Source organism: Anomaloglossus baeobatrachus, chromosome 4 (genome assembly GCF_048569485.1).
Source record: "Anomaloglossus baeobatrachus isolate aAnoBae1 chromosome 4, aAnoBae1.hap1, whole genome shotgun sequence".
Taxonomy (NCBI): domain Eukaryota; kingdom Metazoa; phylum Chordata; class Amphibia; order Anura; family Aromobatidae; genus Anomaloglossus; species Anomaloglossus baeobatrachus.
Window position 1 is genome coordinate 8,036,540 of NC_134356.1, and position 72,089 is coordinate 8,108,628.

General features: G+C 46.9%; 1 pseudogene; it reads left to right on the forward strand.

Annotated features, from left to right (window-relative positions):
- Nucleotides 1–21,547: 21,547 nt before the first annotated feature.
- LOC142302475 (zinc finger CCCH-type antiviral protein 1-like) lies at nucleotides 21,548–33,057 on the forward strand (annotated as a pseudogene).
- Nucleotides 33,058–72,089: the final 39,032 nt, after the last annotated feature.

Genomic DNA, 72,089 nt, shown 5'->3' on the forward strand with positions numbered 1-72,089 from the left:
GATTTAGCAATAAGAACATCAAGACATTTAGTTAGGAACATAAAGCTTGATATGTTGAATTTATGGAGGTCTTACCCAGAAACAGTGGTGGTCTGGTCGGATATAGTAGCTAGACAAATGTGGAGAACAGCGCGATCAGTGGCTCGCATCAATAATACAAGGATAAAGGTTAATAAAAAAATAACAAAATTTGTGTTGGAAAACGGAGGGGTGGCCATACGTCACCAGATGCTGGAAAATACAAAGGAACATTTTTGGAGAGATGATAAGGTCCATCTTAATGACATTGGCATTGATATATGGATGTTGGGAATACAAGAAGGAGTAGAACGAGCCATTAAGTTGTGGAGGAACTCACTCTTGTAAGGTGTCACAAGAGCGAGTCTTGGCGGGATGTGGTTGTTTAAACCCCCTCTTTGTTGGTTGGAGAATTATGTTTTTAATGGGGTCCCTGGGCCAGAGCTCAGCGGACAGTGGAATATGGGTCCCTGGGGAGGAGCTCAGCGGACAGTGGAATAGATGGGTCCCTGGGGAGGAGCTCAGCGGACACAAGGAAAATGATCAAGGGGTATACCCAGATTCCCCCTTGAGCTAGGTGTACACGGCGGAGGGGGATATGGGGCTGGGATTTATAACAACCACATCTCTGGGCCGATAATCTTGTTTTTTCTTGTTGATGTTTTTTCTTATAAAAATAAAGGGCTGCTGTGGCCAAAATTTTAATCCATGTCACGCAGTGTGTGGTGTCTTATTTATTAGGTTACCAGGAGCGCAATTCACTAGTCCATCAGTCATGTATACTGGGTGTAATCCTCAGTATCTGTATTATTCTGTATATATACACTGCACAGTACCACTTCTCCTGTCCTGTATACTGGGTGTAATCCTCAGTACCTGTATTATTCTGTATATATACACTACACAGTACCACTTCTCCTGTCCTGTATACTGGGTGTAATCCTCAGTATCTGTATTATTCTGTATATATACACTGCACAGTACCACTTCTCCTGTCCTGTATACTGGGTGTAATCCTCAGTACCTGTATTATTCTGTATATATACACTGCACAGTACCACTTCTCCTGTCCTGTATACTGGGTGTAATCCTCAGTACCTGTATTATTCTGTATATATACACTGCACAGTACCACTTCTCCTGTCCTGTATACTGGGTGTAATCCTCAGTGTCTGTATTATTCTGTATATATACACTGCACAGTACCGCTTCTCCTGTCCTGTATACTGGGTGTAATCCTCAGTATCTGTATTATTCTGTATATATACACTGCACAGTACCACTTCTCCTGTCCTGTATACTAGGTGTAATCCTCAGTGTCTCTATTATTCTGTATATATACACTGCACAGTACCACTTCTCCTGTCCTGTATACTGGGTGTAATCCTCAGTATCTGTATTATTCTGTATATATACACTGCACAGTACCACTTCTCCTGTCCTGTATACTGGGTGTAATCCTCAATATCTGTATTATTCTCTATATATACACTGCACAGTACCACTTCCCCTGTCCTGTATACTGGGTGTAATACTCAGTATCTGTATTATTCTGTATATATATACTGCACAGTACCACTTCTCCTGTCCTGTATACTGGGTGTAATCCTCAGTATCTGTATTATTCTGTATATATACACTGCACAGTACCACTTCTCCTGTCCTGTATACTGGGTGTAATCCTCAGTATCTGTATTATTCTGTATATATACACTGCACAGTACCACTTCTCCTGTCCTGTATACTGGGTGTAATCCTCAGTACCTGTATTATTCTGTATATATACACTACACAGTACCACTTCTCCTGTCCTGTATACTGGGTGTAATCCTCAGTATCTGTATTATTCTGTATATATACACTGCACAGTACCACTTCTCCTGTCCTGTATACTGGGTGTAATCCTCAGTACCTGTATTATTCTGTATATATACACTGCACAGTACCACTTCTCCTGTCCTGTATACTGGGTGTAATCCTCAGTACCTGTATTATTCTGTATATATACACTGCACAGTACCACTTCTCCTGTCCTGTATACTGGGTGTAATCCTCAGTGTCTGTATTATTCTGTATATATACACTGCACAGTACCGCTTCTCCTGTCCTGTATACTGGGTGTAATCCTCAGTATCTGTATTATTCTGTATATATACACTGCACAGTACCACTTCTCCTGTCCTGTATACTAGGTGTAATCCTCAGTGTCTCTATTATTCTGTATATATACACTGCACAGTACCACTTCTCCTGTCCTGTATACTGGGTGTAATCCTCAGTATCTGTATTATTCTGTATATATACACTGCACAGTACCACTTCTCCTGTCCTGTATACTGGGTGTAATCCTCAATATCTGTATTATTCTCTATATATACACTGCACAGTACCACTTCCCCTGTCCTGTATACTGGGTGTAATACTCAGTATCTGTATTATTCTGTATATATATACTGCACAGTACCACTTCTCCTGTCCTGTATACTGGGTGTAATCCTCAGTATCTGTATTATTCTGTATATATACACTGCACAGTACCACTTCTCCTGTCCTGTATACTGGGTGTAATCCTCAGTATCTGTATTATTCTGTATATATACACTGCACAGTACCACTTCTCCTGTCCTGTATACTGGGTGTAATCCTCAGTACCTGTATTATTCTGTATATATACACTACACAGTACCACTTCTCCTGTCCTGTATACTGGGTGTAATCCTCAGTATCTGTATTATTCTGTATATATACACTGCACAGTACCACTTCTCCTGTATACTGGGTGTAATCCTCAGTATCTGTATTATTCTGTATATATATACTGCACAGTACCACTTCTCCTGTCCTGTATACTGGGTGTATTCCTCAGTATCTGTATTATTCTGTATATATATACTGCACAGTACCACTTCTCCTGTCCTGTATACTGGGTATAATCCTCAGTATCTGTATTATTCTGTATATATACACTGCACAGTACCACTTCTCCTGTATACTGGGTGTAATCCTCAGTATCTGTATTATTCTGTATATATACACTGCACAGTACCACTTCTCCTGTCCTGTATACTGGGTGTAATCCTCAGTATCTGTATTATTCTGTATATATACACTGCACAGTACCACTTCTCCTGTCCTGTATACTGGGTGTAATCCTCAGTATCTGTATTATTCTGTATATATACACTGCACAGTACCACTTCTCCTGTCCAGCAGAGTGAAGGCAGATAGCCATAACGTACATGACTGAGGCAGTGATAGATCCAGGAAAGGGTTAAGGAGTAAGGGATGGGGGTTTTTACCTAAGGAATGTGGTGGTGGGGGTGAGCGAGCAGGAGGAGAGACGGGGGGGGGGGGGGGGGGGGGGGGGGGGCAGGGGCCATATAAGAAATAGGTCCCATGTTAAGGTGTCATTCCTTTGTCCTGGACTCAAAGACTGAACAAGCAGTTGTGAATGCCTTGCTGAAGAGCGTTCAGGCCGCGGCTTTGACATGTAGGCCCGAATGGATTCAGGCCCAGCTAGACGAATTGCTAAAGAGTGCCCGGGATACAGCATCTGTCCCTTCTGAACTTTCTGAACATCAAACTCTAAGAAGATCAAGACCTCCTGAGAGACTAACTTCTGAAATGGCCAATAGGACTCACAATAGGATCATAAGTCCTTCCGTTACTTCTAGGAAAAGAGCAAAGCGCAGCACGGCCTCTGATCCTTCTTACAAACCAGGAAGGAAACTACAGTACAAGAATAACAAGGGACAGAGAAAAGAGCCCAACCACCTAACCAGAGAGACACCAAGAAGTGCAAGGAGAAAGTCCAGCTCTACTGAGGTGCCAGCCAGAGAAGCAGCCACACAAGCTACAACTGACGTGACCACAGCCCACCATGAATCCTTAGAACTTCCTCAACAAACTTTGCATCATTCTAGAGGACATCATACGGCCTCACCCCAGGAAATAAACCAACACGGGGGGATTGGCTTAGGACACACAACATTTCCGGATCCGGGTTCTCATTACACGAGGAGTGGCAGGAATCCAAAAAGACAACTACGCAAAAGTACTTTAACCAGACAAAGACTTCTTCGGCCGGCTCAGGATATGAGTCCGGCAAAAAATCTACAGCTACAAGACTCAGAAGAGATTCCAGACAATGACTATGACACAGATAACGACTCCCCACTAGAGGGCAGCAGCACGCAGCACTTCAATAATGGAGGGGCTGTAGAGACTATAACTAATACGTCACGGACGGCTGGTCAACCTAGGACGCAGCCAGGTATTGGTGAGAACACTTTTTCTTGTCCTATATCTAGTGTAACAACACCTGTAATGAGTCCAGTGGGCTCAGTTGGGGGTACAGTTCCCGGCAATGTAGGATGGGATCTTAATTCAGTAGTACAGCAATTAGTGTCCGGGGTTAAGGAGGCTTTGAGTCAGTCTAGCTTACCCATAACTTCTTCTCCTATTGCTGCATGGTGTGGAAATGGTCCCCGGACACCGGAGGTGGTAAGTCAGTCGTGTGCTGATCCAGAGACACAGGAGGACGCAGTAATTTCACAAGGGGTTACATTATCTGATGCAGCAAAAGGAGAATTATATGTATGTTTGGAGGGTCCTCTAGGAATTCATTTGAAACAGGAGGTTAGGGAGAAGATTTGGGCCGACGAATATGTGGAAATATTTTCATTATTGCCCCTTAGGGCTATGTCGGCAGATCATCAGCAAGCGGATTGTCGGCAGCAAACAGAAAAGGTTGCTGCTGGCAGTTCAATGATAGCCAGTGCAGATTCGGAAACACATGCAGGTACAAACATGAATGCAGCTTCTGTAGTGGAAACCATAGCCTATCAAAATGCTTTAAACGAAATAAAACCCCAACAGCAGAGATTAACCAAAAAAGGGGAAACCCCAATTAGACTCGGGGAGATGGCGGGCTATCTAAGCAGGTACCCTGATAGAAAAGCAGCACAATTGCTGGGGGAGGGTTTCTCAGAAGGTTTTAAGATCCCATCTACTTCAGGCCCATTAACCTGTTCTCGTAACCTTGCTTCAGCTTATACATATTCTCACATTGTCTCCACAAAACTAAACAAAGAAATTGACCTGGGCCGCATGGCAGGCCCATTCCCCAAAATGCCAATAGAAAACTTAAGGGTCTCTCCATTGGGGGTGGTCCCAAAGAAGGAACCCAATAAGTTTAGGCTGATCCATCATCTGTCCTTCCCTCATGGAAGCTCAGTTAATGATGGAATCGATCAGGAACTTTGCACAGTCTCGTATACTTCATTTGATACAGCGATTGCATGGGTACAGAAGTACGGCAGAGGAGCTTTAATGGCAAAAACAGACATTGAAGCTGCCTTTAGACTCTTACCAGTCCATCCAGAAAGCTTCCATCTCTTGGGTTGTCAGTGGCAGGTTTTATGTAGACTTGTGTTTACCCATGGGCTGCTCCATCTCATGCTCCTTGTTTGAATCATTTAGCACATTTTTGCAGTGGGTAGTAAAGAAGGAAGCCGGCGTGCGTTCTGTCCTGCATTATCTAGATGATTTCCTATGTATAGGTCCACCAAAGTCATTTGTTTGTGCTTCATTATTGGCAGCGATTCAGTCGGTTTTTAAGTGTTTTGGAGTACCGTTAGCATCAGATAAAACAGAAGGCCCGTCTACACTTATCAAGTTTTTAGGAATTTTGATTGACAGTGAAGCAATGGAGTGCAGATTACCGGATGACAAGGTCAGTGATCTGCTGGAGGCAGTCAGAGAAGTTAGATCCCACCGTAAGATCAGATTAAAGGATCTAAAATCGCTGTTAGGAAAAATGAACTTTGCGTGTCGCATTATTCCAATGGGTAGAGTTTTTTGTAGGCGCCTAGCTGCAGCTACCTCAGGCATAACCTTTCCACATCACTTTGTGCGGCTGGCTAGAACATTAAAGGACGATCTGGCGGTATGGGAACAGTTCTTAATAGAGTTTAATGGGAGGTCATTGTGGATCAGACCACCGGTTTCAAATTTTGATCTAGACATCCACACTGATGCAGCGGGGTCAACTGGTTTTGGTGCATATTGTTCTGGACAGTGGTGTGCAGATAGGTGGCCAGAGAGTTGGAGAAACAATGGGTTAACACGAAACTTAGTACTCCTTGAATTGTTCCCCATAGTGGTTGCTTGTGAAATTTGGTGCAATATTTTCCAAAACCGAAAAGTGAGATTTCATTGTGATAACTTGGGAGTTGTAGAAGTCATCAACAAACAATCAGCGTCTTCCCTGCCTGTTGTTACGTTGCTGCGTCATCTAGTGCTGCGCTGTTTAAAGTCAAATTGTCAGATTACAGCTGTGCATGTCCCCGGTGTTTGCAATTCTGTGGCTGATGCTCTGTCTCGTTTTCAGTGGGACAGATTCCGTTCGTTAGCCCCGATGGCAGAGGTACAAGGCAAGAAGTGTCCGGATTTTCTGTGGTCACTGCCAGTGACACTGCATACGCTCTGATAGAACGGTCTGTGGGTGTAAGCACATGGCAGAGGTACCAGTCAGCATGGAGGGAATGGGAAGACTTGTGTGCTCTAGTGGCACATGATGCCAGGTTACATGACAATGTTTCCTTGTTGTTATTTTACATTAGCAGGGCCTTTGTGGACGGTACTTCATTGTCCACTATTGATAGTAAAATGTCTGGATTAGCTTTTTGGTTTAAGTTGCACGACTTCACTGATTACACAAAGCATTTTTTAGTTAAGCAGGCTCTAAAGGGTTACAGAAAAAGTTGTAAGAAGACCAGAGATAAACGGCGTCCGATTTCTTTCCAGTTATTGCAGCAGATACTGAGTGTACTAGGCTGAGTCTGGAGCAGTCCGTTTGAAGTGTTACTCTTTAGTTGTGCATTCACACTGGCCTTTTTTTGGCGCTTTTGAGAATCAGCGAGTTGGTGTCGAGTAGCTCCACCAGAAGTGGGGGTCTACAAGACGAGGACGTGCATCAGTACACAGACAGATTAGAATGTTTTCTGGCAAAGTCAAAAACTGATCAACAGGGTAGAGGAAAATGGATCACATTGTTTCCTTTAAGCGGTTCCAGGGCCTGCCCGGTCATCTGTTTTAGAAACTATGTCTTAAGAAGGCCAAATATCCAAGGTTCATTACTAATTCATGAGGATTGTAAGTCATTGTCACAATTTCAATTCACAGCAGTTCTTAAAAAATGCCTGACAATATTGGGAGAGTCTCCAAATGCATTCACGTCACACTCATTTAGGATAGGAGCAGCCACAGAAGCTGCTAGATGGGGCTTAGAGCCTGACATAGTTAAAAAAATCGGGAGATGGGAATCGAGCAGATTTAAGAGTTACATTCGATTACATTTATTATAAATGGCGTACATGTATATATATGTGTACATTTTGGTAATCTTATAGTAGTTGTGTCTTCATTTAGACAATTGTGTGATAATTGTGTTTTTGTCTTTTGTTTTAGCTGAACAGCAATGCCTGGTTTGGATCATGGGACATTCATTTGTTTTTTGGGGGGCCTTACGTGCAGCAGTCAGGCCTAATGGTAAACAGTTGGGGTTGCCCAGTTCCTTGGCACGGGTGACATGGATAGGAAAGAGGGGAATGCAGTGGCATCAGCTGTTAAAAGAAATCCAGTATCATGTGGAGTTCTACCGCCCCCCGGACGTCTTACTTATCCATTTAGGTGGTAATGATTTAGCAATAAGAACATCAAGACATTTAGTTAGGAACATAAAGCTTGATATGTTGAATTTATGGAGGTCTTACCCAGAAACAGTGGTGGTCTGGTCGGATATAGTAGCTAGACAAATGTGGAGAACAGCGCGATCAGTGGCTCGCATCAATAATACAAGGATAAAAGTTAATAAAAAAAAAAAAAAAAAAATAACAAAATTTGTGTTGGAAAACGGAGGGGTGGCCATACGTCACCAGATGCTGGAAAATACAAAGGAACATTTTTGGAGAGATGATAAGGTACATCTTAATGACATTGGCATTGATATATGGATGTTGGGAATACAAGAAGGAGTAGAACGAGCCATTAAGTTGTGGAGGAACTCACTCTTGTAAGGTGTCACAAGAGCGAGTCTTGGCGGGATGTGGTTGTTTAAACCCCCTCTTTGTTGGTTGGAGAATTATGTTTTTAATGGGGTCCCTGGGCCAGAGCTCAGCGGACAGTGGAATATGGGTCCCTGGGGAGGAGCTCAGTGGACAGTGGAATAGATGGGTCCCTGGGGAGGAGCTCAGCGGACACAAGGAAAATGATCAAGGGGTATACCCAGAATCCCCCTTGAGCTAGGTGTACACGGCGGAGGGGGATATGGGGCTGGGATTTATAACAACCACATCTCTGGGCCGATAATCTTGTTTTTTCTTGTTGATGTTTTTTCTTATTAAAAATAAAGGGCTGCTGTGGCCAAAATTTTAATCCATGTCACGCAGTGTGTGGTGTCTTATTTATTAGGTTTCCAGGAGCGCAATTCACTAGTCCATCAGTCAAGCAGAGTGAAGGCAGATAGCCATAACGTACATGACTGAGGCAGTGATAGATCCAGGAAAGGGTTAAGGAGTAAGGGATGGGGGTTTTTACCTAAGGAATGTGGTGGTGGGGGTGAGCGAGCAGGAGGAGAGACGGGGGGCAGGGGCCATATAAGAAATAGGTCCCATGTTAAGGTGTCATTCCTTTGTCCTGGACTCAAAGACTGAACAAGCAGTTGTCCCACCCACCCTCCCTATAATAAAGGGAAATGTATCAATATCAGGACTTTGCAACACTGTCAATATTCTAACAATGTTATTGGTATTCAACATCATCGGTATTTTATCAACATTATTAGTATTGTATCGTATTGTATCAATTGTTATCAGTAATGTATCCAAATTGACAATGTCATATCAACATATTAATATTGTATTAACATTTTAATATTGTATGTTACAGCAGCATTTGGCGGCGGCGGGATGTGGTTGTTTAAACCCCCTCTTTGTTGGTTGGAGAATTATGTTTTTAATGGGGTCCCTGGGCCAGAGCTCAGCGGACAGTGGAATATGGGTCCCTGGGGAGGAGCTCAGTGGACAGTGGAATAGATGGGTCCCTGGGGAGGAGCTCAGCGGACACAAGGAAAATGATCAAGGGGTATACCCAGAATCCCCCTTGAGCTAGGTGTACACGGCGGAGGGGGATATGGGGCTGGGATTTATAACAACCACATCTCTGGGCCGATAATCTTGTTTTTTCTTGTTGATGTTTTTTCTTATTAAAAATAAAGGGCTGCTGTGGCCAAAATTTTAATCCATGTCACGCAGTGTGTGGTGTCTTATTTATTAGGTTTCCAGGAGCGCAATTCACTAGTCCATCAGTCATGTATACTGGGTGTAATCCTCAGTATCTGTATTATTCTGTATATATACACTGCACAGTACCACTTCTCCTGTCCTGTATACTGGGTGTAATCCTCAATATCTGTATTATTATGTATATATACACTGCACAGTACCACTTCTCCTGTCCTGTATACTGGGTGTAATCCTCAATATCTGTATTATTCTGTATATATACACTGCACAGTACCACTTCCCCTGTCCTGTATACTGGGTGTAATCCTCAGTATCTGTATTATTCTGTATATATATACTGCACAGTACCACTTCTCCTGTCCTGTATACTGGGTGTAATCCTCAGTATCTGTATTATTCTGTATATATACACTGCACAGTACCACTTCTCCTGTCCTGTATACTGGGTGTAATCCTCAGTATCTGTATTATTCTGTATATATATACTGCACAGTACCACTTCTCCTGTCCTGTATACTGGGTGTAATCCTCAGTATCTGTATTATTCTGTATATATACACTGCACAGTACCACTTCTCCTGTCCTGTATACTGGGTGTAATCCTCAGTATCTGTATTATTCTGTATATATACACTGCACAGTACCACTTCTCCTGTCCTGTATACTGGGTGTAATCCTCAGTATCTGTATTATTCTGTATATATACACTGCACAGTACCACTCCTCCTGTCCTGTATACTGGGTGTAATCCTCAGTATCTGTATTATTCTGTATATATACACTGCACAGTACCACTTCTCCTGTCCTGTATACTGGGTGTAATCCTCAGTATCTGTATTATTATGTATATATACACTGCACAGTACCACTTCTCCTGTCCTGTATACTGGGTATAATCCTCAGTATCTGTATTATTCTGTATATATACACTGCACAGTACCACTTCTCCTGTCCTGTATACTGGGTGTAATCCTCAGTATCTGTATTATTCTGTATATATACACTGCACAGTACCACTTCTCCTGTCCTGTATACTGGGTATAATCCTCAGTATCTGTATTATTCTGTATATATACACTGCACAGTACCACTCCTCCTGTCCTGTATACTGGGTGTAATCCTCAGTATCTGTATTATTCTGTATATACACTGCACAGTACCACTTCTCCTGTCCTGTATACTGGGTGTAATCCTCAGTATCTGTATTATTCTGTATATATACACTGCACAGTACCACTTCTCCTGTCCTGTATACTGGGTGTAATCCTCAGTATCTGTATTATTCTGTATATATACACTGCACAGTACCACTCCTCCTGTCCTGTATACTGGGTGCAATCCTCAGTATCTGTATTATTCTGTATATATACACTGCACAGTACCTCTTCTCCTGTCCTGTATACTGGATGTAATCCTCAGTATCTGTATTATTCTGTATATATACACTGCACAGTACCACTTCTCCTGTCCTGTATACTGGGTGTAATCCTCAGTATCTGTATTATTCTGTATATACACTGCACAGTACCACTTCTCCTGTCCTGTATACTGGGTGTAATCCTCAGTATCTGTATTATTCTGTATATACACTGCACAGTACCACTTATCCTGTCCTGTATACTGGGTGTAATCCTCAGTACCTGTATTATTCTGTATATATACACTGCACAGTACCACTTCTCCTGTCCTGTATACTGGGTGCAATCCTCAGTGTCTGTATTATTCTGTATATATACACTGCACAGTACCACTTCTCCTGTCCTATATACTGGGTGCAATCCTCAGTGTCTGTATTATTCTGTATATATACACTGCACAGTACCACTTCTCCTGTCCTGTATACTGGGTGCAATCCTCAGTGTCTGTATTATTCTGTATATATACACTGCACAGTACCACTTCTCCTGTCCTATATACTGGGTGCAATCCTCAGTGTCTGTATTATTCTGTATATATACACTGCACAGTACCACTCCTCCTGTCCTGTATACTGGGTGTAATCCTCAGTATCTGTATTATCCTGTATATATACACTGCACAGTACCACTTCTCCTGTCCTGTATACTGGGTGCAATCCTCAGTGTCTGTATTATTCTGTATATATACACTGCACAGTACCACTTCTCCTGTCCTGTATACTGGGTGTAATCCTCAGTATCTGTATTATTCTGTATATATACACTGCACAGTACCACTTCTCCTGTCCTGTATACTGGGTGTAATCCTCAGTATCTGTATTATTCTGTATATATACACTGCACAGTACCACTTCTCCTGTCCTGTATACTGGGTGCAATCCTCAGTGTCTGTATTATTCTGTATATATACACACTGCACAGTACCACTTCTCCTGTCCTGTATACTGGGTGCAATCCTCAGTGTCTGTATTATTCTGTATATATACACTGCACAGTACCACTTCTCCTGTCCTGTATACTGGGTGTAATCCTCAGTATCTGTATTATTCTGTATATATACACTGCACAGTACCACTTCTCCTGTCCTGTATACTGGGTGTAATCCTCAGTATCTGTATTATTCTGTATATATACACTGCACAGTACCACTTCTCCTGTCCTGTATACTGGGTGTAATCCTCAGTGTCTGTATTATTCTGTATATATACACTGCACAGTACCACTTCTCCTGTCCTGTATACTGGGTGTAATCCTCAGTATCTGTATTATTCTGTATATATACACTGCACAGTACCACTTCTCCTGTCCTGTATACTGGGTGTAATCCTCAGTGTCTGTATTATTCTGTATATATACACTGCACAGTACCACTTCTCCTGTCCTGTATACTGGGTGTAATCCTCAGTATCTGTATTATTCTGTATATATACACTGCACAGTACCACTTCTCCTGTCCTGTATACTGGGTGTAATCCTCAATATCTGTATTATTCTCTATATATACACTGCACAGTACCACTTCCCCTGTCCTGTATACTGGGTGTAATCCTCAGTATCTGTATTATTCTGTATATATATACTGCACAGTACCACTTCTCCTGTCCTGTATACTGGGTGTAATCCTCAGTATCTGTATTATTCTGTATATATACACTGCACAGTACCACTTCTCCTGTCCAGCAGAGTGAAGGCAGATAGCCGTAACGTACATGACTGAGGCAGTGATAGATCCAGGAAAGGGTTAAGGAGTAAGGGATGGGTTTTTACCTAAGGAATGTGGTGGTGGGTGAGCGAGCAGGAGGAGAGATGGGGGCAGGGGCCATATAAGAAATAGGTCCCATGTTAAGGTGTCATTCCTTTGTCCTGGACTCAAAGACTGAACCAGCAGTATGGATGCCTTGCTGAAGAGCGTTCAGGCCGCGGCTTTGACATGTAGGCCCGAATGGATTCAGGCCCAGCTAGACGAATTGCTGAAGAATGCCCGGGATACAGCATCTGTCCCTTCTGAACTTTCTGAACATCAAACTCTAAGAAGATCAAGACCTCCTGAGAGACTAACTTCTGAAATGGCCAATAGGACTCACAATAGGATCATAAGTCCTTCCGTTACTTCTAGGAAAAGAGCAAAGCGAAGCACGGCCTCTGATCCTGCTTACAAACCAGGAAGGAAACTACAGTACAAGAATAACAAGGGACAGAGAAAAGAGCCCGACCATCTAACCAGAGAGACACCAAGAAGTGCAAGGAGAAAGTCCGGCTCTACTGATGTGCCAGCCAGAGAAGCAGCCACACAAGCTACAACTGACGTGACCACAGCCCACGATGGATCCTTAGAACTTCCTCAACAAACTTTGCATCATTCTAGAGGACATCATACGGCCTCACCCCAGGAAATAAACCAACACGGGGGGATGGGCTTAGGACACACAACATTTCCGGATCCGGGTTCTCATTACACGAGGAGTGGTAGGAATCCAAAAAGACAACTGCGCAAAAGTACTTTAACCAGACAAAGACTTCTTCGGCCGGCTCAGGATGTGAGTCAGGCAATAAATCTACAGCTACAAGACTCAGAAGAGATTCCAGACAATGACTATGACACAGATAACGACTCCCCACTAGAGGGCAGCAGCACGCAGCACTTCAATAATGAAGGGGCTGTAGAGACTATAACTAATACGTCACGGACGGCTGGTCAACCTAGGACGCAGCCAGGTATTGGTGAGGGACGGCTGGTCAACCTAGGACGCAGCCAGGTATTGGTGAGAACACTTTTTCTTGTCCTATATCTAGTGTAACAACACCTGTAATAAGTCCAGTGGGCGCAGTTGGGGGTACAGTTCCCGGCAATGTAGGATAGGATCTTAATTCAGTAGTACAGCAATTAGTGTCAGGGGTTAAGGAGACTTTGAGTCAGTCTAGCTTACCCATAACTTCTTCTCCTATTGCTGCATGGTGCGGGAATGGTCGCCGGACATCGGAGGTGGTAAGTCAGTCGTGTGCTGATCCAGAGACACAGGAGGACGCAGTCATTTCACAAGGGGTTACATTATCTGATGCAGCAAAAGGAGAATTATATGTATGTTTTGAGGGTCCTCTAGGAATTCATTTGAAACAGGAGGTTAGGGAGAAGATTTGGGCCGACGAATATGTGGAAATATTTTCATTATTGCCCTTAGAAAAATATAACTTGGATAGAGTAAGGTTTGATGAGAGGAAAAGAGAGGAACAAGAAGGACGGTATTGTCTCATCCCCCAAACATTTGCCAATTGGTTCCAGGCTTTTGCCATATTAGCAAGTGTAATAGGCCAAAAAACTCCTGAACATTGCTCTGCCTTATTTTGTTACATGAATTCTATCTGGGAGGCGCACCGTGTGTATGGAGGTTTAGCATGGCTGCGCTATGATGAGCAGTTTCGCCAACGAAAGGCTGGTCGCCAAGGGATTCGTTGGGATCACAAAGATATTAGTTTATGGATGCGTCTCATGACAGCGCCACGTGGGGTTAATCAGCCCTTTCAGGGCTATGTCGGCAGATCATCAGCAATCGGATTGTCAGCAGCAAACAGAAAAGGTTGCTGCTGGCAGTTCAATGATAGCCAGTGCAGATTCGGAAACACATGCAGGTACAAACATGAATGCAGCTTCTGTAGTGGAAACCATAGCCTATCCAAATGCTTTAAACGAAATAAAACCCCAACAGCAGAGATTAACCAAAAAGGGGGAAACCCCAATTAGACTCGGGGAGATGGTTGGCTATCTAAGCAGGTACCCAGATAGAAAAGCAGCACAATTGCTGGGGGAGGGTTTCTCAGAAGGTTTTAAGATCCCATCTACTTCAGGCCCATTAACCTGTTCTCGTAACCTTGCTTCAGCTTATACATATTCTCACATTGTCTCCACAAAACTAAACAAAGAAATTGACCTGGGCCGCATGGCAGGTCCATTCCCCAAAATGCCAATAGAAAACTTAAGGGTCTCTCCATTGGGGGTGGTCCCAAAGAAGGAACCCAATAAGTTTAGGCTGATCCATCATCTGTCCTTCCCTCATGGAAGCTCAGTTAATGATGGAATCGATCAGGAACTTTGCACAGTCTCGTATACTTCATTTGATACAGCGATTGCATGGGTACAGAAGTACGGCAGAGGAGCTTTAATGGCAAAAACAGACATTGAAGCTGCCTTTAGACTCTTACCAGTCCATCCAGAAAGCTTCCATCTCTTGGGTTGTCAGTGGCAGGGAAGGTTTTATGTAGACTTGTGATTACCGATGGGCTGCTCCATCTCATGCTCCTTGTTTGAATCATTTAGCACATTTTTGGAGTGGGTAGTAAAGAAGGAAGCCGGCGTGCGTTCTGTCCTGCATTATCTAGATGATTTCCTATGTATAGGTCCACCAAAGTCATTTGTTTGTGCTTCATTATTGGCAGCGATTCAGTCGGTTTTTAAGCGTTTCGGAGTACCGTTAGCATCAGATAAAACAGAAGGCCCGTCTACACTTATCAAGTTTTTAGGAATTTTGATTGACAGTGAAGCAATGGAGTGCAGATTACCGGATGACAAGGTCAGTGATCTGCTGGAGGCAGTCAGAGAAGCTAGATCTCACCGTAAGATCAGATTAAAGGATCTACAATCGCTGTTAGGAAAAATGAACTTTGCGTGTCGCATTATTCCAATGGGTAGAGTTTTTTGTAGGCGCCTAGCTGCAGCTACCTCAGGCATAACCTTTCCACATCACTTTGTGCGGCTGGCTAGAACATTAAAGGACGATCTGGCGGTATGGGAACAGTTCTTAATAGAGTTTAATGGGAGGTCATTGTGGATCAGACCACCGGTTTCAAATTTTGATCTAGACATCCACACTGATGCAGCGGGGTCAACTGGTTTTGGTGCATATTGTTCTGGACAGTGGTGTGCAGATAGGTGGCCAGAGAGTTGGAGAAACAATGGGTTAACACGAAACTTAGTACTCCTTGAATTGTTCCCCATAGTGGTTGCTTGTGAAATTTGGTACAATATTTTCCAAAACCGAAAAGTGAGATTTCATTGTGATAACTTGGGAGTTGTAGAAGTCATCAACAAACAATCAGCGTCTTCCCTGCCTGTTGTTACGTTGCTCCGTCATCTAGTGCTGCGCTGTTTAAAGTCACATTGTCAGATTACAGCTGTGCATGTCCCCGGTGTTTGCAATTCTGTGGCTGATGCTCTGTCTCGTTTTCAGTGGGACAGATTCCGTTCGTTAGCCCCGATGGCAGAGGTACAAGGCAAGAAGTGTCCGGATTTTCTGTGGTCACTGCCAGTGACACCGCATACGCTCTGATAGAACGGTCTGTGGGTGTAAGCACATGGCAGAGGTACCAGTCAGCATGGAGGGAATGGGAAGACTTGTGTGCTCTAGTGGCACATGATGCTAGGTTACATGACAATGTTTCCTTGTTGTTATTTTACATTAGCAGGGCCTTTGTGGATGGTACTTCATTGTCCAGTATTGATAGTAAAATGTCTGGATTAGCTTTTTGGTTTAAGTTGCACGACTTCACTGATTACACAAAGCATTTTTTAGTTAAGCAGGCCCTAAAGGGTTACAGAAAAAGTTGTAAGAAGACCAGAGATAAACGGCGTCCGATTTCTTTCCAGTTATTGCAGCAGATACTGAGTGTACTAGGCCGAGTCTGTAGCAGTCCCTTTGAAGTGTTTCTCTTTAGTTGTGCATTCACACTGGCCTTTTTTGGAGCTTTTAGAGTCAGTGAGTTAGTGTCGAGTAGCTCCACCAGAAGTGGGGGTCTACAAGACGAGGACGTGCATCAGTACACAGACAGATTGGAATGTTTTCTAGCAAAGTCAAAAACTGATCAACAGGGTAGAGGAAAATGGATCACATTGTTTCCTTTAAGCGGTTCCAGGGCCTGCCCGGTCATCTGTTTTAGAAACTATGTCTCAAGAAGGCCAAATATCCAAGGTTCATTACTAATTCATGAGGATTGTAAGTCATTGTCACAATTTCAATTCACAGCAGTTCTTAAAAAATGCCTGACAATATTGGGAGAGTCTCCAAATGCATTCACTTCACACTCGTTTAGGATAGGAGCAGCCACAGAAGCTGCTAGATGGGGCTTAGAGCCTGACATAGTTAAAAAAAAAAAAAAAAAAAAAAAAAATCGGGAGATGGGAATCGAGCAGATTTAAGAGCTACATTAGATTACATTTATTATAAATGGCGTACATGTATATATATGCGTACATTTTGGTAATCTTATAGTAGTTGTGTCTTCATTTAGACAATTGTGTGATAATTGTGTTTTTGTTTTAGCTGAACAGCAATGCCTGGTTTGGATCATGGGACATTCATTTGTTTTTGGGGGACCTTGGGATTGCCCAGTTCCTTGGCACGGGTGACATGGATAGGAAAGAGGGGAATGCAGTGGCATCAGCTGTTAAAAGAAATCCAGTATCATGTGGAGTTCTACCGCCCCCGGGCGTCTTACTTATCCATTTAGGTGGTAATGATTTAGCAATAAGAACATCAAGACATTTAGTTAGGAACATAAAGCTTGATATGTTGAATTTATGGAGGTCTTACCCAGAAACAGTGGTGGTCTGGTCGGATATAGTAGCTAGACAAATGTGGAGAACAGCGCGATCAGTGGCTCGCATCAATAATACAAGGATAAAGGTTAATAAAAAAATAACAAAATTTGTGTTGGAAAACGGAGGGGTGGCCATACGTCACCAGATGCTGGAAAATACAAAGGAACATTTTTGGAGAGATGATAAGGTACATCTTAATGACATTGGCATTGATATATGGATGTTGGGAATACAAGAAGGAGTAGAACGAGCCATTAAGTTGTGGAGGAACTCACTCTTGTAAGGTGTCACAAGAGCGAGTCTTGGCGGGATGTGGTTGTTTAAACCCCCTCTTTGTTGGTTGGAGAATTATGTTTTTAATGGGGTCCCTGGGCCAGAGCTCAGCGGACAGTGGAATATGGGTCCCTGGGGAGGAGCTCAGCGGACAGTGGAATAGATGGGTCCCTGGGGAGGAGCTCAGCGGACACAAGGAAAATGATCAAGGGGTATACCCAGATTCCCCCTTGAGCTAGGTGTACACGGCGGAGGGGGATATGGGGCTGGGATTTATAACAACCACATCTCTGGGCCGATAATCTTGTTTTTTCTTGTTGATGTTTTTTCTTATAAAAATAAAGGGCTGCTGTGGCCAAAATTTTAATCCATGTCACGCAGTGTGTGGTGTCTTATTTATTAGGTTACCAGGAGCGCAATTCACTAGTCCATCAGTCAAGCAGAGTGAAGGCAGATAGCCGTAACGTACATGACTGAGGCAGTGATAGATCCAGGAAAGGGTTAAGGAGTAAGGGATGGGTTTTTACCTAAGGAATGTGGTGGTGGGTGAGCGAGCAGGAGGAGAGATGGGGGCAGGGGCCATATAAGAAATAGGTCCCATGTTAAGGTGTCATTCCTTTGTCCTGGACTCAAAGACTGAACCAGCAGTTGTCCCACCCACCCTCCCTATAATGAAGGGAAATGTATCAATATCAGGACTTTGCAACACTGTCAATATTCTAACAATGTTTTGGTATTCAACATCATCGGTATTTTATCAACATTATTAGTATTGTATCGTATTGTATCAATTGTTATCAGTAATGTATCCAAATTGTCAATGTCATATCAACATATTAATATTGTATTAACATTTTAATATTGTATGTTACAGCAGCATTTGGCGGCGGGATGTGGTTGTTTAAACCCCCTCTTTGTTGGTTGGAGAATTATGTTTTTAATGGGGTCCCTGGGCCAGAGCTCAGCGGACAGTGGAATATGGGTCCCTGGGGAGGAGCTCAGTGGACAGTGGAATAGATGGGTCCCTGGGGAGGAGCTCAGCGGACACAAGGAAAATGATCAAGGGGTATACCCAGATTCCCCCTTGAGCTAGGTGTACACGGCGGAGGGGGATATGGGGCTGGGATTTATAACAACCACATCTCTGGGCCGATAATCTTGTTTTTTCTTGTTGATGTTTTTTCTTATAAAAAATAAAGGGCTGCTGTGGCCAAAATTTTAATCCATGTCACGCAGTGTGTGGTGTCTTATTTATTAGGTTACCAGGAGCGCAATTCACTAGTCCATCAGTCAAGCAGAGTGAAGGCAGATAGCCGTAACGTACATGACTGAGGCAGTGATAGATCCAGGAAAGGGTTAAGGAGTAAGGGATGGGGGTTTTACCTAAGGAATGCGGTGGGGGGGGGGGGGGTGAGTGAGCAGGAGGAGAGACGGGGGCAGGGGCCATATAAGAGATAGGTCCCATGTTAAGGTGTCATTCCTTTGTCCTGGACTCAAAGACTGAACCAGCAGTTGTCCCACCCACCCTCCCTACAATAAAGGAAAATGTATCAATATCAGGACTTTGCAACACTGTCAATATCTAACAATGTTTTGGTATTCGTACCGTTAATGATTGTTGTACGTATACCCTCTTTCACTTGTAAAGCGCCATGGAATAAATGGCGCTATAATAATAAATAATAATAATAATAATAATAAAGTATTCAACATCATCGGTATTTTATCAACATTATTAGTATTGTATCAATTGTTATCAGTAATGTATCCAAATTGACAATGTCATATCAACATATTAATATTGTATTAACTTTTTAATATTGTATGTTACAGCAGCATTTGGCGGCGGGATGTGGTTGTTTAAACCCCCTCTTTGTTGGTTGGAGAATTATGTTTTTAATGGGGTCCCTGGGCCAGAGCTCAGCGGACAGTGGAATATGGGTCCCTGGGGAGGAGCTCAGTGGACAGTGGAATAGATGGGTCCCTGGGGAGGAGCTCAGCGGACACAAGGAAAATGATCAAGGGGTATACCCAGATTCCCCCTTGAGCTAGGTGTACACGGCGGAGGGGGATATGGGGCTGGGATTTATAACAACCACATCTCTGGGCCGATAATCTTGTTTTTTCTTGTTGATGTTTTTTCTTATAAAAAATAAAGGGCTGCTGTGGCCAAAATTTTAATCCATGTCACGCAGTGTGTGGTGTCTTATTTATTAGGTTACCAGGAGCGCAATTCACTAGTCCATCAGTCATGTATACTGGGTGTAATCCTCAGTATCTGTATTATTCTGTATATATACACTGCACAGTACCACTTCTCCTGTCCTGTATACTGGGTGTAATCCTCAGTATCTGTATTATTCTGTATATATACACTGCACAGTACCACTCCTCCTGTCCTGTATACTGGGTGTAATCCTCAGTATCTGTATTATTCTGTATATATACACTGCACAGTACCACTCCTCCTGTCCTGTATACTGGGTGTAATCCTCAGTATCTGTATTATTCTGTATATATACACTGCACAGTACCACTCCTCCTGTCCTGTATACTGGGTGTAATCCTCAGTATCTGTATTATTCTGTATATATACACTGCATAGTACCACTCCTCCTGTCCTGTATACTGGGTGTAATCCTCAGTATCTGTATTATTCTGTGTATATACACTGCACAGTACCACTTCTCCTGTCCTGTATACTGGGTATAATCCTCAGTATCTGTATTATTCTGTATATATACACTGCGCAGTACCACTCCTCCTGTCCTGTATACTGGGTGTAATCCTCAGTGTCTGTATTATTCTGTATATATACACTGCACAGTACCACTTCTCCTGTCCTGTATACTGGGTGTAATCCTCAGTATCTGTATTATTCTGTATATATACACTGCACAGTACCACTTCTCCTGTCCTGTATACTGGGTGTAATCCTCAGTATGTGTATTATTCTGTATATATACACTGCACAGTACCACTTCTCCTGTCCTGTATACTGGGTGTAATCCTCAGTATCTGTATTATTCTGTATATATACACTGCACAGTACCACTTCTCCTGTCCTGTATACTTGGTGTAATCCTCAGTATCTGTATTATTCTGTATATATACACTGCATAGTACCACTTCTCCTGTCCTGTATACTGGGTGTAATCCTCAGTATGTGTATTATTCTGTATATATACACTGCACAGTACCACTCCTCCTGTCCTGTATACTGGGTGTAATCCTCAGTATCTGTATTATTCTGTATATATACACTGCACAGTACCACTTCTCCTGTCCTGTATACTTGGTGTAATCCTCAGTATCTGTATTATTCTGTATATATACACTTATTCTGTATATATACACTGCACAGTACCACTTCTCCTGTCCTGTATACTTGGTGTAATCCTCAGTATCTGTATTATTCTGTATATATACACTGCACAGTACCACTTCTCCTGTCCTGTATACTGGGTGTAATCCTCAGTATCTGTATTATTCTGTATATATACACTGCACAGTACCACTTCTCCTGTCCTGTATACTGGGTGTAATCCTCAGTATCTGTATTATTCTGTATATATACACTGCACAGTACCACTTCTCCTGTCCTGTATACTTGGTGTAATCCTCAGTATCTGTATTATTCTGTATATATACACTGCACAGTACCACTTCTCCTGTCCTGTATACTGGGTGTAATCCTCAGTATCTGTATTATTCTGTATATATACACTGCACGGTGCCGCTCCTCCTGTCCCGCTTGCTCCTATGGAGACCGTTGTCCTCTGCAGCTGGTGCCTTGTGTTCCAGTTTCGTTTCTTCCTTGCTGTGGAGGACCCTCCCTCTTGAGGATCTATCCTCTCCGGAGTTTTCGGCAGCGCAGTGTTTCCAGGTACGGAGGCTGCAGCAGTCGACTCTCTATTGGGATCAGACATAAGGGTGCATTTGTGATGTCGGACCCCACGGTCACCGCCTTCCTCACCAAGCTGCTTTGCTCACACGGGGGTCGCATTCCCAGGGATTCATTGTCGGGATTATTGCAACTTTCCTCTGAGCAGATTTCGCAAATATTGAAGGATGAACCCCAGAACTTCTCGGTGGTTGGGGATCTTGTTCTGGCCCGGAGCCTCGTAAGAATCTGCCCCAAATATCTGAAGGATGAAACAGAGGAGGATTGCGACAGGCTGCACCTGTGCCGATACTACCTGCAGGACAAATGCAGGAGGTGAGTGACCGGGGTGTAATGTACAGGAGGGGAGGTGGGTGACCGGGGAGTAATGTACAGGGGGGGAGGTGGGTGACCGGGGAGTAATGTACAGGGGGGGAGGTGGGTGACCGGGGAGTAATGTACAGGGGGAGAGGTGGGTGACCGGGGAGTAATGTACAGGAGGGGAGGTGGGTGACCGGGGAGTAATGTACAGGAGGGGAGGTGGGTGACCGGGGAGTAATGTACAGGAGGGGAGGTGGGTGACCGGGGAGTAATGTACAGGGGGGGAGGTGGGTGACCGGGGAGTAATGTACAGGAGGGGAGGTGGGTGACCGGGGAGTAATGTACAGGGGGGGAGGTGGGTGACCGGGGAGTAATGTACAGGGGGGGAGGTGGGTGACCGGGGAGTAATGTACAGGGGGGGAGGTGGGTGACCGGGGAGTAATGTACAGGGGGGAGGTGGGTGACCGGGGAGTAATGTACAGGGGGGACGTGGGTGACCGGGGAGTAATGTACAGGGGGAGGTGGTGACCGGGGAGTAATGTACAGGAGGGGAGGTGGGTGACCGGGGAGTAATGTACAGGAGGGGAGGTGGGTGACCGGGGAGTAATGTACAGGAGGGGAGGTGGGTGACCGGGGAGTAATGTACAGGGGGAGGTGGGTGACCGGGGAGTAATGTACAGGAGGGGAGGTGGTGACCGGGGAGTAATGTACAGGAGGGGAGGTGGGTGACCGGGGAGTAATGTACAGGAGGGGAGGTGGGTGACCGGGGAGTAATGTACAGGGGGGGAGGTGGGTGACCGGGGAGTAATGTACAGGGGGAGGTGGGTGACCGGGAAGTAATGTACAGGGGGAGGTGGGTGACCGTGGAGTAATGTACAGGGGGAGGTGGGTGACCGGGGAGTAATGTACAGGGGGGTGGGTGACCGGGGAGTAATGTACAGGGGGAGGTGGGTGACCGGGGAGTAATGTACAGGGGGGAGGTGGGTGACCGGGGAGTAATGTACAGGGGGAGGTGGGTGACCAGGGAGTAATGTACAGGGGGAGGTGGGTGACCGGGGAGTAATGTACAGGGGGGTGGGTGACCGGGGAGTAATGTACAGGGGGAGGTGGGTGACCGGGGAGTAATGTACAGGCGGAGGTGGGTGAACGGGGAGTAATGTACAGGGGGGAGGTGGGTGACCGGGGAGTAATGTACAGGGGGAGGTGGGTGACCGGGGAGTAATGTACAGGGGGAGGTGGGTGACCGGGGAGTAATGTACAGGGGGGGTGGGTGACCGGGGAGTAATGTACAGGGGGAGGTGGGTGACCGGGGAGTAATGTACAGGCGGAGGTGGGTGAACGGGGAGTAATGTACAGGGGGGAGGTGGGTGACCGGGGAGTAATGTACAGGGGGAGGTGGGTGACCGGGGAGTAATGTACAGGGGGAGGTGGGTGACCGGGGAGTAATGTACAGGAGAGTAGGTGGGTGACCGGGGAGTAATGTACAGGGGGAGGTGGGTGACCGGGGAGTAATGTACAGGGGGGTGGGTGACCGGGGAGTAATGTACAGGGGGGTGGGTGACCGGGGAGTAATGTACAGGGGGGTGGGTATAGAGCATTTATTTTATTTCACTAAGCAAATTACTATTTTTTTGTCTTAAATACATTGTTAATTCGGGAACATTTTTAAAAATGAGTGTCTCACGATCTCATGTATGACAGAGTCTGATACAACCTCTCATTATGGTTCATATTTTTGTTCTGTTCCAGTCGACAGTGTAAATTCTCACATGATATTTTATCAAGTCACAACCAGTCCATCCTAAAGGCCCAAGAGGTCAGCGGACTGAACGAAGACGAGCTAAAGGTCCTCCTGTTCCAAAACGACAATCAGATGCTGCCGGAGGTGAGTGCCACACAGCAGAGAACACACAACTCTGCAAAATATGCTGCAGAATCGCTGCACATCTGCCCCGGACAATGTGTCACCTCAAAGAACAACGCACACTGCTCAGATTCTACTGCCCCTATGTACAAGATTATAACTACTATAATACTGCCCCCTATGTACAGGAATATAACTACTATAATACTGCCCCTATATACAAGAATATAACTACTATAATACTGCCCCTATGTACAAGAATATAACTACTATAATACTGCCCCCTATGTACAGGAATATAACTACTATAATACTGCCCCCTATGTACAAGAATATAACTCCTATAATACTACCCCATATGTACAGGAATATAACTACTATAATACTGCCCCCTATGTACAAGAATATAACTACTATAATACTGCCCCCTATGTACAAGAATATAACTACTATAATACTGCCCCCTATGTACAGGAATATAACTACTATAATACTGCCCCTATATACAGGAATATAACTACTATAATACTGCCCCTATGTACAAGAATATAACTACTATAATACTGCCCCTATGTACAAGAATATAACTACTATAATACTGCCCCTATGTACAAGAATATAACTACTATAATACTGCCCCCTATGTACAAGAATATAACTACTATAATACTGCCCCTATGTACAAGAATATAACTACTATAATACTGCTCCTATATACAAGAATATGACTACTATAATACTGCCCCTTATGTACAAGAATATAACTACTATAATACTGCTCCTATATACAAGAATATGACTACTATAATACTGCCCCTTATGTACAAGAATATAACTACTATAATACTGCCCCTATATACAAGAATACAACTATAATACTGCCCCTATATACAAGAATATGACTACTATAATACTGCCCCTATGTACAAGAATATAACTACTATAATACTGCCCCTATGTACAAGAATTTAACTACTATAATACTGCCCCTATGTACAAGAATATAACTACTATAATACTGCCCCTATATACAAGAGTATGAGTACTATAATACTGCCCCTATGTACAAGAATATAACTACTATAATACTGCCCCCTATATACAAGAATATAACTGCTATAATACTGCTCCCTATGTACAAGAATATAACTACTATAATACTGCCCCTATGTACAAGAATATAACTACTATAATACTGTCCCTATGTACAAGAATATAACTACTATAATACTGCCCCCTATGTACAAGAATTTATCTACTATAATACTGCCCCCTATATACAAAAATATAACTACTATAATACTGCCCTCTATGTACAAGAATATAACTACTATAATACTGCCCCTATATACAAGAATATAACTACTATAATACTGCTCCTATATACAAGAATATAACTACTATAATACTGCCCCTATATACAAGAATATAACTACTATAATACTGCTCCTATATACAAGAATATAACTACTATAATACTGCCCCCTATGTACAAGAATATAACTACTATAATACTGCCCCCATGTACAAGAATATAACTACTATAATACTGCCCCCTATGTACAAGAATATAACTGCTATAATACTGCCCCTATGTACAAGAATATAACTGCGATAATACCGCACCCTATATACAAGAATATAACTGCTATAATGCTGCCTTCTACATATAGCAATGTAAGTTGTCGTCCTCTCTCGGCAGATTTGTGTGAAGTATCTCCATGACTCTTGTGATCTCGGTACGGATTGCTCACGACTTCACGTCTGCGGTTTCTTCACACGTGGAGAGTGTAATCGGCGGCAGTGTAAACGCTCCCACCACCTCCTGGAGTCCGGTTCCGCTCTGCTCCTCAGCCGCTGTCAGATTTCTGAGGCTTTGGTACAGAACTTTCAGATGCTTTGCGTGGTGAAGTACAATGAACGTCTCCAGTCACTGAGTGAAGCGGGAAAAGCGAGTGAGGAGAAGGGAAACGCGGCAGCACGGAGGGGCAGAGGAAGAGGAAGACAGGGGAATAAAAACAAAGGCGACTCTCAGAACGAAACACGGAGCAAGAGCCGGGGACGACAAGGCGGGAGAGGACGAGGTGCAGGAGGTGCCGTCTTCTTATTTTGTGTAGACGCGTTGTTTATATTGGTGTTATAATTGGCGGTATGTTATATATATCTGATCCCTTTGGATCCCCGTCATTAATGTGGCTCCTGAATCCTCGCTCCTCCAGGTTGGAACACATTTGGTTTTGTTAGGGATCAATCATGAGTTTATAACGTTGCAATTCACTTTAGGTTCCAATTTTGGGGGAAGATCGAGGAGTCGGGCGATGTCGGAGCATGGAGAGCGGCATCATAGCTGCTCTGGAGATGATGATGATGAGGATGAACCCCACAAAACTGATCAGATATTGAAAGATTGGTTTAGTTCTCCACCTGCCCGGTCAAATGAAAGTGGGGCTTCATTACTGCCCCCACCGGCTAGAACCTCCACCATTGTGCAGCCATTGATGTCATTAAACCTACACCACCCACCACCAACTGGACCCACTATACCACCTCCTTCACCTTACGTGTCGTCTTCTCAGCCAGGTACGTCCCCTGTGGGTTTCCCACAAGTGTTTACTGCTGAGAGAAATCTGTAGAACTTCATAATGTCTTCATATGTCATCCACAGGATTCCCAGCCGGTCTCTTGGCTCCAACTTTTGTCTCAATTGTTCCTCAGCTAAAGCCGCTTATGTTACCAGTCACCATCACACATCAAGTTAATACTCCACCAAAACCGGTTAATCTTCCTACAAAAGGTCCATTAGTTGTGGAGTTCAATAAGCCAGTGTCCCCCTCAGTGGTGAAACCACCATTGCCACCAAAGCCAAGCAGAAGTTTTGATTCTCCTATGAAAGGTCCATCTGTTCCTCTGGAGAAACCAGTGAGCACTCCGATTACAAATCCGTATATCTCTCAACCAGATGATACCAAAAAACCATACCCTTACGTTGCTCCATCACCATATTATGGTGGCTCAGTTACTTCTGCAAAAGGTCATTTAGTTTTTTCCACCAATTCAGAAAGTCCTTCTACTGTTCCGACACCATCTAATGAAAGATTGGCTAATACTCCTATGATACGTCCTTCTGTTCCTCTGGAGAAACCAGTGACCAATTCCATTACAACTCCATCCATCCCTCAACCAGAATCTACCATGAAACCAGTGACTACCCTAGTAGTAAGTCATTCGACTGCCTCATCTCCTTCTTACCCCAGACTGGTAAACTCTCCAACAGAAGGTCCTCCTGTTCTTCATGTAAAACCGATCCAGGCCAGTGTCTGGTACAAGCCTGAGGAAGATCACAAGCCGATATCGAAGGCAGGTGTTCAAGAAGATTTAGCGATGTCTAAACCTACATATTCTGCTCCTCAGACGTCACCAAAGAGTGGTAAGTACATGGAGTGGGCAGGGTGGCGTCTCGGGAGCATAACTCGACCCATAAGGGTTTTCATTGAACCATCTTGAAATATTGTTTCTTTGGTTATGACATCAGTGGCATGAGTCATGAAATACTGATGACATTGTCACGTGCATCAGTTTATGATGTTTTTTCGTCTTGTTCAGTGGAGCCCGACAAAGTCCCGGAGATCTGTCTCTCTCATCTTTGGAAATTCTGCAACTTAGGAGGTAAATGATCCCCAGGGAAGGGATAAGATTTATATCTAGATATTTTGGTGTGCAGGTAACGCGGGGTTCTCCTTTATTCCTAGGTCGTTGTCCAGACATGCATTACTATCTGCCGTACCGCTGGCAGATTTACAAAGGAATCGATTGGGAAGATGTTCCCAAAATGGAGGACATTGAGAAATCGTACTGCGACCCAAAGGTTGACAGGTACGAGTCCTCAAGAACCGGCCATGAAGGCCACTGAGGTCAGACTCCCTCTCGTTGTGGCTCCCTTTCTTGATGCACAATCACCAGGGAACTTCTTCCCACTTTTCATCCTAAGGGTTCTTCTGATTGACTTTCTGACCATGAGATCTGGGGGAACCGTGTTCGTCGTCTCTCCACCGTATCATCAGTCGTGAAGCCGTCTGAATATGTTCTGACCACTGAGTGGCTGTGGTACTGGAGGGATGAATATGGCACCTGGACAAAATATGGACAATCTGTAAGTGGGTACATAATAAGAGACGCTCCTCAGGGGTGGGGCTGAGCTTGAGCAGGCCCAAGAAGTCTCCTGATCCACAATAGAAGACTTAAATACAAATAACATGTGATCGATGGGGGCAGGGTCAGTGGTAGAGAGAAGAACTTCATGGAATTATATTTTTCACATTTTTTTTCATCTTCTTAGAATGTGAAACAAGTGAGCTCCAACCTATTGTCATCAGACCTGGAGAACGTGTATCTCCCCGATCCTGTCGCTGTTGTTCCTTTCACCGCCGGCAATCAGATCTATGAGATCAACTTCCGAGGTACGGGCGCGACAAATGGCAGCGGTACGGATGTGTGGCTTGGGATGGGTTTCTTGGGTTTACGGTCACTTACTGTGGGTCCAGCCGTATCTGCTGGAGGTTTGCTCCAAGCATCAACTACCCCTATACTGATACGTGAGGATGACAGAGAGACCGTGGGAAGAAATCCCACTTTAAGATGTCTGGTTCCCTTTTAACAAATTTCTATTTTTTTCAGAAATGAAGCAGAAGAACATTAGATACAAGACGGAGAAAGACGTGCGAAGGAGACCGAAATTTCTGAGCTTTGACGATGTGAAAGTATTGAGAGGAAGGTAAAGTCATCCCAGGTGGACATCCTATACAATGCTATCCTCGGGTCTTAAAGGCTTTTTTTAATTATTTCAGCACAAGATCGGCAGGTGCAAAATCCCCCCTAAAATTAGGAACGTCCACCCTGAATACAGACCTGTACCCCAAGACCTGGGACCCTGAGTCCATGCCGGATATTGGCTGTAAGGTAATGAGCGGAGCCCCTGTTAGGTGTGACTGGAGGACGTGGGACAGGAGGGGTCACTGCTCTTCTTCTATCCTCTGTAGAGAGTTCCTGTCTTGGAAACATCCAGCGAGTTCTCGGAAATTGTCAGCAGCTTCTCCAAGACAGTCACCGGGCACGAGGTAAAGAGGATGTGGCGTCTCCAGAACCCATCTCTGTGGCAGGTGTTCCAGTGGTACGTCCTCTCTCCACCCTCACATCTGGAGGGGGTTAATATGTACCTCAAGAAGAAACATGTAGATCATAAGAGGTGGTGCTGAACCACCTTACAGACAGAGGATGTCCCTGGAGGCAGGACCTTACAGACAGAGTATGTCCCAGGAGGCAGGACCTTACAGACAGAGGATGTCTCTGGGGGCAGGACATTACAGATAGAGGATTTTCCTGGAGGAGGAAGGACCTTACAGATAAAGGATGCCCCTGGAAGCAGGACTTAACATATAGAGAATGTCCATAGAGGCAGCACCTTACAGACAGTGGATGTCCCTGGGGGTAGAACCGTACAGATAGAGGATGTCACTGGAGGCAGGACATTACAAAGAGAGGATGTCCCTGGAGGAGGCAGGACCTTACAGATAGAGGATGCCTCTGGAGGCAGGACCTTACAGATAGAGGATGCCTCTGGAGGCAGGACCTTACAGATAGAGGATGGTCCTTGAGGCAGAACAGACAGAAGATGCCCCTAGAGACAAGACCTAAAGCGGGCTTTACATGCTACGATATCGTTAATGAATTATCGTCGGGGTCACGGTGTTTGTGACGCACATCCGGTGTCATTAACAATATCGCAGTGTGTGACACTTACCGGCGACCTTAAACGATCGCAAAAGCGGTCAAAATCATTTGCCGCGGAGAGGTTGTCCTGAAACCAAAAATCGTTTTCTGCTTATTAGCGATGTTGTTCGTCGTTCCTGCGGCAGCACATAACTCTATGTGTGACACCGCAGGAGCGAGGAACATCTCCTTACCTGCGGAAGGAAGGAGGTGGGCGGGATGTTACGTCTTGTTCATTCCGCCCCTCCGCTTCTATTGGACGACTGCCGTGTGACGTCGCTGTGACGCCGCACGAACCACCCCCTTAGAAAGGAGGCAGTTTGCCGGCCAGAGCGACGTCGCAGGGCAGATAAGTGCATGTGACGGGGTTAAGCAAGGTTGTGCGGCACGGGCAGCGATTTGCCCGTGTCACACAGCCGACGGGGGCGGGTACGATCGCTTACGATCTCGCTAGCGATATCGCAGCGTGTAAAGCCCACTTTAGAGATAGAGGATGCCCCTGAATGAGGCAGGACCTTACAGATAGGGGATGGAGGAGGCAGGACCTTAAAGAAAGAGGATGTCCCCGGAGGCAGGACCTTACAGAGAGAGGATGCTCCTGTAGAAGGCAGGACTTACAGATAGGGGATGAAGGAGGCAGGACCTTACAGACAGAGGATGTCCCTGGAGGCAGGATCTTACAGACAGAGGATGTCCCTGGAGGCAGGATCTTACAGACAGAGGATGTCCCTGGAGGCAGGATCTTACAGACAGAGGATGTCCCTGGAGGCAGGATCTTACAGACAGAGGATGTCCCTGGAGGCAGGATCTTACAGACAGAGGATGTCCCTGGAGGCAGGATCTTACAGACAGAGGATGTCCCTGGAGGCAGGACCTTACAGAGGATGTCCCAGGAGGCAGGACCTTACAGACAGAGGATGTCCCAGGAGGCAGGACCTTACAGAGAGAGGATGTCCCAGGAGGCAGGATCTTACAGACAAAGGATGTCCCTGGAGGCAGGATCTTACAGACAGAGGATGTCCCTGGAGGCAGGATCTTACAGACAGAGGATGTCCCTGGAGGCAGGACCTTACAGAGGATGTCCCAGGAGGCAGGACCTTACAGACAGAGGATGTCCCAGGAGGCAGGACCTTACAGAGAGAGGATGTCCCAGGAGGCAGGATCTTACAGACAGAGGATGTCCCTGGAGGCAGGATCTTACAGACAGAGGATGTCCCAGGAGGCAGGACCTTACAGAGAGAGGATACTCCTGTAGAAGGCAGGACTTAAGGGGGCTTTACACGCTACGATATCGTTAATGTTTTATTGTCGGGGTCACGTTGTTAGTGACGCACATCCGGCGTCATTAACAATATCGCAGCGTGTGACACTGACCAGCGACCTTAAGCGACCTCAAAAATGGTGAAAATCGTTCACCATGGAGAGGTCGTCCCAAAACCAAAAATCGGTAATAGTTGTTTATCGATGTTGTTCGTCGTTCCTGCGGCAGCATACATCGCTATGTGTGACACCACAGGAGCGAGGAACGTCTCCTTACCTGCCGCCGCCGGCAATGCGGAAGGAAGGAGGTGGGCGGGATGTTACGACCCGCTCATCTCCGCTCCTCCGCTTTGATTGGCCGGCCGCTTAGTGACGTCGCGGTGACGTTGCTGTGATGCCGAACGTCCCTCCCCCTTGAGGGAGGGATTGTTCGCCACTCACAGCGACGCTGCCGACCATGTAAGCTCGTGTGACGCTGCCGTAGCGATAATGTTCGCTGCGGCAGTGATCACACGAAATTGCATGCACGACGGGGGCGGGGGCTTTTGCGTACGATATCGCTAGCAATTGCTAGCAATATCGTAGCGTGTAAAGCCCGCTTTACAGATAGGGGATGAAGGAGGCAGGATCTTACAGACAGAGGATGTCCCAGGAGGCAGGATCTTACAGACAGAGGATGTCCCAGGAGGCAGGATCTTACAGACAGAGGATGTCCCTGGAGGCAGGATCTTACAGACAGAGGATGTCCCTGGAGGCAGGATCTTACATACAGAGGATGTCCCTGGAGGCAGGACCTTACAGAGGATGTCCCAGGAGGCAGGACCTTACAGAGGATGTCCCAGGAGGCAGGACCTTACAGACAGAGGATGCCCCTGGAGGCAGGACCTTACATATAGAGCTCTTGCCAATGCTCTTGGCCTCATTTCTTCACTGGGTTGGGGTCCCAATTTTCTAGTGTTAGTTTTTGCTTTGAAGGCAAAAGGAACAGATGAAAAAAGTCAATCTGGGACGAGATGTGAAGGAAATCCGGTTGTTCCATGGCACGGACCACATGCACATCGATACCATCTGCAATCAGAATTTTGACTGGCGCATCTGTGGCACCCATGGCACCGTGTATGGACAAGGTAGGCCACAGATCCTAGGAGGGATGTTTGTTTTCTCCTGGGGAGTACGGATGACCTGGAGCGGCTTTGTAGCCAGTCACATGCCTCCTGAATGTATATATACTGTATATATATAGATCCCTTCTGTGGATTCATAGTATCGTAATGTCTCAGTACTCGGGAAGCTTTTCAGTTTAGTTTCTTTGTGCCGTGGTCTTACCTGGTGAGGTGGACTATCTAAGCTCCAGATAAGTGTCAGCAGCACGGACCGGAGGTGATGATACAGCAGAGCTGGAACTGCCGGACATCGCATGGATCAGTGAGGACCAGGACGGCGGGGTGTGACTGGTTAGCAAAGCTGGAAGCAATAGATGCAGCGGGAGCGCAGTCACATACAGGCAGAGACGTATATGTAGGATGGTATCAAGCAGTAGGACATAGTTTGTTGTGGGAAGACAGAAGAGACAGGGAGGATACAATGTATCTACATGCTGTACTATCCTGAATACTCAGGCAACACATGGCTGCCTGCACCGGCCTTAAAAGGTCTTGGATGATGACATCATACATAGTTTCCAAGGTAGAAGAATAACCCAGCATGGACAGAAGGAGCCATAGGGAAAGGGAGCAAGGCCTGGTGCTGGAGCCGGGACCGGCGAGTAACGCTATGTTTTCAGTTGTGATATGAATCAGTAATGTAGAAGCTGTGGTTATCGACTTATACGAGTACTACTACAACTACTACTCCCAGCATGCCCTGACAGCCTCTGCTTTCCGTCATGTGTGATATTTTACTGACGTCATTGCTCAGGAGTTTCTTATAACCTGTCGTCGTTCTCTCCATAGGAAGCTACTTTGCCCAAGACGCCTCGTACTCCCATGACTACTCCCCACCGACGTCTGGTGGGACACGGGCCATGTTCATAGCTCGCGTACTGGTGGGAGACTACGTAACGGGAGACCCCCAAATGAAGCGCCCGCCGCTGAGACCCGGCAGCAGCACGCGGTACTATGACTCCTGTGTGGACAACGCCTTCAGCCCCTCCATCTTTGTGGTGTTTGAGAAGCATCAGATCTACCCGGAATATCTGCTGGAGTACGAAGAGCAGAAAAAAAAGTCTTGTGTCATCTGCTGAGGACCTAACGGAGAGCGAACCCCAATACAAGGAGGGGTGACCGCAATATGAAGAGCTGTGACCCCTAATACAAGGAGGGGTGACCCCAATATAAAGAGCTGTGACCCCAATACAAGGAGGAGTGACCGCAATATAAAGATCTGAGACTAGAGGACAAGTCATAAAGCAATTTCTGATCATGCAACCTTTAAAATAAAGGTTTACTGAACTGGTTCCTGGTGAGGAGATGATTCCTACCAATGCTCTAACCCCGGGGCACAGCGGAGGGCGACCTGACGGGGGCCTGAGCCCCGGGGGAGGATGAATGAGGTCATCCCGCAGGCGCGGTGACATCATTTATTGGGATGTGCCCCATTATCTACATGGGGTGGTAGTGGGGGCCGGTGGGCACCAGGCGGCCCCTGGTTTCCCTGCACTGGCGCTTCCACTGGATGGAAGGTTTTCTGGACGATTTTCATGACCCTGGAATTGTTGACTCCGGTCTTTCCATACTCCACCCCTCCTTTCCCAATTCTTATCTAAAATGACTGCACAGACACCAATTTTTCTTTGGATAATTTTGGCCATAGCAGCCATTTATTAAACAGAAATATATAACAAAAACATTGCAATATGGTAGGGTCCTTGAAGCTACAAACCCTGGTGATTCCTACCAACCGAACCATAAACACCAACTTGCCCCCAGCCGTTACCCACACTGGCTCAGGAGCACCAAACGGTAAGGTTTAATCCTCTGTTAACCCAAACCACCCACAGGGACCCCGACATACCCCGTCGGAAATCCCCACAAAATCACCAGGTGACCAGCCATTCTGCCAATGAGGGGATCCATACCCAGATGGATTCCCCGAACCAATTTTTTAACCAACTTCAAGGACCCACCAATAAAAACCGCCACCCAGCCACTACGACCCGTAAACAACCCCGCACCCCACCCCTTGAACATACCAAACATACCCCAAAATATGAGGGAGGGCGCACTGGACTTCTTTGCGCGCGGTGCCCGGCCTGGAGGGTCCCTGGAGGGGCTTCTGCAGCGACGCTGGGCCCGGGGAGGCATGTCAGGAGAAAACCGCTGCGGCGGTTTAGACCTACGGGAGCGCCGCTCCTGCAGGGGGGAAGACCCTGCCGCCTCCAGCCTCCCACCGATGATCCCTGCCACAGTATCCTGCAGCCAGCCAGGGGGATGATCGCCGGCCGCCGCTCTAAGCTGCTCCAGGAGCTGATCCACCGATGCCATAGCAGGTGAGGTAGGGGTACAGGGACTGTCACTTCTGTCCCCAAGAGCGGGAAATGTGCCGCTCCTCCCCCTGATCATTGTTTTATTTTAAAAAAAACGGGCTCGCTCTCCCCCTCCCCTCATGACACCTTGACCTCCCCACCAATCAAGTGTCATGAGGGCCTCCGCAAATGCCCCGGAGGGAGGGGGGGGCAATGCTCCGTCCCTTCTGTCCTGCTCTCGTAGATCTGGACTCGGGTCCGTCTTGTGTGATTACAGCCCCCCGATCCCCTGGAGGTCAATGTCACCGGACAGGAAACAGGACGGGGGGCAAAACGCTGTATATGTCACTAAATCAGAGGATTATCTGTACAAATCCATAAAAATGCAAATCTTAAAGGGATTCTGCAGGGGTTACCCGAGGATACGACCTCTGAACCCCCTTAACCATGGTATCCCCATGACTGGAAGTGACAACATTGCAGGACCTCACCCTGTCTAATGGATTGGCTCGCCTAAGTTTTTCTGAACCCCTGTAGCCAATTTTATCCCTTTTACACCTATAACTTTCTGTAAAGAGATCATTGCTGAGTAATTGCATCACTGTGTGATCAGATCTGAGAAATAAAGGGGAACTCCACCCAGAATAAATCATCCATATTACTTGTGTAGTGTTTTCAATGTGATCAGACATGAGGCCCCGCCCCTGGTGATGACATCACTGATATAATGACGTGATCAGACATGAGGCCCCGCCCCTGGTGATGACATCACTGATATAATGATGTGATCAGACATGAGGCCCTGCCCCTGGTGATGACATCACTGATATAATGATGTGATCAGACATGAGGCCACACCCCTTATATACAGCCCCGCCCTCTGGTCATGACATCACTGATATTATGACATGAACAGACATGAGACCACACCCCTTATATACAGCCCTGCCCCCTGGTGATGACATCACTGATATAATGACGTGATCAGACATGAGACCACACCCCTTATATACAACCCCGCCCCCTGGTGATGACATCACTGATATAATGACGTAATCAGACATGAGACCACACCCCTTATATACCACCCCGCCCCCTGGTGATGACATCACTGATATAATGACGTGATCAGACATGAGACCACACCCCTTATATAAAGCCCCGCCCCTGGTGATGACATCACTGATATAATGACGTGATCAGACATGAGACCACACCCCTTATATAAAGCCCCGCCCCTGGTGATGACATCACTGATATAATGACGTGATCAGACATGAGACCACACCCCTTATATACAGCCCCGCCCCCTGGTGATGACATCACTGATATAATGATGTGTCAGACAAGACCACACTCCTCCTCTATCACTGCTGAGATCCCGCCTGTATACCTGTAGGGCTGGGAGCCTTTCTGCAGCACTTTCTGCAGCACTTTCTGCAGCACTTGACGGTGGTTCTGCATTGAATAAAGCTGCGGCTCAGTTCATGGATTTACGTCTTGCTGCTGCTGCTGAGCTTGGTGAATATGAGAAAATAAAAGTTAAGGGTCTTATTTCCTTATTTCTGGAATCTTCCTCTGTTCCATGGACATGTGATTACAGACCAACATCAATATCTGTCCACATCTGTTGGGGGACAATCGGAGGACCCCATACACATTAGATGGTCGGCCCAGTGAATTTCACCGACTTTTACCTAATGTTTATAATGGCCTTAAAGGGAATGTGTCATGAAAAAATGATCTACCCTCCAGTGCCTCTATGGAAGCCAGCGGCTGCAGGGAAGATATAACTTAATTTCGCCCTTAGGCCACCAGACATGATTTCTACCCTGCTTAGCTGCAGATCTATGTCTATGGGTAATCAGCGTTTCGGGAGGTGACTGGTTCACGTTGAAGATTGGTTCCAAAGTTTCTTTTCTTTCCAGGAGTTCTTTGCTTTCTCCTGTCACTTAGAAATGTGATTGGAGCCAATAAAACCTTTTGAGAGTTTATTTCTCAGTAGTGATGGTCACTGCTCAATACTCGATCGAGGATCCCGGTGCTCGGGCGCCATGCTCCAGACCCCGCCCCGCATGTTTCACAGCTATTTATCAGCCACTAACCATGCTGAGATTGCTTGCCACATGATTGCCTCCCATGATAGATACTGGTATTACTGTGATTGGTCAGCCACATCGCGACATCAGGTCTATATAAGACACTTAGCTCACTCTACCCCTGAAATAATGTAGGGATAGCTGCTGCAGGAGGGATAGGTTTGGATTACAGGCATATAAGCAGAAATTATACCCATACATTCCTTACTGCTGCAACCTAAAATCAAAAGTATTTTATCTCTTAGGTACATGTTTTCTATTTCCTATTAATATCTCTGTTTGCGGCATCCAGTGTAGGGATAGCTGCTGGAGGAGGGATAGGTTAGAATTACAATGATATAGGCAGAAATTATAGCCTAACAGTCCGTGCTGCTGCAACCTAAAACCAAAAATCCTTTGTCAGGGCTACATGTATTCTATTCCCTAATAATATCACTGTTTGCTGCAGTCAGTGTAGGGATAGCTGCTGGAGAAGGGATAGTTAGGGATTAGAGGTATACAGGCAAGGCATATATTGCAAAAACGTTCTTCTATAGTTATACTGCTGCAACCTAATACCAAAAATCATTTTTGGGGCTAATTACTCTCCTTTCTTGAAGTCAAACCACTGTTATCTGCATTCACTGTAGAGCTAGCTGCTGGAGGAGATTTTACTTTTGGATTAGAGGCATATAGGCAGGAATTATAGCCTTACAGTCCTTGCTGCTGCACCCTAAAACTAAAAGTCTTTTAGTCAGAGCCCATCTATTTGATTCCCTATTAATACTGCTGTTACCTGCATTCAGTGTAGGGATAGCTGCTGGAGGAGAGATAGCTTTGGATTAGAAGCATATAGGCCAGGATTAGATAGAGCCTTACAGATCTTGCTGCTGAAAACTAAAGACAAAAATCCTTTGTCAGGTCTACATCTATTGTATTCCCTTTTAATACAGCTGTTTGCTGCATTCAGTGTAGGGATAGCTGCTGGAGAAGGGATAGGTTTGGATTACAGCTGGCATATAGGCAGGGATTCTAGCCTTACAGTCCTTGCTGCTGCACCCTACGTCCCATGTCAGGGTTACATCTATTCGATTCCCTATTAATACCATAACATTTGCAGGCATATAAAGTTTCTACTCATGAGCAAGACTTGAGGTATGGGATGGGGAAGTGGACATGCTGCTGATGGTACACAGAGGCAGAGGTCGTGGACCACAACCAACACACTCATCCACAAGACCTATGAGTCTCTCCTAATATTTGGCAGCCCTTACACTTAGTGCATAGGCTTTACTAGTCAAGCAGTCCTACTCCTTAACCCCTTAACGACCGCGGGCCGTAAAATTACGTCCTAAATGACATAATCTTACTGCCCGCGGTCCTCCGGCGGCAGCATGCCGCGATCGGCACACATCTCAGCTGATTTTCACAGCTGAGATGTGTGCCTGCTAGGCACGAGCAGAATCGTTATCTGCTCGTGCCGATTAACCCCTTATAATGGCGCTGTCAATACATGACAGCGCCATTATAAGCGCAATCGCGGTAAAGTTTTACTTACCGCCGAAACCGGAAGTCACGTGACGCGATCACGTGACTCCCGATAGTTGTCATGGTAGTACAGGGTCATGTGATGACTCCTGTACTACACATGAATTGGTTTCACTTTCGCTGTGCCCGGGGCACAGCAAAAGAGAAAGACAGCGTATCTGCTGTTTACAGCCTTCCAGCTGTGATCAGCAGATACTGCAGAGCGATCGGAATGCTGATCGCAATAGCCCCCTAGGGGGACTAGTAAAAAAAAAAAAAAAAAGTAAAAAAATAAGTTTTAAAAAATTAAAAAAAAACAAAAAAACCTAAAAGTTCAAATCACCCCCCATTCGCCCCATTAAAAATTAAAGGGTTAAAAAAATAAAAAATATACACACATTTGGTATCGCCGCGTTCAGAAACGCCCGATCTATCAAAATATAAAATCAATTAATCTGATCAGTAAACGGCGTAGCGGCAAAAAAATTCCAAACGCCAAAACGACGTTTTTTTGTCGCCACAACTTTTGCGCAAAATGCAATAAGAGGCGATCAAAACGTAGCATCTGCGCAAAAATGGTACCGTTAAAAACGTCAGCTCGAGACGCAAAAAATAAGCCGTCATTGAGCCTAAGATCCCGAAAAATGAGAACGCTACGGGTCACGGAATATGGCGTAAAACGTGCGCCACTTTTTTCGGACAAACTTCCGATTTTTTTTTAACCCCTTATATAAAAGTAAACCTATACATGTTTGGTGTCTACGAACTCGCACTGACCTGAGGCATCACACCCACACATCAGTTTTACCATATAGTGAACACAGTGAATAAAATATCTCAAAAACCATAGTGCTATCGCACTTTTTTTGCAATTTTTCAGCATTTGGAATTTTTTTGCCATTTTCTAGTACACAATATGGTAAAACTGATGGTTTCATTTAAAAGTACAGCTCGTTCCGCAAAAAATGAGCCCTCACATGACCATATTGACTGAAAAATAAAAAAGTTACGTCTCTCAGAAAAAGAATGGCGAAAAAAAAAAACGGAAAGCGAAAAATCGGCCGGTCGTGAAAGGGTTAATAATGGGGTTATTGGGGTAATTGTATTCTGTGGCCTTCCTCTATGTGTCTTCCAGGGGACATTGCAATCCCTCTTTCTAATTTTTTTCAGCCCTTTTCTCTTAGTGCATAGTCTTTATGAGTGTAGCAGTTTCACTATCCATTATAACAGAATGTGTATGAGGCCTGGGAGGTATCGGAGTCCTTCCTCTGTGTAATACACGGTGTATCGGAGTCCCTCCTCTGTGTAATACAGGGTGTATTGGAGTCCCTTTTCTGTGTAATACAGGGTGTATCGGAGTCCCTCCTCTATGTATAATACAGGGTGTATTGGAGTCCCTCCTCTGTGTAATACAGGGTTTATTGGAGTCCCTCCTCTATGTTTAATACAGGGTATATCGGAGTCTTTCCTCTGTGTAATACAGGGTGTATTGGAGTCCCTCCTCTGTGTAATGCAGGGTGTATCGGAGTCCCTCCTCTGTGTAATACAGGGTGTATTGGAGTACCTCCTCTGTGTAATACAGGGTGTATCGGAGATCCTCCTCTATGTGTAATACAGGATGTATTGGAGTCCCTCCTCTGTGTAATACAGGGTGTATTGGAGTACCTCCTCTCTGTAATACAAAGTGTATTGGAGTCCCTCTTCTAATTTTGGGCAGTTCTTGCATTTTTCACATAGGCTTTGTGAGTTTTAAAGTCCCTCATAAGTTACACAGGAGGTGTCTGACCGTGTCACACGCACCACAGGCCCAGAAAAGGGAGCAAATTGTAATTAAAATGACATTTACCGGTCACATCTACTGTAATCATAGGCGATGGGGAAAATAGAGTGAGCGATGGCCCAGCTATTAAGGTTATGTTCACACGTCGCTTTTTTGTTGCGTTTTTTTGCAGTGTTTTTCTGTGATTCAGAGATGCGTCCAAGCAGGGCCGGATTAAGGTTGGTGGGGGCCCCTGGGCAGAAAATCTGGTGGGGGCCCAATAACGTTAACATTTTAACCATAACAGTAGAGCACGAACTGTAGCATTTAGATATAAATACTGCACCTCAGTCTCACATTCCCCCTCCTCAGCATACTGTGCCCTCCATACTGTGCCCTCACACTGGCCCCCATGCTGCCCCTTCTCTATACTGCCTACCTCCTTCACTATCCAGTCACTATACTGCACCTTAGCCTTGCATTCCCCTCCGCAGCATACTGTGCCCTCCATACTGTGCCCTCACACTGGCCCCCATGCTGCCCCTTCTCTATACTGCCTACCTCCTTCACTATCCAGTCACTATACTGCACCTTAGTCTTGCATTCCCCTCCGCAGCATACTGTGTCCTCCATACTGTGCCCTCACACTGGCCACCATGCTGCCCCTTCTCTATACTGCCTACCTCCTTCACTATACAGTCACTATACTGCACCTTAGTCTTGCATTCCCCTCCGCAGCATACTGTGTCCTCCATACTGTGCCCTCACACTGGCCACCATGCTGCCCCTTCTCTATACTGCCTACCTCCTTCACTATCCAGTCACTATACTGCACCTTAGTCTTGCATTCCCCTCCGCAGCATACTGTGACCTCCATACTGTGCCCTCACACTGGCCACCATGCTGCTCCTTCTCTATACTGCCTACCTCCTTCACTATCCAGTCACCATACTGCACCTCAGTCTCACATTCCCCCTCCTCAGTATACTGTGTCCTCACACTGGCCACCATGCTGCCCCTTCTCTATGCTGCCTACCTGCTTCATTATCCAGTCACTATACTGTATCTCCGTCTCACTTTCCCCCTTCTCAGCATCCTATGCCCTCCATACTGTGCCCTCACACTGGCCACCATGCCGCCCCTTCTCTATACTGCCTACCTCCTTCACTATCCAGTCTCTATACTGCACCTCAGTCTCACATTCCCCCTCCTCAGCATACTGTACCCTTCATACTGTGCCCTCACACTGTCCACCATGCTGCCCCTTCTCTATACTGCACCTCAGTCTCACATTCCCCCGCCTCAGCATACTGTGTCCTCCATACTGTGCCCTCACACTGGCCACCATGCTGCTCCTTCTCTATACTGCCTACCTCCTTCACTATCCAGTCACCATACTGCACCTCAGTCTCACATTCCCCCTCCTCAGTATACTGTGTCCTCACACTGGCCACCATGCTGCCCCTTCTCTATGCTGCCTACCTGCTTCATTATCCAGTCACTATACTGTATCTCCGTCTCACTTTCCCCCTTCTCAGCATCCTATGCCCTCCATACTGTGCCCTCACACTGGCCACCATGCCGCCCCTTCTCTATACTGCCTATCTCCTTCACTATCCAGTCACTATACTGCACCTCAGTCTCACATTCCCCCTCCTCAGCATACTGTGACCTCCATACTGTGCCCTCACACTGGCCACCATGCTGCCCCTTCTCTATACTGCACCTCAGTCTCACATTCCCCCGCCTCAGCATACTGTGTCCTCCATACTGTGCCCTCACACTGGCCACCATGCAGCCCCTTCTCTATACTGCCTACCTCCTTCACTATCCAGTCACCATACTGCACCTCAGTCTTACATTCCCCTCCGCAGCATACTGTGACCTCCATACTGTGCCCTCACACTGCCCACCATGCTGCCCCTTCTCTATACTGCCTACCTCCTTCACTATCCAGTCACTATACTGCACCTCAGTCTCATATTCCCCCTCCTCAGCATACTGTGCCCTCCATACTGTGCCCTCACACTGGCCACCATGCTGCCCCTTCTCTATACTGCCTACCTCCTTCACTATACAGTCACTATACTGCACCTTAGCCTTGCATTCCCCTCCGCAGCATACTGTGCCCTCCATACTGTGCCCTCACACTGGCCACCATGCTGCCCCTTCTCTATACTGCCTACCTCCTTCACTATCCAGTCACTATACTGCACCTCAGTCTCACATTCCCCCTCCTCAGCATACTGTGACCTCCATACTGTGCCCTCACACTGCCCACCATGCTGCTCCTTCTCTATACTGCCTACCTCCTTCACTATCCAGTCACCATACTGCACCTCAGTCTCACATTCCCCCTCCTCAGTATACTGTGTCCTCACACTGGCCACCATGCTGCCCCTTCTCTATGCTGCCTACCTGCTTCATTATCCAGTCACTATACTGTATCTCCGTCTCACTTTCCCCCTTCTCAGCATCCTATGCCCTCCATACTGTGCCCTCACACTGGCCACCATGCCGCCCCTTCTCTATACTGCCTATCTCCTTCACTATCCAGTCACTATACTGCACCTCAGTCTCACATTCCCCCTCCTCAGCATACTGTGACCTCCATACTGTGCCCTCACACTGGCCACCATGCTGCCCCTTCTCTATACTGCACCTCAGTCTCACATTCCCCCGCCTCAGCATACTGTGTCCTCCATACTGTGCCCTCACACTGGCCACCATGCAGCCCCTTCTCTACTGCCTACCTCCTTCACTATCCAGTCACCATACTGCACCTCAGTCTTACATTCCCCTCCGCAGCATACTGTGACCTCCATACTGTGCCCTCACACTGGCCACCATGCTGCCCCTTCTCTATACTGCCTATCTCCTTCACTATCCAGTCACTATACTGCACCTCAGTCTCATATTCCCCCTCCTCAGCATACTGTGCCCTCCATACTGTGCCCTCACACTGGCCACCATACTGCTCCTTCTCTATACTGCACCTCAGTCTCACATTCCCTCTCCTCAGCATACTGTGCCCTCCATACTGTGCCCTCACACTGGCCACCATACTGCCCCTTCTCTATACTGCTTATCCCCCCTCCCCCACTACCCAGTCTCTATTCTATGCCCCGCACACTTTTCTTTCCCAATACTGTCCACTTACAATTTTCTCCCACCATACTGCTGCCTCACATTTTCCAATGGTGCCCCCCTGATTGCTGTGCAGGGGCAAATATGCCGCATGCCCCCCAAAGGTACGCCCCTGTACAGTGTACAGGAAAATACATGACTGGTACACGCAGGGCCGGCTCCATGTTTTTGTAGGTCCTGGGCGAAAAAGTCTCAGTGGGCCCCATCCACACATAGACATACACAGATACTGTACATACACATACAGGCATACGTACACATACAGTATATATTTAAAGACAAATTCACAAAAACACATATAAACAGACATAAATCTAGACACAGTCATACACACCGACATACATAGATGACACATAGAAACGCATCACACATGCACACACAGACACATTTTTATATTTTTATCTAATTTTTAATATTGGGAAGCCGGCAACAGCCTCATTCACCTCCCCGCTTGTCTCCATCCAACTCCTCCTGGGCATGTGTCTGTTCCACGCTGATTGGTGGCTGACACTAACAGACATGGCCGCACAGAGAACACTAACACTGCTGTATATACATCACAAGAGAGGCTGGGGACATACACATTACTGGGGACATCCATATTACTGAGGAAAGGGGTACATAGCAATGGGGGGCATACAGCTCTAGAGGGGGGCAGTGGCTCTGAGGTGGGGGGGACAAAGAGCTCTGAGGTGGGGGGATGACATGCAGCTCTGGGGATATACAGCTCTGTGGTGTAGAGGACATACAACTCTGGGGGTATAGTATTATGCAGCCCCCATATTCCTCCATATAGTGTTATGAAGCTCCCATAGTCCTCCATATAGTATTATGCAGCCCCCATGTAGCACTATGCAGCCCCCATATGGCACTATGCAGCCCCCATATGGCATTATGCAGCCCCCATATGGCATTATGCAGCCCCCATATGGCACTATGCAGCCCCCATATGGCACTATGCAGCCCCCATATGGCACTATGCAGCCCCCATATGGCACTATGCAGCCCCCATATGGCACTATGCAGCCCCCCATATAGTACAATGCACACCCATATAGCATTAGGCACCCTCATGTAGTACACAGCCCCTATATAGCACAGTGCAGACCCAGATAGCATTAGGCATCCTCACATAGTACACAGCCCCTATATAGCACAGAGCAGACCAAATAATATTAAGCACCTTCCCATAGTACACAGCCCCTATATAGCACAGTGCAGAGCCAGATAGCATTAGACACTCACGTAGTTCACAGCCCCTATATAGCACAGTGCAGAGCCAGATAGCATTAGGCATCCTCACGTAGTATACAGCCCCTATATAGCACAGTGCAGAGCCAGATAGCATTAGGCATCCTCACGTAGTATACAGCCCGTATATAGCAAAAAGCAGACCCAGATAGCATTAGGCATCCTCATATAGTGTACAGCCCCTATATAGCACAGTGCAGAACCAGATAGCATTAGGCACCTTCATGTAGTATACAGTCCATATATAGCACAGTGCAGAACCAGATAGCATTAGGCACCCTCATGTAGTATACAGCCCCCATATCATTTAATGCACCCCCATGGTCGTCTGGCCACAGTGATTGTACATACTCACTTCTCCTCGTTCCCCCGCTGCTCCGGTCTCCTCAGCGTGTCCACTGCTGTCGCTTTCTCTGACCTCTCAGCAGGCGCGCAGTGATCACGTCACCACGCTCTGCTGCAGAGCTGTCAGAATGCCGACAGACACAGCGAGAATCATGAGAGAGAGCGCGCCGCTCCATCTCATCATTGCTCTCAATTGTATCGGCAGCTGCGATGCCGATACAATTGAAAGCGCGATCCTCGGCGGGGGGAGGCAGCGCGGGCACCGGGCCCCCCTTACTAGCGCTACGCCACTCCTGCCACCGCGAGTGGGCCCCCCGGCATTTGACCGGGTTTACTGTGATACAGACACCAGATGTTATACAATATACACATTATTATATACCATCTGATGTGTGTACACAGTATATCACACTACTCTGTACACTGGATGCGGTATACCATGTACACAGATATACAATCCTCTGCACTGATCACACCTGGGCCTACAGGACAGGATGTAACATATTCTAAATGTAATATGGGCCATATAGTATAATGTGTGCTGCAGGCTCAGATGTGACCAGTGCAGGATTCTGTGTAGTGCTGTCTGTGCTGGAGATCAGTGTGAGTTATTGCAAGGGAGAGATGAGGCTGCAGCCGATGACCCGGCACTGACAGCCCGACCTGATCTGCTGCAGTTCAGACTCCGGCAATAACTCACAATGATCCCGGGCAGAGCTGCCGCTGACACTATGGAACCGGTCTGGAGTTATCAGCGGCGTCCTGCTCCCTCCTCACTGCAGCCTCCTGCCCGGCCGGCACCATGATTAATAACATCATACTTACCGGGATCCACTGAGACCTCCGGTCCTCCCACAAGCTCCTCTACGGCAGGAACTTAGAAGCAGCAACAGGTGCGCGGTGACGTCATCCTAGCAGACGCAGCCCACAGAGCGTGCAGTGGGCGTGTCTGCAGAAAAGTGACGGCCGGGATTGAAATTCTTTAAAGGTACAGTGCGGTCCTGAACCACACTGCGGCGTTAATAAAATGGCGCCCACACTGATGGTGGTGGGGGCCCCCTCAGAAGCTCTTGTGGTGGGGGCCCCTGGGCGGGAGCCCCGTCTGCCCCGCCTATAATCCGGCCCTGCGTCCAAGCGTCTCCCCCATAGTGTTCCCAGCAGTGACCTAGGAGTCAGAGATGTGTCCAGGCGTCTTCCCCATAGTGTTCCCAGCAGTGACCTAGGAGTCAGAGATGCGTCCAGGCGTCTTCCCCATAGTGTTCCCAGCAGTGACCTGGGAGTCAGAGATGCATCCAGGCGTCTTCCCCATAGTGTTCCCAGCAGTGACCTGGGAGTCAGAGATGCGTCCAAGCGTCTTCCCCATAGTGTTCCCAGCAGTGACCTGGGAGTCAGAGATGCGTCCAGGCGTCTTCTCCATAGTGTTCCCGGCAGTAACCTGGGAGTCAAGAGATGCCTCCAGGCGTCTTCCCCATAGTGTTCCCAACAGTGACCTGGGAGTCAGAGATGGGTCCAGGCGTCTTCACCATAGTGTTCCCAGCAGTGACCTGGGATTCAGAGATGTGTCCAGGCGTCTTCCCCATAGTGTTCCCAGCAGTGACCTGGGAGTCAGAGATGCGTCCAGGCATCTTCTCCATAGTGGTCCCAGCAGTGACCATGCGTCCAGGCGTCTTCCCCATAGTGTTCCCAGCAGTGACCTGGGAGTCAGAGATGCGTCCAGGCGTCTTCTCCATAGTGTTCCCGGCAGTGACCTGGGAGTCAAGAGATGCATCCAGGCGTCTTCCCCATAGTGTTCCCAACAGTGACCTGGGAGTCAGAGATGGGTCCAGGCGTCTTCACCATAGTGTTCCCAGCAGCGACCTGGGAGTCAGAGATGTGTCCAGGTGTCTTCCCCATAGTGTTCCCAGGAGTGACCTGGGAGTCAGAGATGGGTCCAGGCGTCTTCTCCATAGTGTTCCCGGCAGTGACCTGGGAGTCAAGAGATGCGTCCAAGCGTCTTCCCCATAGTGTTCCCAGCAGTGACCTGGGGGTCATAGATATGTCCCGGCATCTTCCCCATAGTGTTCCCAGCAGTGACCTGGCAGTCCGAGATGCGTCCAGGCGTCTTCCCCATAGTGTTCCCACCAATGACCTGGGAGTCAGAGATGTGTCCAGACGTCTTCTCCATAGTGTTCCCAGCAGTGACCTGAGTCAGAGATGCGTCCAGGCGTCTTCCCCATAGTGTTCCCAGCAGTGAGCTGGGAGTCAGAGATGCGTCCAGGCATCTTCTCCATAGTGGTCCCAGCAGTGACCATGCGTCCAGGCGTCTTCCCCATAGTGTTCCCAGCAGTGACCTGGGAGTCAGAGATGCGTCCAGGCATCTTCTCGATAGTGTTCCCGGCAGTGACCTGGGAGTCAAGAGATGCGTCCAGGCATCTTCCCCATAGTGTTCCCAGAAGTGACCTGGGAGTCAGAGATGCGTCCAGGCATCTTCTCGATAGTGTTCCCGGCAGTGACCTGGGAGTCAAGAGATGCGTCCAGGCGTCTTCCCCATAGTGTTCCCAGCAGTGACCTGGGAGTCAGAGATGCGTCCAGGCGTCTTCTCCATAGTGTTCCCGGCAGTAACCTGGGAGTCAAGAGATGCATCCAGGCATCTTCCCCAAAGTGTTCCCAACAGTGACCTGGGAGTCAGAGATGGGTCCAGGCGTCTTCACCATAGTGTTCCCAGCAGCGACCTAGGAGTCAGAGATGTGTCCAGGTGTCTTCCCCATAGTGTTCCCAGGAGTGACCTGGGAGTCAGAGATGTATCCAGGCGTCTTCTCCATAGTGTTCCCAGCAGTGACCTGGGAGTCAAACATGTGTCCAGGCATCTTCCCCATAGTGTTCCCAGCAGTGACCTGGGAGTCAGAGATGCGTCCAAGCGTCTTCCCCATAGTGTTCCCAGCAGTGACCTGGGGGTCATAGATATGTCCCGGCATCTTCCCCATAGTGTTCCCAGCAGTGACCTGGCAGTCAGAGATGCGTCCAGGCGTCTTCCCCATAGTGTTCCCACCAATGACCTGGGAGTCAGAGATGTGTCCAGACGTCTTCTCCATAGTGTTCCCAGCAGTGAGCTGGGAGTCAGAGATGCGTCCAGGCATCTTCTCCATAGTGGTCCCAGCAGTGACCATGCGTCCAGGCGTCTTCCCCATAGTATTCCCAGCAGTGACCTGGGAGTCAGAGATGCGTCCAGGCATCTTCTCGATAGTGTTCCCGGCAGTGACCTGGGAGTCAAGAGATGCGTCCAGGCATCTTCCCCATAGTGTTCCCGGCAGTGACCTGGGAGTCAAGAGATGCGTCCAGGCGTCTTCTCCATAGTGTTCCCGGCAGTAACCTGGGAGTCAAGAGATGCATCCAGGCGTCTTCCCCAAAGTGTTCCCAACAGTGACCTGGGAGTCAGAGATGCGTCCAGGCGTCTTCTCCATAGTGTTCCCAGCAGTGACCTGGGAGTCAGAGATGCGTCCAGGCGTCTTCTCCATAGTGTTCCCGGCAGTAACCTGGGAGTCAAGAGATGCATCCAGGCGTCTTCCCCAAAGTGTTCCCAACAGTGACCTGGGAGTCAGAGATGGGTCCAGGCGTCTTCACCATAGTGTTCCCAGCAGCGACCTGGGAGTCAGAGATGTGTCCAGGTGTCTTCTCCATAGTGTTCCCAGCAGTGACCTGGGAGTCAAAGATGTGTCCAGGCATCTTCCCCATAGTGTTCCCAGCAGTGACCTGGGAGTCAGAGATGTGTCCAGGCGTCTTCCCCATAGTGTTCCCAGCAGTGACCTAGGAGTCAGAGATGCGTCCAGGCATCTTTCCCATAGTGTTCCCAGAAGTGACCTGGGAGTCAGAAGTGTGTCCAGGCATCTTCCCCATAATGTTCCCAGCAGTGACCTGGGAGTCAGAGATGTGTCCAGGTGTCTTCCCCATAGTGTTCCCGGCAGTGACCTGGGAGTCAGAGATGTGTCCAGGCATCTGCCTCGTAGTGTTCCCAGCAGTGACCTGGGAGTCAGGAATGTGTCCAGGTGTCTTCCCCATAGTGTTCCCCGCAGTGACCTGGGAGTCAGAGATGTGTCCAGGCGTCTTCCCCATAGTGTTCCCAGCAGTGACCTGGGAGTCAGAGATGCGTCCAGGCGTCTTCCCCATTGTGTTCTCAGCAGTGACCTGGGAGTCAGAGATGTGTCCAGGTATCTTCCCCATAGTGTTCCCAGCAGTGACCTGGGAGTCAGAGATGCGTCCAGGCGTCTTCCCCATTGTGTTCTCAGCAGTGACCTGGGAGTCAGAGATGTGTCCAGGTGTCTTCTCCATAGTGTTCCCAGCAGTGACCTGGGAGTCAAAGATGTGTCCAGGTATCTTCCCCATAGTGTTCCCAGCAGTGACCTGGGAGTCAGAGATGTGTCCAGGCGTCTTCCCCATAGTGTTCCCAGCAGTGACCTAGGAGTCAGAGATGCGTACAGGCGTGTTCCCCATAGTGTTCCAAGCAGTGACCTGGTAGTCAGAGATGTGCCCAGGCTTCTTCCCTATAGTGTTCCCAGCAGTGACCTGGGAGTCAGAGATGTGTCCAAGCGTCTTCCCCGTAGTGTTCCCAGCAGTGACCTGGGAGTCAGAGATGCGTCCAGGCGTCTTCTCCATAGTGTTCCCAACAGTGACCTGGGAGTCAGAGATGCGTCCAGGCGTCTTCTCCATAGTGTTCCCGGCAGTGACCTGGGAGTCAAGAGATGCGTCCAGGCGTCTTCCCCATAGTGTTCCCAACAGTGACCTGGGAGTCAGAGATGTGTCCGGGTGTCTTCCCCATAGTGTTCCCAGGAGTGACCTGGGAGTCAGAGATGTATTGTCACGCTCCCCGGGTCCTCACCCCCGCTCCCCGGCTCACCTGCCACGCTGCCCGCTCCTCAGCCCCCGGATTCCGTCCGTCCCAGGCCCCCTGGTCCCCGATCCCGGCGCCCGACGGCTTCCCAGGACCTGGCCGGCTCTCCTGCGTCCTCCTCTCAGCCTCCTTCCCTGGCTTCTGGCACCCGGGCGGCGCGCATGCGCGTTAGGGCGCGCGCGCGGTCACTGACCCTTTCTTAAAGGGCCAGCGTCCATTAACAGGAAATGAGGTTGAACAGGTACTGGGTATAAAGGGGGTTATTGTCCAAGGGGGCGGGGCCTGATCTTCGTGTTCCCTGAGCTAGGAGTCAGGTCTCCTGGTGTTTATGTGCCTGTACTCACCTATCTCTCTTTGTAGAGCCGTACCTGCCTCGCCATCCAGTCAGCCGTATCCTGAACCCCGCACACTGTCCGTCTGCCATCTGACAGTCCGTACCATCTCGGATCCCTGCGGTGACCCGTCATCTCGCTCCTGAGGTTCCGGACCCCGCCTGATATCATCTCGGCTTCCGAACCTGAGCTACGTCACCAGGACTACCATCTGTGACTCCGTGGTCCCAGGGACTCCTCCGCTGCCTTCACTTGCACGGACTGTTCTGCTGCCCATCAGTGCTTCAGCTGCCGGACTCCCTACCACCATCTTCGAGTTCGGTCCAGTGGATCCACCTCCTGGGTCTGCCCGACCGCCCGGCCGTGACAGTAAGATCAGGCCATGGATCCCGCTGCAGCACTAGCGGCCTTGCAAGAGGAACTCCAACGTCAGCATGAAGTCCAGACCCGCATGTTGCAATTTATGACCTCCGTGGACACCCGCCTGTACACGTTACAAGCATCAATGACGCCTGCGGCACCCAGGTCCCCAGCTAGGCAAGCCATGGCTCCCGCACCAGTGGCAGCCTCTTCAGATGCTTCCCGTCTCCGTTTGGCGTCACCACCTCGTTATGCTGGAGATCCCAAGACCTGCAGGGGCTTCATAAACCAGTGTTCCCTTCATTTCACGCAGCTGCCACATCTGTTCGCCTCTGACCAAGCCAAGGTCGCCTTTATAATGTCTCATCTGGAGGGCGAGGCGCTGGCGTGGATGAACCCCTTGTGGGAGAAGGAGGACCCCATGACCAAGAACCTACAAGACTTCCTGCAGGCCTTTCGCAGCACCTTCGACGAGCCGGGACGCGCCTCTGCGTCTGCTTCATCCCTCCTCCGCCTACGTCAAGGAACACTGACGGTGGGCCAATATGCCATCCGTTTCCGTACTTTGGCTTCTGAACTCGGGTGGAATAATGAGGCCCTGACAGCCGCCTTCTGGGAAGGACTCTCGAGTCGCATCAAGGATGAGTTGGCGGGCCGTGACGTGCCCTCCACCCTAGATGCCCTGATTGCCCTAGCCACTCGAGTGGACATTCGTTTCCAGGAACGCTCCAAAGAGCTGTATCGTGAGAGACGTGCAGTACGGCACTCCCCTCCTCCACAGAAGTCCTCTGTGCCTCACTCATCAACAGCTGGGATTCCTGTCCACGAGCCCATGCAGGTTGACCGAGTACGACAGTCTGACCAACGTAGAGCAGAGCGGCTCGCCAAAGGCCTCTGCTTTTACTGCGGAGAGGGCACTCATCTCTTACGCTCCTGTCCGGAAAGGCCGGGAAACTCCAAAGCCTAGGGTTGGTAGGAGAGGCCACCCTAGGTGCTGGGACTCTCTCAGACCCAGTTATGTGGACAGTACAAGTGTCAACAGGAGAGACGCGCTTCACGGCTGAGGCATACCTCGACTCCGGAGCAGCAGGCAATTTTATCCAGCAGGCCACGGTGGACAAGTACCAGCTGCCTGTTACTCCACTCGATAAGCCCCTAGTGATTGCCTCGGTGGATGGGAGACCCCTCTCTGATACCATCTCCTGGATCACCAAGCCGGTGGAATTGCGTATAGGTGCTCTGCACACCGAGAACATCGCTCTCTACGTCCTTCCACACATGTCCCATCAAATCCTGCTGGGACTTCCTTGGTTGCGGACACACGAACCATCAGTCAGCTGGGGTACTGGCGAAATCACTCGTTGGGGCTCTGCCTGTCATGAGAGATGTCTAAAGTCCCTACAACCAATCCGACGTCCCCCGGCTCCAGAGAACCTACCGGAACTGCCCTCGGCCTATTGGTCCTTCGCGGACGTTTTTGACAAGAAGGAGTCTGAGGTACTTCCGCCACACCGTCCCTACGATTGCGCCATCGACCTGCTCCCAGGAACAACACCACCTCGAGGACGGATATATCCGTTGTCTCCAGCTGAAACCAGGGCCATGTCCACATACATCACGGAAAGCCTGGCAAAGGGATTCATCCGGAGATCCTCCTCTCCTGCGGGAGCAGGCTTCTTCTTCGTTAAGAAGAAAGAGGGTGACCTTCGCCCATGCATTGACTACCGGGGCTTGAATCAGATCACCATAAAAAACAAGTACCCCCTACCGCTCATCCCCGAATTGTTCGACCGGCTCAGAGGAGCCCGTGTGTTCACCAAACTGGATCTTCGGGGTGCCTACAACCTAGTTCGTATCCGCTCTGGGGACGAATGGAAGACCGCATTTAATACTCGCGACGGGCACTACGAATACTGCGTGATGCCCTTCGGTCTGTGTAACGCTCCTGCCGTATTCCAAGAACTGGTGAACGACATTTTCCGGGACCTCCTCTACCTCTGTGTAGTAGTTTATCTGGATGACATCCTTGTCTTCTCTCCGGACCTCCAGACCCACAGAGAGAACGTAAAGCTGGTTCTACAAAGACTGAGAGAGAATCGTCTCTACGCCAAATATGAGAAGTGCGTCTTTGAGCAGTCTTCTCTTCCTTTCCTGGGATACATCATCTCGGGTACTGGGTTGCAGATGGATCCAAAGAAGGTCTCCTCCATACTCAACTGGCCTCCCCCTTCTGGACTGAAGGCAATCCAACGGTTCCTGGGATTCGCCAACTACTACCGCCAGTTTATCCCGCACTTCTCCGCCCTGACTGCTCCTCTCTCCGCTTTGACCAAAAAGGAGGCTAAACCAAAGGACTGGTCACCTGCGGCCGACGCCGTGTTTTGCTCTTTGAAGCGAGCTTTCGCCTCCTCTCCTGTACTCCACCGACCGGAGTTAAACCGCCAGTTCACCTTGGAGGTGGATGCCTCCTCCTCAGGAGCCGGAGCAGTGCTCATGCAAAAATCCTCCTCCGGGAAGATGGTGACTTGCGGTTTCTTTTCTAAGAGCTTCTCAGCACCTGAACGGAATTACACCATCGGTGACCGAGAATTATTGGCGGTCAAACTAGCTCTGGAGGAGTGGCGTTACCTCCTGGAAGGAGCAGTGTACCCCGTGACCATCTACACGGACCACAAGAACCTGGAATACCTGCGGTCCGCTCAGCGACTGAACCCACGGCAAGCCAGGTGGTCCTTATTCTTTGCCAGGTTTGACTTCCAGCTCCACTTCCGACCCGCGGACAAGAATGTACGCGCCGATGCCTTGTCTAGGTCCCTCATGCCCATGGAGCAGGAGGAAGAGACTACCCAACCTATCATCCCTCCTAGCAAGATTGTTCCGGTGGCTCCCGTCACTCTGGCCCAAATACCACCCGGGAAGACCTATGTCTCGGAGACCGACAGGCTAAAAGTGTTACACTGGGGTCATGCCTCAAAAACAGCCGGCCATGCAGGCCAGAAGAGAACATGGGGTGCGATTGTACGCCATTACTGGTGGCCATCCCTTCGCACTGACGTCGCCGCCTTTGTCTCTGCCTGTTCCTCTTGTGCCAGGAACAAGACGCCCAAACACCTGCCCTATGGCCGTCTTCTGCCTCTACCGATACCCTCAGTTCCGTGGCAACACATAGCTATGGACTTTATTACGGACTTGCCATTGTCATCCGGACACACAGTCATATGGGTCGTGGTGGATCGGTTCTCTAAAATGGCCCATTTCGTCCCTATGGCTGGACTGCCCTCTGCTCAGGAACTCGCGGACGCCTATATACAACACATCTTCCGCTTGCATGGCTTTCCATTACACATCGTATCAGACAGAGGAACTCAGTTCACTTCCCGCTTCTGGAGGGCTCTCTGTAACCATCTGGGAGTGACTCTGGACTTTTCATCTGCATACCATCCTCAGTCTAATGGCCAGGTAGAGAGGGTCAATCAAATCTTGACCTCTTTCTTACGTCACTACGTCAATGCCCATCATGACGACTGGTCCGCCCTTCTACCTTGGGCTGAATTCTCCCACAACCACCACTTCAGTGAGTCGTCCTCCAGCTCTCCCTTCCATGTTGTCTACGGGCTTCAGCCTTCCATCCCATTGCCTGTATCCCCCTCTTCGGATGTCCCTGCTGCAGATACAGTAGCCCGTGACTTTGCAAACATTTGGGACTCTGTCAAATCGTCCCTTGGGCGTGCTTCCCTGCGGATGAAAAGACACGCCGACAAGAGACGTCTGGACCCTCCGTGTTTCTCTCCTGGAGACCTCGTCTGGCTTGCTTCCCAGTACGTCCGCCTGAAGATACCGTCATACAAGCTGGGTCCTCGCTACATTGGGCCGTTTAAAGTTCTCAGCAAGATCAATGAGGTTTCCTACAAGCTACAGCTCCCGGCCACGATGAGGATACCCAACTCATTCCACGTCTCCCTGCTCAAGCCGGTTATCCTTGGTCCCTTCTCCGATGCTGCCAGTCCGGCCCCTCCACCTATTGCCGATGACGACATCTATGCGGTAAGGGATATCGTGGCCATGAAGACTGTTCGAGGTCGGCAGTTCTTCCTGGTGGACTGGGAAGGGTATGGTCCTGAGGATAGGTCTTGGGAGCCCAGGGAGAACGTGGGCACTCCTCTTATCCGTGCCTTCATGTCCCGGTTGCGGGGTGGGGGGCGTGGGGGGGGGGGTACTGTCACGCTCCCCGGGTCCTCACCCCCGCTCCCCGGCTCACCTGCCACGCTGCCCGCTCCTCAGCCCCCGGATTCCGTCCGTCCCAGGCCCCCTGGTCCCCGATCCCGGCGCCCGACGGCTTCCCAGGACCTGGCCGGCTCTCCTGCGTCCTCCTCTCAGCCTCCTTCCCTGGCTTCTGGCACCCGGGCGGCGCGCATGCGCGTTAGGGCGCGCGCGCGGTCACTGACCCTTTCTTAAAGGGCCAGCGTCCATTAACAGGAAATGAGGTTGAACAGGTACTGGGTATAAAGGGGGTTATTGTCCAAGGGGGCGGGGCCTGATCTTCGTGTTCCCTGAGCTAGGAGTCAGGTCTCCTGGTGTTTATGTGCCTGTACTCACCTATCTCTCTTTGTAGAGCCGTACCTGCCTCGCCATCCAGTCAGCCGTATCCTGAACCCCGCACACTGTCCGTCTGCCATCTGACAGTCCGTACCATCTCGGATCCCTGCGGTGACCCGTCATCTCGCTCCTGAGGTTCCGGACCCCGCCTGATATCATCTCGGCTTCCGAACCTGAGCTACGTCACCAGGACTACCATCTGTGACTCCGTGGTCCCAGGGACTCCTCCGCTGCCTTCACTTGCACGGACTGTTCTGCTGCCCATCAGTGCTTCAGCTGCCGGACTCCCTACCACCATCTTCGAGTTCGGTCCAGTGGATCCACCTCCTGGGTCTGCCCGACCGCCCGGCCGTGACATGTATCCAGGCGTCTTCCCCATAGTGTTCCCAGCAGTGACCTGGGAGTCAGAGATGTGTCCAGGCGTCTTCCCCATATTGTTCCCGGCAGTGACCTGGGAGTCAGAGATGTGTCCAGGCGTCTTCCCCGTAGTGTTCCCAGCATTTTTCTGGGAGTCAGAGATGCATCCAGGCGTCTTCCCCATAGTGTTCCCAGCAGTGACCTAGGAGTCAGAGATGTGTCCAGGCGTCTTCCCCATAGTGTTCCCAGCAGTGACCAGGGAGTCAGAGATGCGTCCAGGAGTCTTCCCCATAGTGTTCCCAGCAGCAACCTGGGAGTCAGAGATGTGTCCAGGCGTCTTCCCCATAGTGTTCCCGGCAGTGACCTGGGAGTCAGAGATGTGTCCAGGCGTCTTCCCCATAGTGTTCCCAGCAGTGACCTGGGAGTCAGAGATGCGTCCAGGCGTCTTCTCCATAGTGTTCCCAGCAGTGACCTGGGAGTCAGAGATGTGTCCAGGCGTCTTCCCCATAGTGTTCCCAGCAGTGACCTGGGAGTCAGAGATGCGTCCAGGCGTCTTCCCCCGTGCTGTTTCCATTCGTGCTGTTTCCATCCATTTCAGTGATCCTCATGCCCCTGAGCCCCCCTGGTTTTTTTCCAGACAAATGCCCGCGTTTCCCATTGACTTCATTGATACTCGTTACTCGAGTGGCGCCCGTCCGAGCGTCCGTCCTGCTGGATTGGAGTATTGAGCAGTTTAGTGCTCACTCATCACTATTTGCTCTAATGGACGATGTACTCCAATGTCAACTGTTCCTCTGACGTCTTCCCAGGGTCTCCCACAAGTTCTCGGGTTCCTTCCTGGGACCTCGTTGTTGTTTTCTTATGGTGACCTTCGGGGTGATTGCTAAAATTAACCTGTAACTCTTATCTCTAAAGACCCTATTTTTAGTGGCTGTTTGCTCAGGAGAAGAGATCAGAGCTCCAGCCTTCGGTGAGGAGCCGAGATCAGAGTATGTCCTCAGGGTTCAACTTTACTTATATTTTGCCAAAGTAACTTCTGAACAAAACATTAATCCGGAGATTTACCTTCAAGAAATCCTATTCCTACTTGTGAGTCCCTCTCCCGGATCCAGGCCCTCTGTACAGCCGGTCCCCATCCAGTCCGGCTCAGGTGGAGAGACCCCTCCTGGTCATTCAAGAAGCCAGTGATGGCCACAACTTCAGATGATCACCGCCTTCATCTGCTGAAGGTGAGCCTCCTGACATATCCTGCTCTGCTACATTGTCACTCTGCCTCCAAACATACCCAGCTCTGCTACTTTAATAAAAACTTCTACAAAGCCAATGCGTGCCTTCTGACATACTCAACACTGCTACATCTGCAGGTCTCCTGAGATACTCTACTCCGCCACTACTGTTCCACTCTTCATCCTCCCTGCTGCACTGACGTTATCTGTCTGTGCTGCACAGAAGTCATCTGTCCCTGCTGCACCAATGTCATCTGTTTGTGCTACACCAACATCATCTGTCTGTGCTGCACCAACATAATCTGTCCCTGCTGCACCAACGTCATCTGTCTGTGCTGCACCAACATAATCTGTCCCTGCTGCACCGATGTCATCTGTGTGTGCTGCACCAACATAATCTGTCCCTGCTGCACCGATGTCATCAATCTGTGCTGAACCGACATCATCTGTCTGTGCTGCACCAACGTCATCTGTCCCTGCTGCACCGACGTCATCTGTCCGTGCTGCTCCGATGTCATATATCCGTGCTGCACCAACGTCATCTGTCCGTGCTGCTCTTTCGACCAATGAATTTGAGGATTCACCTCACCAAAAGACAATTAGTAAAACTTAAATCTTTACAAATTATTAAAACGGTCTCTACTTATTCAGAATGGGAAGAAACAAATATATTAGGTAAAAAGAATATTTGTTGAAAAACTTTAAAACAGGAACATTTATTCCAATCTTGTTAGAATTGGCTTCTGTTCACCCCTTCAGGAAAATATAGAAAACAAACCTTTGGACTTTGCATAAGGAGAGTAAAATATAGCAGAGTAACAGCAGCTGTGTACAAAAATATGGCCGATGTGGACTCTGTTCATTCCAACATTAGGTCTATTTATAGACTGACCAGGAGCTATCCTGTCCTCTATATACACTGCACAGTACCACTTCTCCTGTCCTGTATACTGGGTGTAATCCTCAGTACCTGTATTATTCTGTATATATACACTGCACAGTACCACTTCTCCTGTCCTGTATACTGGGTGTAATCCTCAGTGTCTGTATTATTCTGTATATATACACTGCACAGTACCACTTCTCCTGTCCTGTATACTGGGTGTAATCCTCAGTATCTGTATTATTCTGTATATATACACTGCACAGTACCACTTCTCCTGTCCTGTATACTGGGTGTAATCCTCAGTACCTGTATTATTCTGTATATATACACTGCACAGTACCGCTCCTCCTGTCCTGTATACTGGGTGTAATCCTCAGTATCTGTATTATTCTGTATATATACACTGCACAGTACCACTCCTCCTGTCCTGTATACTGGGTGTAATCCTCAGTATCTGTATTATTCTGTATATATACACTGCACAGTACCACTCCTCCTGTCCTGTATACTGGGTGTAATCCTCAGTGTCTGTATTATTCTGTATATATACACTGCACAGTACCACTTCTCCTGTCCTGTATACTGGGTGTAATCCTCAGTATCTGTATTATTCTGTATATATACACTGCACAGTACCACTCCTCCTGTCCTGTATACTGGGTGTAATCCTCAGTACCTGTATTATTCTGTATATATACACTGCACAGTACCACTTCTCCTGTCCAGCAGAGTGAAGGCAGATAGCCGTAACGTACATGACTGAGGCAGTGATAGATCCAGGAAAGGGTTAAGGAGTAAGGGATGGGTTTTTACCTAAGGAATGTGGTGGTGGTCAGCGAGCAGGAGGAGAGATGGGGGCAGGGGCCATATAAGAAATAGGTCCCATGTTAAGGTGTCATTCCTTTGTCCTGGACTCAAAGACTGAACCAGCAGTTAGCATCTGTCCCTTCTGAACTTTCTGAACATCAAACTTTAAGAAGATCCAGACCTCCTGAGAGACTAACTTCTGAAATGGCCAATAGGACTCACAATAGGATCATAAGTCCTTCTGTTACTTCTAGGAAAAGAGCAAAGCGCAGCACGGCCTCTGATCCATCTTACAGGCCGGGAGGAAAAATACAATATCAGAAGAACAAGGTACAGAGAAAAGAGCCAGACCATCTAACCAGAGAGACACCAAGAAGTCCAAGGAGAAAGTCCAGCTCTACTGAGGTGCCAGCCAGAGAAGCAGCCACACAAGCTACAACTGACGTGACCACAGCCCACGATGGATCCTTAGAACTTCCTCAACAATCTTTGCATCATTCTAGAGGACATCATACGGCCTCACCCCAGGAACTAAACCAACACGGGGGGATGGGCTTAGGACACACAACTTTTCCGGATCCGGGTTCACATTACACGAGGAGTGGTAGGAATCCAAAAAGACAACTGCGCAAAAGTACTTTAACCAGACAAAGACTTCATCGGCCGGCTCAGGATTGGAGTCAGGCAATAAATCTACAGCTACAAGACTCAGCAGAGATTCCAGACAATGACTATGACACAGATAACGACTCCCCAGTAGAGGGCAGCAGCATGCAGCACTTCAATAATGAAGGGGCTGTAGAGACTATAACTAATACGTCACGGACGGCTGGTCAACCTAGGACGCAGCCAGGTATTGGTGAGAACACTTTTTCTTGTCCTATATCTAGTGTAACAACACCTGTAATGAGTCCAGTGGGCTCAGTTGGGGGTACAGTTCCCGGCAATGTAGGATGGGATCTTAATTCAGTAGTACAGCAATTAGTGTCCGGGGTTAAGGAGGCTTTGAGTCAGTCTAGCTTACCCATAACTTCTTCTCCTATTGCTGCATGGTGTGGAAATGGTCGCCGGACATCGGAGGTGGTAAGTCAGTCGTGTGCTGATCCAGAGACACAGGAGGATGCAGTAATTTCACAAGGGGTTACATTATCTGATGCAGCAAAAGGAGAATTATATGTATGTTTTGAGGGTCCTCTAGGAATTCATTTGAAACAGGAGGTTAGGGAGAAGATTTGGGCCGACGAATATGTGGAAATATTTTCATTATTGCCCTTAGAAAAATATAACTTGGATAGAGTAAGGTTTGATGAGAGGAAAAGAGAGGAACAAGAAGGACGCTATCGTCTCATCCCCCAAACATTTAGCAATTGGTTCCAGGCCTTTGCCATATTAGCAAGTGTAATAGGCCAAAAAACTCCTGAACATTGCTCTGCCTTATTTTGTTACATGAATTCTATCGGGGAGGCGCACCGTGTGTATGGAGGTTTAGCATGGCTGCGCTATGATGAGCAGTTTCGCCAACGAAAGGCTGGTCGCCAAGGGATTCGTTGGGATCACAAAGATATTAGTTTATGGATGCGTCTCATGACAGCGCCACGTGGGGTTAATCAGCCCTTTCAGGGCTATGTCGGCAGATCATCAGCAATCGGATTGTCGGCAGCAAACAGAAAGGTTGCTGCTGGCAGTTCAATGATAGCCAGTGCAGATTCGGAAACACATGCAGGTACAAACATGAATGCACCTTCTGTAGTGGAAACCATAGCCTATCAAAATGCTTTACACGAAATAAAACCCCAACAGCAGAGATTAACCAAAAAGGGGGAAACCCCAATTAGACTCGGGGAGATGGTGGGCTATCTAAGCAGGTACCCAGATAGAAAAGCAGCACAATTGCTGGGGGAGGGTTTCTCAGAAGGTTTTAAGATCCCATCTACTTCAGGCCCATTAACCTGTTCTCGTAACCTTGCTTCAGCTTATACATATTCTCACATTGTCTCCACAAAACTAAACAAAGAAATTGACCTGGGCCGCATGGCAGGCCCATTCCCCAAAATGCCAATAGAAAACTTAAGGGTCTCTCCATTGGGGGTGGTCCCAAAGAAGGAACCCAATAAGTTTAGGCTGATCCATCATCTGTCCTTCCCTCATGGAAGCTCAGTTAATGATGGAATCGATCAGGAACTTTGCACAGTCTCGTATACTTCATTTGATACAGCGATTGCATGGGTTCAGAAGTACGGCAGAGGAGCTTTAATGGCAAAAACAGACATTGAAGCTGCCTTTAGACTCTACCAGTCCATCCAGAAAGCTTCCATCTCTTGGGTTGTCAGTGGCAGGTTTTATGTAGACTTGTGTTTACCGATGGGCTGCTCCATCTCATGCTCCTTGTTTGAATCATTTAGCACATTTTTGGAGTGGGTAGTAAAGAAGGAAGCCGGCGTGCGTTCTGTCCTGCATTATCTAGATGATTTCCTATGTATTGGTCCACCAAAGTCATTTGTTTGTGCTTCATTATTGGCAGCGATTCAGTCGGTTTTTAAGCGTTTCGGAGTACCGTTAGCATCAGATAAAACAGAAGGCCCGTCTACACTTATCAAGTTTTTAGGAATTTTGATTGACAGTGAGGCCATGGAGTGCAGATTACCGGATGACAAGGTCAGTGATCTGCTGGAGGCAGTCAGAGAAGCTAGTTCTCACCGTAAGATCAGATTAAAGGATCTACAATCGCTGTTAGGAAAAATGAACTTTGCGTGTCGCATTATTCCAATGGGTAGAGTTTTTTGTAGGCGCCTAGCTGCAGCTACCTCAGGCATAACCTTTCCACATCACTTTGTGCGGCTGGCTAGAACATTAAAGGACGATCTGGCGGTATGGGAACAGTTCTTAATGGAGTTTAATGGGAGGTCATTGTGGATCAGACCACCGGTTTCAAATTTTGATCTAGACATCCACACTGATGCAGCGGGGTCAACTGGTTTTGGTGCATATTGTTCGGGACAGTGGTGTGCAGATAGGTGGCCAGAGAGTTGGAGAAACAATGGGTTAACACGAAACTTAGTACTCCTTGAATTGTTCCCCATAGTGGTTGCTTGTGAAATTTGGTGCAATATTTTCCGAAACCGAAAAGTGAGATTTCATTGTGATAACTTGGGAGTTGTAGAAGTCATCAACAAACAATCAGCTTCTTCCCTGCCTGTTGTTACGTTGCTGCGTCATCTAGTGCTGCGCTGTTTAAAGTCACATTGTCAGATTACAGCTGTGCATGTCCCCGGTGTTTGCAATTCTGTGGCTGATGCTCTGTCTCGTTTTCAGTGGGACAGATTCCGTTCGTTAGCCCCGATGGCAGAGGTACAAGGCAAGAAGTGTCCGGTTTTTCTGTGGTCACTGCCAGTGACACCGCATACGCTCTGATAGAACGGTCTGTGGGTGTAAGCACATGGCAGAGGTACCAGTCAGCATGGAGGGAATGGGAAGACTTGTGTGCTCTAGTGGCACATGATGCCAGTGTACATGACAATGTTTCCTTGTTGTTATTTTACATTAGCAGGGCCTTTGTGGACGGTACTTCATTGTCCAGTATTGATAGTAAAATGTCTGGATTAGCTTTTTGGTTTAAGTTGCACGACTTCACTGATTACACAAAGCATTTTTTAGTTAAGCAGGCCCTAAAGGGTTACAGAAAAAGTTGTAAGAAGACCAGAGATAAACGGCGTCTGATTTCTTTCCAGTTATTGCAGCAGATACTGAGTGTACTAGGCCGAGTCTGGAGCAGTCCGTTTGAAGTGTTACTCTTTAGTTGTGCATTCACACTGGCCTTTTTTGGAGCTTTTAGAATCAGCGAGTTAGTGTCGAGTAGCTCCACCAGAAGTGGGGGTCTACAAGATGAGGATGTGCATGAGTACACAGACAGAGGGGGTCTACAAGATGAGGATGTGCATCAGTACACAGACAGAGGGGGTCTACAAGCTGAGGACATGCATCAGTACACAGACAGACTGGGTCTACAAGCTGAGGACATGCATGAGTACACAGACAGATTGGAATGTTTTCTGGCAAAGTCAAAAACTGATCAACAGGGTAGAGGAAAATGGATCACATTGTTTCCTTTAAGCGGTTCCAGTGCCTGCCCGGTCATCTGTTTTAGAAACTATGTCTCAAGAAGGCCAAATATCCAAGGTTCATTACTAATTCATGAGGATTGTAAGTCATTGTCACAATTTCAATTCACAGCAATTCTTAAAAAATGCCTGACAATATTGGGAGAGTCTCCAAATGCATTCACTTCACACTCATTTAGGATAGGAGCAGCCACAGAAGCTGCTAGATGGGGCTTAGAGCCTGACATAGTTAAAAAAAATCGGGAGATGGGAATCGAGCAGATTTAAGAGCTACATTAGATTACATTTATTATAAATGGCGTACATGTATATATATGTGTACATTTTGGTAATCTTATAGTAGTTGTGTCTTCATTTAGACAATTGTGTGATAATTGTGTTTTTGTTTTAGCTGAACAGCAATGCCTGGTTTGGATCATGGGACATTCATTTGTTTTTGGGGGACCTTGGGATTGCCCAGTTCCTTGGCACGGGTGACATGGATAGGAAAGAGGGGAATGCAGTGGCATCAGCTGTTAAAAGAAATCCAGTATCATGTGGAGTTCTACCGCCCCCGGGCGTCTTACTTATCCATTTAGGTGGTAATGATTTAGCAATAAGAACATCAAGACATTTAGTTAGGAACATAAAGCTCGATATGTTGAATTTATGGAGGTCTTACCCAGAAACAGTGGTGGTCTGGTCGGATATAGTAGCTAGACAAATGTGGAGAACAGCGCGATCAGTGGCTCGCATCAATAATACAAGGATAAAGGTTAATAAAAAAATAACAAAATTTGTGTTGGAAAACGGAGCGGTGGCCATACGTCACCAGATGCTGGAAAATACAAAGGAACATTTTTGGAGAGATGATAAGGTACATCTTAATGACATTGGCATTGATATATGGATGTTGGGAATACAAGAAGGAGTAGAACGAGCCATTAAGTTGTGGAGGAACTCACTCTTGTAAGGTGTCACAAGAGCGAGTCTTGGCGGGATGTGGTTGTTTAAACCCCCTCTTTGTTGGTTGGAGAATTATGTTTTTAATGGGGTCCCTGGGCCAGAGCTCAGCGGACAGTGGAATATGGGTCCCTGGGGAGGAGCTCAGTGGACAGTGGAATAGATGGGTCCCTGGGGAGGAGCTCAGCGGACACAAGGAAAATGATCAAGGGGTATACCCAGAATCCCCCTTGAGCTAGGTGTACACGGCGGAGGGGGATATGGGGCTGGGATTTATAACAACCACATCTCTGGGCCGATAATCTTGTTTTTTCTTGTTGATGTTTTTTCTTATAAAAATAAAGGGCTGCTGTGGCCAAAATTTTAATCCATGTCACGCAGTGTGTGGTGTCTTATTTATTAGGTTACCAGGAGCGCAATTCACTAGTCCATCAGTCAAGCAGAGTGAAGGCAGATAGCCGTAACGTACATGACTGAGGCAGTGATAGATCCAGGAAAGGGTTAAGGAGTAAGGGATGGGTTTTTACCTAAGGAATGTGGTGGTGGTCAGCGAGCAGGAGGAGAGATGGGGGCAGGGGCCATATAAGAAATAGGTCCCATGTTAAGGTGTCATTCCTTTGTCCTGGACTCAAAGACTGAACCAGCAGTTGTCCCACCCACCCTCCCTATAATAAAGGGAAATGTATCAATATCAGGACATTGCAACACTGTCAATATTCTAACAATGTTTTGGTATTCAACATCATCGGTATTTTATCAACATTATTAGTATTGTATCGTATTGTATCAATTGTTATCAGTAATGTATCCAAATTGTCAATGTCATATCAACATATTAATATTGTATTAACATTTTAATATTGTATGTTACAGCAGCATTTGGCGGCGGGATGTGGTTGTTTAAACCCCCTCTTTGTTGGTTGGAGAATTATGTTTTTAATGGGGTCCCTGGGCCAGAGCTCAGCGGACAGTGGAATATGGGTCCCTGGGGAGGAGCTCAGCGGACAGTGGAATAGATGGGTCCCTGGGGAGGAGCTCAGCGGACACAAGGAAAATGATCAAGGGGTATACCCAGAATCCCCCTTGAGCTAGGTGTACACGGCGGAGGGGGATATGGGGCTGGGATTTATAACAACCACATCTCTGGGCCGATAATCTTGTTTTTTCTTGTTGATGTTTTTTCTTATAAAAATAAAGGGCTGCTGTGGCCAAAATTTTAATCCATGTCACGCAGTGTGTGGTGTCTTATTTATTAGGTTACCAGGAGCGCAATTCACTAGTCCATCAGTCATGTATACTGGGTGTAATCCTCAGTATCTGTATTATTCTGTATATATACACTGCTCAGTACCACTCCTCCTGTCCTGTATACTGGGTGTAATCCTCAGTACCTGTATTATTCTGTATATATACACTGCTCAGTACCACTCCTCCTGTCCTGTATACTGGGTGTAATCCTCAGTACCTGTATTATTCTGTATATATACACTGCTCAGTACCACTCCTCCTGTCCTGTATACTGGGTGTAATCCTCAGTATCTGTATTATTCTGTATATATACACTGCACAGTACCACTCCTCCTGTCCTGTATACTGGGTGTAATCCTCAGTGTCTGTATTATTCTGTATATATACACTGCACAGTACCACTTCTCCTGTCCTGTATACTGGGTGTAATCCTCAGTATCTGTAATATACTGTGTATATACACTGCACAGTACCACTTCTCCTGTCCTGTATACTGGGTGTAATCCTCAGTATCTGTATTATTCTGTAAATATACACTGCACAGTACCACTTCTCCTGTCCTGTATACTGGGTGTAATCCTCAGTGTCTGTATTATTCTGTAAATATACACTGCACAGTACCACTTCTCCTGTCCTGTATACTGGGTGTAATCCTCAGTATATGTAATATACTGTGTATATACACTGCACAGTACCACTTCTCCTGTCCTGTATACTGGGTGTAATCCTCAGTATCTGTATTATTCTGTATATATACACTGCACAGTACCACTTCTCCTGTCCTGTATACTGGGTGTAATCCTCAGTATCTGTATTATTCTGTATATATACACTGCACAGTACCACTTCTCCTGTCCTGTATACTGGGTGTAATCCTCAGTGTCTGTATTATTCTGTATATATACACTGCACAGTACCACTTCTCCTGTCCTGTATACTGGGTGTAATCCTCAGTATCTGTAATATACTGTGTATATACACTGCACAGTACCACTTCTCCTGTCCTGTATACTGGGTGTAATCCTCAGTGTCTGTATTATTCTGTATATATACACTGCACAGTACCACTTCTCCTGTCCTGTATACTGGGTGTAATCCTCAGTACCTGTATTATTCTGTATATATACACTGCACAGTACCACTTCTCCTGTCCTGTATACTGGGTGTAATCCTCAGTATCTGTATTATTCTGTATATATACACTGCACAGTACCACTTCTCCTGTCCTGTATACTGGGTGTAATCCTCAGTAACTGTATTATTCTGTATATATACACTGCACAGTACCACTTCTCCTGTCCTGTATACTGGGTGTAATCCTCAGTATCTGTATTATTCTGTATATATACACTGCACAGTACCACTTCTCCTGTCCTGTATACTGGGTGTAATCCTCAGTATCTGTATTATTCTGTATATATACACTGCACAGTATCACTTCTCCTGTCCTGTATACTGGGTGTAATCCTCAGTATCTGTATTATTCTGTATATATACACTGCACAGTAACACTTCTCCTGTCCTGTATACTGGGTGTATTCCTCAGTATCTGTATTATTCTGTATATATACACTGCACAGTACCACTTCTCCTGTCCTGTATACTGGGTGTAATCCTCAGTATCTGTATTATTCTGTATATATACACTGCACAGTACCACTCCTCCTGTCCTGTATACTGGGTGTAATCCTCAGTGTCTGTATTATTCTGTATATTTACACTGCACAGTACCACTTCTCCTGTCCTGTATACTGGGTGTAATCCTCAGTATCTGTAATATACTGTGTATATACACTGCACAGTACCACTTCTCCTGTCCTGTATACTGGGTGTAATCCTCAGTATCTGTATTATTCTGTAAATATACACTGCACAGTACCACTTCTCCTGTCCTGTATACTGGGTGTAATCCTCAGTGTCTGTATTATTCTGTAAATATACACTGCACAGTACCACTTCTCCTGTCCTGTATACTGGGTGTAATCCTCAGTATCTGTAATATACTGTGTATATACACTGCACAGTACCACTTCTCCTGTCCTGTATACTGGGTGTAATCCTCAGTATCTGTATTATTCTGTATATATACACTGCACAGTACCACTTCTCCTGTCCTGTATACTGGGTGTAATCCTCAGTAACTGTATTATTCTGTATATATACACTGCACAGTACCACTTCTCCTGTCCTGTATACTGGGTGTAATCCTCAGTATCTGTATTATTCTGTATATATACACTGCACAGTACCACTTCTCCTGTCCTGTATACTGGGTGTAATCCTCAGTATCTGTATTATTCTGTATATATACACTGCACAGTATCACTTCTCCTGTCCTGTATACTGGGTGTAATCCTCAGTATCTGTATTATTCTGTATATATACACTGCACAGTAACACTTCTCCTGTCCTGTATACTGGGTGTATTCCTCAGTATCTGTATTATTCTGTATATATACACTGCACAGTACCACTTCTCCTGTCCTGTATACTGGGTGTAATCCTCAGTATCTGTATTATTCTGTATATATACACTGCACAGTACCACTCCTCCTGTCCTGTATACTGGGTGTAATCCTCAGTGTCTGTATTATTCTGTATATTTACACTGCACAGTACCACTTCTCCTGTCCTGTATACTGGGTGTAATCCTCAGTATCTGTAATATACTGTGTATATACACTGCACAGTACCACTTCTCCTGTCCTGTATACTGGGTGTAATCCTCAGTATCTGTATTATTCTGTAAATATACACTGCACAGTACCACTTCTCCTGTCCTGTATACTGGGTGTAATCCTCAGTGTCTGTATTATTCTGTAAATATACACTGCACAGTACCACTTCTCCTGTCCTGTATACTGGGTGTAATCCTCAGTATCTGTAATATACTGTGTATATACACTGCACAGTACCACTTCTCCTGTCCTGTATACTGGGTGTAATCCTCAGTATCTGTATTATTCTGTATATATACACTGCACAGTACCACTTCTCCTGTCCTGTATACTGGGTGTAATCCTCAGTATCTGTATTATTCTGTATATATACACTGCACAGTACCACTTCTCCTGTCCTGTATACTGGGTGTAATCCTCAGTGTCTGTATTATTCTGTATATATACACTGCACAGTACCACTTCTCCTGTCCTGTATACTGGGTGTAATCCTCAGTATCTGTAATATACTGTGTATATACACTGCACAGTACCACTTCTCCTGTCCTGTATACTGGGTGTAATCCTCAGTGTCTGTATTATTCTGTATATATACACTGCACAGTACCACTTCTCCTGTCCTGTATACTGGGTGTAATCCTCAGTACCTGTATTATTCTGTATATATACACTGCACAGTACCACTTCTCCTGTCCTGTATACTGGGTGTAATCCTCAGTATCTGTATTATTCTGTATATATACACTGCACAGTACCACTTCTCCTGTCCTGTATACTGGGTGTAATCCTCAGTAACTGCATTATTCTGTATATATACACTGCACAGTACCACTTCTCCTGTCCTGTATACTGGGTGTAATCCTCAGTATCTGTATTATTCTGTATATATACACTGCACAGTACCACTTCTCCTGTCCTGTATACTGGGTGTAATCCTCAGTATCTGTATTATTCTGTATATATACACTGCACAGTATCACTTCTCCTGTCCTGTATACTGGGTGTAATCCTCAGTATCTGTATTATTCTGTATATATACACTGCACAGTATCACTTCTCCTGTCCTGTATACTGGGTGTATTCCTCAGTATCTGTATTATTCTGTATATATACACTGCACAGTACCACTTCTCCTGTCCTGTATACTGGGTGTAATCCTCAGTATCTGTATTATTCTGTATATATACACTGCACAGTACCACTTCTCCTGTCCTGTATACTGGGTGTAATCCTCAGTGTCTGTATTATTCTGTATATATACACTGCACAGTATCACTTCTCCTGTCCTGTATTCTGGGTGTATTCCTCAGTATCTGTATTATTCTGTATATATACACTGCACAGTACCACTTCTCCTGTCCTGTATACTGGGTGTAATCCTCAGTATCTGTATTATTCTGTATATATACACTGCACAGTACCACTTCTCCTGTCCTGTATACTGGGTGTAATCCTCAGTATCTGTATTATTCTGTATATATACACTGCACAGTATCACTTCTCCTGTCCTGTATACTGGGTGTATTCCTCAGTATCTGTATTATTCTGTATATATACACTGCACAGTACCACTTCTCCTGTCCTGTATACTGGGTGTAATCCTCAGTATCTGTATTATTCTGTATATATACACTGCACAGTATCACTTCTCCTGTCCTGTATACTGGGTGTATTCCTCAGTATCTGTATTATTCTGTATATATACACTGCACAGTACCACTTCTCCTGTCCTGTATACTGGGTGTAATCCTCAGTATCTGTATTATTCTGTATATATGCACTGCACAGTACCACTTCTCCTGTCCTGTATACTGGGTGTAATCCTCAGTATCTGTATTATCCTGTCCTCTATATACACTGCACAGTACCACTTCTCCTGTCCTGTATACTGGGTGTAATCCTCAGTATCTGTATTATTCTGTATATATACACTGCACAGTACCACTTCTCCTGTCCTGTATACTGGGTGTAATCCTCAGTATCTGTATTATTCTGTATATATACACTGCACAGTACCACTTCTCCTGTCCTGTATACTGGGTGTAATCCTCAGTATCTGTATTATTCTGTATATATACACTGCACAGTACCACTTCTCCTGTCCTGTATACTGGGTGTAATCCTCAGTATCTGTATTATTCTGTATATATATACACTGCACAGTACCACATCTCCTGTCCTGTATACTGTGTGTAATCCTCAGTATCTGTATTATTCTGTATATATACACTGCACAGTACCACTTCTCCTGTCCTGTATACTGGGTGTAATCCTCAGTATCTGTATTATTCTGTATATATACACTGCACAGTATCACTTCTTCTGTCCTGTATACTGGGTGTAATCCTCAGTACCTGTATTATTCTGTATATATACACTGCACAGCACCACTTCTCCTGTCCTGTATACTGGGTGTAATCCTCAGTACCTGTATTATTCTGTATATATATACACTGCACAGTACCACTTCTCTTGTCCTGTATACTGGGTGTAGTCCTCAGTATCTGTATTATTCTGTATATATACACTGCACAGTACTTCTCCTGTCCTGTATACTGGGTGTAATCCTCAGTATCTGTATTATTCTGTATACATACACTGCACAGTACCACTTCTCCTGTCCTGTATACTGGGTGTAATCCTCAGTATCTGTATTATTCTGTATATATACACACTGCACAGTACCACTTCTCCTGTCCTGTATACTGGGTGTAATCCTCAGTATCTGTATTATTCTGTATATATACACTGCACAGTACCACTTCTCCTTTCCTGTATACTGGGTGTAATCCTCACTATCTGTATTATTCTGTATATATACACTGCACAGTACCACTTCTCCTGTCCTGTATACTGGGTGTATTCCTCAGTATCTGTATTATTCTGTATATATACACTGCACAGTACCACTTCTCCTGTCCTGTATACTGGGTGTAATCCTCACTATCTGTATTATTCTGTATATACACTGCACAGTACCACTTCTCCTGTCCTGTATACTGGGTGTAATCCTCAGTATCTGTATTATTCTGTATATATACACTGCACAGTACCACTTCTCCTGTCCTGTATACTGGGTGTAATCCTCAGTATCTGTATTATTCTGTATATATACACTGCACAGTACCACTTCTCCTGTCCTGTATACTGGGTGTAATCCTCAGTATCTGTATTATTCTGTATATATACACTGCACAGTACCACTTCTCCTGTCCTGTATACTGGGTGTAATCCTCAGTATCTGTATTATTCTGTATATATACACTGCACAGTACCACTTCTCCTGTCCTGTATACTGGGTGTAATCCTCAGTATCTGTATTATTCTGTATATATACACTGCACAGTACCACTTCTCCTGTCCTGTATACTGGGTGTAATTCTCAGTACCTGTATTATTCTGTATATATACACTGCACAGTACCACTTCTCCTGTCCTGTATACTGGGTGTATTCCTCAGTATCTGTATTATTCTGTATATATACACTGCACAGTACCACTTCTCCTGTCCTGTATACTGGGTGTAATCCTCACTATCTGTATTATTCTGTATATATACACTGCACAGTACCACTTCTCCTGTCCTGTATACTGGGTGTAATCCTCAGTACCTGTATTATTCTGTATATATACACTGCACAGTACCACTTCTCCTGTCCTGTATACTGGGTGTAATCCTCAGTATCTGTATTATTCTGTATATATACACTGCACAGTACCACTTCTCCTGTCCTGTATACTGGGTGTAATCCTCAGTATCTGTATTATTCTGTATATATACACTGCACAGTACCACTTCTCCTGTCCTGTATACTGGGTGTAATCCTCAGTACCTGTATTATTCTGTATATATACACTGCACAGTACCACTTCTCCTGTCCTGTATACTGGGTGTAATCCTCAGTGTCTGTATTATTCTGTATATATACACTGCACAGTACCACTTCTCCTGTCCTGTATACTGGGTGTAATCCTCAGTATATGTATTATTCTGTATATATACACTGCACAGTACCACTTCTCCTGTCCTGTATACTGGGTGTAATCCTCAGTATCTGTATTATTCTGTATATATACACTGCACAGTACCACTTCTCCTGTCCTGTATACTTGGTGTAATCCTCAGTATCTGTATTATTCTGTATATATACACTGCACAGTACCACTCCTCCTGTCCTGTATACTGGGTGTAATCCTCAGTTCCTGTATTATCCTGTATATATACACTGCACAGTACCACTCCTCCTGTCCTGTATACTGGGTGTAATCCTCAGTATCTGTATTATTCTGTATATATACACTGCACAGTACCACTTTTCCTGTCCTGTATACAGGGTGTAATCCTCAGTATCTGTATTATTCTGTATATATACACTGCACAGTACCACTTTTCCTGTCCTGTATACTGGGTGTAATCCTCAGTATCTGTATTATTCTGTTTATATACACTGCACAGTACCACTTCTCCTGTCCTGTATACTGGGTGTAATCCTCAGTATCTGTATTATTCTGTATATATACACTGCACAGTACCACTTCTCCTGTCCTGTATACTGGGTGTAATCCTCAGTATCTGTATTATTCTGTATATGTACCCTGCACAGTACCACTTCTCCTGTCCAGCAGAGTGAAGGCAGATAGCCGTAACGTACATGACTGAGGCAGTGATAGATCCAGGAAAGGGTTAAGGAAGTAAGGGATGGGGGGTTTTACCTAAGGAATGTGGTGGTGGGGGTGAGCGAGCAGGAGGAGAGACGGGGGGCAGGGGCCATATAAGAAATAGGTCCCATGTTAAGGTGTCATTCTTTTGTCCTGGACTCAAAGACTGAACCAGCAGTATGGATGCCTTGCTGAAGAGCGTTCAGGCCGCGGCTTTGACATGTAGGCCCGAATGGATTCAGGCCCAGCTAGACGAATTGCTGAAGAATGCCCGGGATACAGCATCTGTCCCTTCTAAACTTTCTGAACATCAAACTCTAAGAAGATCAAGACCTCCTGAGAGACTAACTTCTGAAATGGCCAATAGGACTCACAATAGGATCATAAGTCCTTCTGTTACCTCTAGGAAAAGAGCAAAGCGCAGCACGGCCTCTGATCCTGCTTACAAACCAGGAAGGAAACTACAGTACAAGAATAACAAGGGACAGAGAAAAGAGCCAGACCATCTAACCAGAGAGACACCAAGAAGTGCAAGGAGAAAGTCCAGCTCTACTGATGTGCCAGCCAGAGAAGCAGCCACACAAGCTACAACTGACGTGACCACAGCCCACGATGGATCCTTAGAACTTCCTCAACAAACTTTGCATCATTCTAGAGGACATCATACGGCCTCACCCCAGGAACTGAACCAACACGGGGGGATGGGCTTAGGACACACAACATTTCCGGATCCGGGTTCTCATTACACG